General features: G+C 31.2%; 3 protein-coding genes across 12 annotated transcripts in view; all 3 read right to left on the bottom strand.

The window, feature by feature from the left end:
* LOC129285259 (protein FAR1-RELATED SEQUENCE 5-like) overlaps positions 1-333 on the bottom strand; it is a 10801-nt gene extending 10468 nt beyond the window's left edge. For 5 of the 10 annotated variants that reach the window (XR_008587139.1, XR_008587141.1, XM_054920868.1 and 2 more), the window contains exon 1: positions 71-333. The gene's annotated coding sequence lies outside the window, so the exon portion shown is untranslated. The remainder of the gene's footprint in view (positions 1-70) is intronic. The other 5 variants (XM_054920893.1, XM_054920904.1, XM_054920912.1 and 2 more) reach the window with 3 other exon arrangements.
* Positions 334-20664: 20331 nt separating this feature from the next.
* LOC129307154 (protein MEN-8) lies at positions 20665-22326 on the bottom strand. Its single transcript, XM_054948038.1, has 2 exons — positions 21989-22326; positions 20665-20882 (listed from the first exon to the last, which is right to left on the bottom strand). Exons 1-2 carry the CDS (start codon positions 22272-22274, stop codon positions 20878-20880), a joined length of 291 nt encoding a protein of 96 aa, XP_054804013.1. The 5' UTR covers positions 22275-22326; the 3' UTR covers positions 20665-20877.
* Positions 22327-23958: 1632 nt separating this feature from the next.
* On the bottom strand, positions 23959-36657 carry LOC129287288 (probable methyltransferase PMT15). Its single transcript, XM_054923533.1, has 6 exons — positions 36007-36657; positions 34126-34336; positions 27225-27519; positions 25481-25870; positions 24333-24410; positions 23959-24205 (listed from the first exon to the last, which is right to left on the bottom strand). Exons 1-6 carry the CDS (start codon positions 36655-36657, stop codon positions 23977-23979), a joined length of 1854 nt encoding a protein of 617 aa, XP_054779508.1. The 3' UTR covers positions 23959-23976.
* Between the last annotated feature and the right edge of the window lie 35432 nt (positions 36658-72089).

Here is a 72089-nt window from a genome sequence, read left to right as displayed (position 1 = left end):
TGATTTATTACCAATCCTAATCGATCCAAACTCAGCAACGATGAATTCAAAGCACAGGGAGACAGAATACCTGAGAACTGAGCCGCTGATATCCGAAATTAGGGTTTGCGGTGATAGCGATAACTAGGAATCCATGGAAGGTGCAGCGATATGACTATATGAGAATTGAGAACAGAAACAATGAGCGTGAGGATTAGGGAACGGAACCTTAGTCTCGAATTGGAAGTCAGAAATGTTGGAGAAAAATAATGCGAGAATTACATTCAGATCCCATATAAAAGAATTAATTACTAAGTCTCTCAAAAATAATTGGCTCACACTCGCATCGCCGCGTGGCTCAGAGGGTTGGTGATTCAATTTCATGTCCAATGGCAACCATTTTTTATTCTCGAGAAGGTTGAGACCGCTTCCTTATCTCCCGTTATTTTGTATTTGTGTTAAGTAATAAAAATATTCATAAAATAATTAATTATGGACACTTAATATTTTAAAGTAAAAAAAATAAAAATATTCATAATGTTATATGAATAGGTATAAAAGTAATCAGACCGTTAACTTTAATCTAACACCATTAACTTTGACTGTTAAATATTGACTGTGCATATCACCTGTCAGTCTTTGCTAACATGAACTAATAAATGGGTAAAAATATCTATAAAATCATCATCTAAAAGCAAAAATAACCATAACGTTACTAGAGTTAGTTCAAAGTGATCAATCCATCTAATCTCTTAAATGTTAACCGTTTAGTTAATACCTAAGTAAAAGTTGACTATTTTTTCACTGATATAGAAAAAAATATTTCCATATGAATATTTACAAGATGTTGATTGATAATCGTTGGAGTACCTATAATGTTACTTTAGTAGATGCAATAGTAACTAGTCAGTCAAACTCAATGCTACATAGTTTCTTTCCATCGCCAAATATCTTGACTCCTTCCTTTCTCTTTCTCCATTCATTTTTCTTATCTGCAAAACTTGAGATTTAACATAGTGAGATAGGTTGTACAAAATCAAAAATCAAGATTGAGCATATCTAGATTAAGAACATTGTCATAACCTTAAACAATTGCATTCATGATAGATTTAAAATTTTCAAATGATTTTCACCACTGCTACAAACAAACAAGTGATTTAATTTGATTTTTAATCAAAATGACATTTTCTCACATGATATTCATACAATGACCAATTAACCTTTAGAGAATTTCATCTAAAAATATTTTTTGTCTGCCTCAGTAAAAAAAATGATCAACTTTTGCTTAGGTGTCAACTAAACGGTCAACATTTAAGGGATTGAATAGATTTGTCATTTTTGCACTAATTTTGATTACGTTATAAGTATTTCTGCTCATAACCTAGGACTTTGTGGGTATTTTTGCTTCTGGCCGACAACTCTATGGGTATTTTTATTCCTTTATTAGTCCACGTCAAGAAAAAATGACACATGACATGCACAGTCAACATTTAACAGTCAAAATTAACGACGTTAGCTTAAAGTTAATAATCTGATTACTTTTACACCTATCCATATAACGTTATGGATATGTTTATCCTTTTCCTCATTTTAAGATACTGGGTGCTTGTGGCTAACCATTTTGTAAATATTTTTATCGCTTTATCCTTTGTTTTTTGTCTTAGTGGCCTAAAGGTTATACTTTGTTTCAATCTCAATCTCAATACAATTCATTTAATTTGCAAAGTGCTTGTAATTTCTTTGGGAAAAAAATTTACTTTTAATTTCAATTTTAGTGTTAAAAGTTATCTACTGTATATGACTTTAATTTTAATTTTAAAATTTAAGTTGCAAAGTTTAAGGATAAAATTAAGAAAAAATTAATTTTTTTGTCTTTCAATTTTTAACATATTTGTAACTCAATCCATTAACTATAACTCACTACAATTCAGTCCCTCAAATTTTAACTCAACTATAATTCATTTCCTTAACTTTTGACTCGTCTATAATTCAATCTCTTAACTTTTGTTAGTTCTTATATATATATATATATATATATATATATTATCTTAGATTACACATCAAAGAGCAAGAGGAGGATATTTTAGAGCATGATATGTACATTTCTTTTATCTTTCTTATTTAATAAGGATAATTTATTAAAAAATTTAAAAATAAGGATCAAATTATTAGCGAATCAAAAGTTGAGAGACTGAATTGGAGGGAGTCATAGTTGAAAGATTGAGTCACAGTGAGTTATATTTAAAGGATTGAGTTACAAATGAGTTAAATATTAAAGGACTAAAAGATTAATATTTTCTAAAATTAGTTTAAAAAAATAATCTACATGTCTTTATAAATTTTCTTAATTTTAATTAGATTCTTGCAATTTTATTTTTTTTAATTGATCTTGTATTTTTTTTAGATTTGTTAATTTTTAAATGTTAAAATTCTTATGGAATTAAGAAAATTTATATTTTATTATAATCTTATAATTAATTACATAATGTTTATATGTCAATAAAAATTTTATAATTAGATTCTGTCTTTTAAATAATTTTTTTACTTGAATAATTTTATTAAAAATTAATAAAAATGTAAAAATATATCAAATAAAATTTTAGCTGGTAGGTTATAAGAATTAACATATTTAAAAGATCAAACTATAAGTGATTGATTAAAATAAAATAAACTATAAAAATTAGAATCCTAATTAAAATTAAGAAAAATCATAAAGTCGTGCACATTAATTTTCTCAATTAATTCGTGTGTGTGTAAGATACTACTAGAATTTTAGAAATTTTATAATATCACAATTCTTTTTTTGCATAAGATATGTAGTGACTATTTTGCACAACTATATTTTTTATTCTGGAATACCTTTTATATATAAAATATTTAAGTGAATTAGGTCTTACCTAAGTTCACTAGGTCAATAAATGCTTTCAAGGTTTAGGAATGCTTACATTATATATTTACAAATTATTTATCAATAAAATTTTCATATTGGCAACAATAAATTTCCCATGCCAACGGCTAGTTTTAAGCAACCCATTTTAATGGCTACGTGTTACACCCTAACCAACTAAGCTAATTTTTATTTACTTATCTTTATATACTTTATAGCTAGATACACATTTTCTTAAGGGATGCATAATAATTTTATTATTGTATTTATTTTCTTAAAATTTCATTTATTTTAAAACATATAAAAAAATATCAAAGGATGAAACTAAAAGTTGTAAAGATAAGAGATTAACATTAGAAAAAAAAATGGAGAAATTAATCTATAGGTCCTTTAAGTTTTCATTGATTTTTTTTAGAGTTCCTATAATGCATTTTGTTTTAATAAAACTCTTATAGTTTGATTGATTGAATATACTAGTCCTTAAAATTTTAAATTATTAATGAATGATTAAATTAAAAGAAACTTTTAAAATTTATAAAAAAAATTGATTTGATACTTTTACCCAAAAAAGAAAAAATATAATTTGATCTAATACAATGTTTAAATTTTTATTAGGGTAAAAGTAAATTTTTGTCCTTAAAGTATTCTCTAAGAAACATCTAGTATTCTAAGCTATTGGTTGAAGCAATTTTTCCCTTAAAAAAATTAAAACAGATCATTTTTTGCCTTTGCCGTCAAGTTTCTAACGTTAATTGTTAGAAAATGCTAATTGGGATTCCAATGTTGACTGTTAGTAAATTTGATGGTAAGGGCAAAAATGTTCCAATTAATAATTTAAGGTGTTGAGTGCTTTTCAAAGAATACTTTAAGAGACACATTTGTTAAAGAATAAACCTCCAATCCATGCTTGATTCAATCAATTCGAGCTTGAATAAAGGACAAGATATCAAGCATTAAGCTTAGATGTTTTCAGAGTTTGCCAAGCTTGAATGGTGCTAAATGAATGGTAGTCATACCATATGAATTTAAAATTACAACTCCTATTAATTCTATTTAAGTCAATGAGTTTAAACCTATTGTCCTACAAGTCAGAAAATCACTCCTCAAAGCAAACCTTAACTTGAAAAACATCTCAAAAGAGGAAGAGGAAGGAAGGAGGAAGCTTAAGAGACTTACCCTTAGTATTAGATAGCTTCAAAATGCTCCTAAACCTATGAAACTCCAAGCCCTAGCATATCTCAACTTGTTCTCTTTAATGTGTGTTTCCTTCACTCCTTTCTTATATATATATATATATATATATATTGAATTGATGCAGCCCTTATTTCTACTGAATTTCGACCATGTGCCGCTATGCACGCATCACAAAAAATAGTACAAAGAGCATCCCTTCACGTTTATTTGATTCATGTGCTGTGGCAAAAGTTGCACAAGTTGTAACACATGGTACAAAGGTCATCCTTCCATGTTCCTTCCTCCTTTAAGGCCCAAGTAGCCCAACTCCACTCCGAACCTAATCATATGGCTACAACCCCAACCTAATAGGCTCATTAACCCTCTCTAACCATCCTTTAGCTACAAACCACCTAAATTTACTTAACTTACCCTCATTTGGCTTAATTAGTTAGGAATTAAATGTTTAGGATGTTATACAGCTAAAGACTACCTCATTCAAATTTGGATCATGGACTCTTTTGCTAAACAAATTCCTACAAGGTATTATATAATTAGCTAGTATAATATACTCACTCCTAGAGGGGTATCATTTGTTGAGCTAGAACCATACCTCAGTCCCATTAGAGTTAGTGCCATAACTAAGCAACATTAGGTGCTACCCATGTATTGTCCATGCCTCGTGGAGTTATATGCATACTCTCCAATCTTAAGGTGAACTCTTAGTCATTCCATGTCATATTGATAATATAATTATGATCATGCTCATTTCATATTCATATCATGTTCACTACATGCACATTTATCACAATATCCACACCTATATAATGAAACTATATTTCCCACATTCATAACATCATCAATAACTTTCAACACTTACAACATAGTCACATAATTCATTATTATACTTATATAATTTCCAAAATATCATTTATAATCATCTTATTGATGCATGCATATTCCATCATTCAAAATTACAGTAAATGATTACATCAAAATATGAGGGAATTTAGGTTTTTTGTTAACTCCACCCCTTGAATAAATTAAAAGGCCACCCAAACTACTCCTCAACATGAGCTTCCGACATGCACAAACAAGCTAAGTTATTAATCTATAATTAATATTAATCAACATACCAATATTTAACCATAGGCATCTACTTGTAGCCTCTTATAGTGCCTGAAATTCATTTTATTACTATTTTGATTTCCATTAGCCAAAATAGCTTCATTGGACTCCTAAGAGTCTCACCAAACCCATGATTCTAAGTCTAGCATTTGCTTTAGAATCACAAAACCCAACATAATAATCTTATCACAACTTTCCTAATTGGTTTTGAAACATAACTAACATCCTAATAATCCTATTAAACCTCTAGGATTCAGACATAGGCCTCCTCAATTCATTTCATCATTCAAGACCCAAAACCTAGGCTGAAAAATGAGAAGCAATAGAGGAGAAGTGTTATAGAAGCATACCCAAGTTATTAGGACTCCAAACAAGCCCCAAAACTCTAAGAAAATTATGCCCTAGTAAAGCCAAATCCTCCTCCCATTACCCTTCTCTTCTTTCCCTCCCTTTGTTTTTTTCTCAATTGTTTTGTCCCTCAATAGATTAATCAACTCGAAAGGATGTTTGCCATGATACATACATTATTCATTATGGTGGATGACACAATAAGGCCCAGTCCTATCATGTCTCATTATAAGCTCCAAATCTGACCCAATAACCCCTTTAGCCATATTCTAAAGCTGCCTAGGGGTCTAATTAGGTTTGTTAATGATTGTTACTCAATAATTAACCCAATAAATTCATTATTTCACCAATTTCTCCTGATTAAGGTAATTAATCCCTAAATAAACTTTTTAGGATGTTACACCTACTCCTCTCTAGTGCATTTTAATGGAAGTTCTTAAAAGGTTCTTAAGGAGCCTAAAAATGAGTGAGGATTCCACTTAGTTTTCTGACTTTAAAGGGATTGTTAGAGGTTTATCTAAGTGTCTAACCTTTAAGTTAGGCCGCTAATGGTGATTTAGGATTTTAACTATAAGTTTAGTGTAAACCCTAGAATTGATTAGTTAAGTTAATGATATTATGAGTGGTTATAAGTGTTTATTATATTGATAAGATTATAAGTAAGCTAATGGAAGTTAGAAATCAGTTTAGTTGTGGTTAATGGCCACGATGTGAGCTTAGAGTTTAGACTTTGACTAGTAGTAATTAAAGATAATTAGTTTTTAATAATGTTTGATAGTATTGAATTATAGATTAACTATTCCTTGCTACATTTGACCTTTTTAGAGGCTCTATTTGGTCTTCACAAACACTCTTGGTTTGGTAAAGCCTAAGGTTGAGGTAGCCAAGAATTTAAATTCTTGTATATATTGGTTTTATGTGATTTATGAGCTTTGTGAGTTAATTAACATGTATTTTGATATGAAAGTTACTATACTTATGCTTTAGAAAATATGTGTAGTGGGTAAATATGCTATCAAATGTTGTTGAATAGTTTTGATTATTCTAATTGTCAAACTCAAGCATATTATTTGATATAATATGAAATTGAGCATGAAAACATGATATTGTGATAATTGAGTTTGAATTGTCATTTGCATGATTTCACCCTAGAGAGAGCAGAAAGTTGTAAATCCTTAAGATAGGCCTCCATTAAGAGTGGTGCTTGGTGATTGACAAAATTATATTAAAATTTATTAGTGTTGTTATCAGCCTTTAGAAACTAGCATGGGTCAAGTACATGTTTAGTATCACTAGTTTCCTTCGAGACATGGTGTGGGTTAAACATTATGATACCTTTGAGATTTGGGAAAGGGAAAATCTACTATACAAGAGTAAGTATAGAAGCCTTTAGCTTAATGACAACTTACAATTGGAGAGCTAGTGTGTATGCTTGAGTACTTAATTAAACATGATTTGTTATATGCCCACTTTGTATGCAAATAAATTGCCATATTTATATGTGCTTGAGTTTATGTTCTTTGGTTATTGATATTATTATCTCACTCTTGTGATTTAATACTTCACAAGTGAGAATCTAACTAAGGGTAAGTGAAGGCCTCTAAGGCCATAGACAACTAGTTACATTGTAATGTCTCTATATTTTGTGTAATTGAATTAATATTGCTAACTAATGGTCATATTTGTATTTATACTTGTATTATAGCCTTAATTTGTGGATTAGGCCATTTTTGGCATATCTTGGCCTTGTTAAGGTTCAAGTCCTTAGTTTGACCTTTATGGGGGCTAAGGTAGTTATGCAAGTGTAATTAAAGATGTTGAACTTGTTTTAAATGCTTGATTTTGAAATTAGCATGAATTAAGGATTTTTAAATGTTTCCACCCTTAATTATGATTGTTCAGGTGGTAGTTTGTAAGTACATGAGGGTTATGATGAATGTTAATGTGCGTGTGTGTGCATTAGTTTCCATTATATGTGGTTTAAGGTCCAAAGTGAGCTAATGAATTGGGGTTAAGAATTTAACACTCAATTGAGTAGTGAAAGTGTGAAATATGTAATTGTGGCCTTAGGTGTACAAAATTCTTATGTTGTATCAGACTAGGATGAGACTAAATCCATTAGCTAAATTTGCTATATGTGGGCTTTTAAATCACCTCAATCAAAGGTCTAAATCAAAAGTTATATACTCCATAATCTTGTATCCAAAAGCTGTCATAATAGTTGCTATCAAGTAGTATTCGCCATGGTAAAAGGCATGCTAGTTGTGGTGTATGGTACAGGGATGACATGCCACATCAGATGGATACTTTAGCTATGGCAGAACTCCTTTGTGTTGCATGTCTTGGCAAATTGTATTCAGTAAAGTGAAATTTACCTTTTGACCTTATTTCAACTTGTTTTAAAATCTAATTACTTCCCATACTTCGTAAGGTTTATACTTTGATTTATGGGGGTTAATTAACCTTTCAAACTTTGTTTTGATTTTGGTGTTAAGGGAAAAAAATGCCTTAAAAGTTTTCTCAAATGAGCAATGGGTATTCATATTTTTTAAAAGGAGCTATGTTGCCTTGTAAGTATAAAAAATAAAGCAATGTCACCCTTTTTGAAAGTTTGACTCATATTGACTAAAAGATTGCTAAAATGGCCTAAAGATTCAACATCTGGAAGGTAATGTGATAGCTAAGCTTTTGAAATATGAAATATATTTTTTCCAAACCATAAAATGAAGAAGAATGGTCATGACTGAAGACAAATGAGTGGACAGTTTGATTTGATTTTGGGGATAATTTTGATTTTTAGGTTTTGTATGAAGATCTTATATCTCAGTTGGCAATTTGACAGTTTGATTCACTATTTTCTTGAATTTGAAGAAAAACCTAGAAATCAATTTCCTTTGAAAAATAATGTCGGTGAAGTTGACCCTAAGACTATGTCCCTCAAGTATAGTTCATTAAATTCCTCTCTGAACCAAAATTCAACAAAAAAATCAACTTTAAATATGATCATAATTTCAATGATGATGTTAGTCCCAAAGGTTTTTGGGAAGAGAAAAATGATCATGATAGATGTAACAGTCACACCCCCCCGAGCCCACTGCTGCGAGTGGTGGACTGGGCCGTGCCACCTCACGGCAACCACCAGCCGGCTTTCCCCATGGTAGTTCAAGGGTTATTCCCCGCACCCACTGCGCTAAGGGAGCCTTCCCAGGTTCGATCCTCCAACCTCTCCTACATAGCGAAGTTGAGGCTGAACCTGGTACCATTGAGTAAATGTAACATCCTAAAAATTTTAAGACTCAAATTTATTTAAAAAAAATAAACAAAAATAAAATAAAATATCTATAATTAAATTAAAATTTAGAATAATTTAATAGAGGCCCAGAGTTCGAATTTTACTAAGCAAAAGTTTGGTTTTATTTGATTTTTGACTATGGGAAAAATTACCAAAGTTGACCCGGGCTTTTGTGCAATAATAAAAAATGTTGGGCCCTTTCTTGTAATTTTCCCCAAAGTTTTTGACCAGCATTTTAAGGAGCAAACTGATGCAGAAACGCAAAGAAAATGAGAAAGGAAGCAAACGCACAAACGGGAGAGAGAGAGAGAGGAAGAAGAGAAGAGAAAGGGAGGGAGTTAGGCTTGGATCTAGGAGTCTTTGCGACCGTTGCGAGCTCGGCTACACGATAGAAAATTGTTGGTGGAACTTATTGAGAAGTAAGGAACAAGCCGAGCCCTATTTTGTACAAGGGGAACCCTTTTAGTACCAAAGGGTTGAGGTAACAGGGGAATTTATATTTCTTATTACTTTGTTTTAGCTATTTTTGAATAAATATTACTAGTTATCATGCATTACATGTTTTAAAAGATTAAATGTGCTTTATAAGGGGTTATGGGGTACTACTTTGATTATAGTGCAAATATGTTTTCTAATTGTTTAATAACAATGTTTTTATGGAAATGAGATTTATAAATATTATACTACTTTAGAGTGTTGAATGGTCAATACTCAGGAAAGGTAGACAAGAGTAAAAGGCATGATCTCGGTGGGAGTTCACCAATGAGAAGGTGTGAATTTTTGATATTCTATGGCACACTGTCAGTACTCAGTGTTGTCTTACGTATTGTGGGCTCAGTGCACTAAAGTGGTTAGTGTATTGAGTGTTCGACACCTCTCAGTGGGGGAGGGAATTCGACATATGAAGTGTGAGGTTGAGTACCTAGGCCAAGGTAGCCCTCACATGGAGAGTAAGTCGGGCTGGCTCTGGGAGGGAGTTAGCTTTGACTGCTCAGGATTCACGTCGAAGGGGCATAGGCGGTTCGGTGGATTAGATCATGCCTTAGATTATGTTTTGTGCCTGTGGAGGTACAAGTAGGTATAAGGTTTACCTGCGAGTTAAAGAGTGCCAGGGGGCATTCTGTTGGTCATGAAAGGCCATACCGGCCTAGGTCATGCATTCATGCATTTTAAATGGCTAAATTATATACTATGTTGAATTTATTATTCATTTATTTAATTATGGCTTACTTTGTAATAATCAATATAGATTTCACTGTTACTGAGACTGTGGTTGTCTCACCCCTTTCTTTTCAATATTCTAGGTCCAGGCGAAGGATCCAGTGGTGGACGGGGAAAAGAGCAAAGCTAGGGGTTTGCTTGTGATTTGTAAAGAACTGCAACCCCTTTCTTTTGAGCAAATATATTGTAATGTATTTAAGATTAGGGTGCCAGTAGGATATGATTATGTGTGTGTGTGTGAATATGTGTGGATTGTGTGCTTGTATATGAATTTTTGTCTGTTTGCAGACTTGTGGCTAGGAAACTTGGTTATGGTGTGTGGTTTTGATGGATTTACTTAGTAGACCAAGTTTCTATTACAAGCAGATCTTTGTTTTGATACATATGTGATTTTATAAGCAAATGCAAAGTGGTTGCATTGCAAATGGTGTGCTATGGGCAAACATACACCTTGGATAGAGAGAGTGGGTGCGTGGGCCCCACAAGGAGCTCTGAGCCAAGTGAAAATGTTTAGCATATGTATTTATATAAACACATGGTATTTGGATTGATTTGTGACCACTCTTGTATGATTTGTGTATTTTGGGGGTTTAGGGTCCATTTTGGGAAATGGCACCCGGGTGGTCAAATTTTGATGTATGGGGGTTTTCCATCATTTGAATGTTCTATCAAGTGTTTTTAATCTTATTTGACGTGTCCAAAGTGTTTCCACAGGTTTGTGGCCATTAGGATGGGATTTGGACAATTTTGAAAATGGTTTTTACCAAAAAGCTGCACTTTTGCATCCTGGTGTCCAAATCTTAATCCGACCGTTGGATTTCTCTAAAATTTGGGTCACAAGTAAAACCTTTTATAAGCTTCGTGTGGGCTTTGGAATCACGTCGATCGGATATCGGACGGAGAAACGACGCACTCCGGAATTTGGTCTGGAGGTGCTGTCATGACAGCATTAAATTGCTGTCATGACAGCTACAGTGTTGATTTTGTAACCTGCACAAAATTCAATCCGTCCGTTGGATCTTTTCAAAATTTAGTATGCTAATAGTATTCTTTAAAAGTGACATGTGGGCTTTGGAATCACTCCGATCGGAGGTCAGATGATGAAATGGTGCACTCCGAAAGTTGGTCCGGAAGTGCTGTCATGACAGCTTTTTAGCTGTCATGACAGCAAAAATAGTCAATCTTTTAACATGTCTAATTTTTAATCCGATCGTTGGATATTTTTGAAATTTGGTACACTTATAGTACCCTTTGAATGTGACGTGTGAGCTTTAAAATCACTTCAATCGGAGGTCGAATGACGGAACACCGCCTCCTGGAAGTTGGCCCAGGAGGGCTGTCATGACAGCAATAAATTACTGTCATGACAGCATCTTTTTATTCCATTTTCATCTAACTTGCTTCCGTGCGCTATAGGTAGAACCTATAATTATTTTTAAGGTTTTAAATGATTTATTTCTTAAGTTGGTTAGAGGATCAACTCCTTAACCACACTTAGTTTGTTTGAATTATGTGATTTTTGGATAACACTCAAGGCAAGTGTTACAATAGAGAAGTTCATGAAGAAGATGAGATGTTCAATGTAATGACTTTGAGAAAGCTTGTGAAGTTGAAAGGTAATAAGTAAATATAGGCTACACAAAACTTGAAAAGGGAAGAATGGTATCATCATTTGCAGTAGATAAAGCCATGGCCATGATTCTTTATCTTCAGATTGAGAAGAGTTTAGTGGAGATTCAATCCAATCAATACCAAAGAGTAGCTGAGCAAAAAAGAGAATGATCAAAGTGGTACTGAATCAATGTGTTTGATCATTAAGGAATAGGAATTTGAGAGGGTTTTGTTGCAAGATCGATTGAGGTTGTATAGAGAGAAACTAAGCTTTGAAGTCCTCATCTGCACCATCTGCTCATTTGTCTCTCTCTATGTTTCAGAAGCTTAACTACCATATTGCATTCTCGATGTTTAGTCTCTAGGTCATTTCAGCAATCCATTAGTCAAACTTTGGAAAATAGTGACATTGTTATATTTTTATACTTCTAGGACAACATTGCTCCTTCTAAAATATATGGACACCCACTACTCCTTCAAAAACGACTTTCAAGGTATTTTTGCTAATTAACCTTTAATTTTAAATGACTTTGGGATCCCAATCATCAAAGATTTGTATAGTTATCTCTTATTTGGTACAAGGAAGAATTTTTTTATGGAAGTAGAAACGAAAATAGAAATAAAGGTAGAAGTAAAAATGGAAGTAGGGTTTACAAATAGAAAAAATTGCATATAGATCCCGTATAGTATACTTATTTACAAATAAGTCTCACAAAATTAAAAAAAAAAAAACTATAGCCAAGTCCCTTAAGACTTGAGTGTAATTTATGATTGAGGTATAAGAACAATATTGCCCTTATTAATTTGGCTTTTACTTACAATTATAAGTTTACAATTTATAAGTAAAACTTCATAATTTACAATCCAAATTTCTTATTTAACATTTGCTATAATATAGAGTCTTTAAAAAGTTAATTATGTTTCCTTAATCTATATTTAGATGGAGAGTTTTGAATTTTATATCTCAATTAGACCAATTATAACCTTAAGTACACATAATTAACTCCATAGAAACTCCATATTATATAAAGTGTTAAACAAGAAATTTGTTTTGTAAATTATAAAATTTTACCTATAAATTATAAAGTTATAGTTGTAAACGAAAGCCAAATTGATAGGGCCAATATTGTTCTTATATCCCAAATACAAATTACAACTAAGTCTCATGGGATTTGGTTGTAGTTTTTAAATTTTACGAGACTTATTTGTAAATAAGTCTACTATATGGGACCTATTCATAATTTTTCCTTAAAATTATATTTGGTATGTTGATGGAAATGTTATATAATTTTTAATTAAAGTATTTATTTATGATATGAAATGGCTAATATACCCTTCACCATTAAAAAAAAACCATTACCACTACTTGAAACAGCTCCAACCACTAGAAACAAACTTCTGTTACCATTTTTGTATAATCATCTTCCTTTTGTATAATAATAGATGGTCTACCTCCCCTAGCAATAGTGTCTCCTCCAAGATAAATATGATCAACAACTTTTGAGAATTCTTTATCAAAATATGCAATCTCATCTCTCTTCGCAAGCCTAACATTCTAATTGGGTTTTGTCGAATTGAAGATAAAACAAGCCTAAAAATTGAACTGACCAAAATTTTTGAAATCAAACTCATATCAAATCAAGCACAAATTGCCCAGTATGACAAAGCCATATAGAAAATGTGCAGTGTAGGAAGCACAAATTAAAGGGAGCATAGTTGTGAGACTCCGTGATGCTTATTTGAGTTTTAGAGAACAATTTGCTAAATAGAGTGATTTTTCTCATGGGATTGCACGTAACAATGCAATTATGGTGCAAAGCAACAACGACGATAAGGGTGATAAGAAGCTTCAAGAGGAATTTAAAAAGGAAACAATAGCCTCTATGACAGTGATTGTACACTCTAAAATTTTACTTTAATTTTTTTAACAAAAATACGATTAAATAATCGAAGCTTAACTATTAAATACTTAAAGAGTACAACACAATTTTTCAAAATATTACCATGGTAAATAAGGTTTACCATGGGAGTAAGAACCTAAAATATCATTTTCAAATCCTACCATGGTAGAAAATAGTTTACCATGATAATAAAGAGTCAAATTCATTTCATAAAAGTTTCCCATGAAAGAAAAGATTTTTTCTTACAATAAAATATTTCTTTACCATAATAGAAAAAAAAATCTACTATGGTAGGAAAAAGTTTAAACATAACAAAATAAGCCTATCATGGTAATTAAGGAACTAAATAAGTTATATAAATACATACTAATGGAAAATAATATTAATTAAAGTGAATTTATTTAGATCTCATTGAAAAACCAATAATCAAAATCCACCATTTGATTGAAAATCATAGACACACATGAAGCATGGTTCACAAGGTAATTTAAATCCAAATATCATATCATTCACAATTAATAGCAAACAAAGTAACTCAAGTGTACACCCATAACTAGCACACAGAACTTTAGTAAGATGAACCACACTTTCCAAATATGAACTTAATCATTAATACTCAATATTAGCATGAACAACACTTTTCACAAATTGTTAACATTATAATACTAGAGTCCTCACAATGATGTACACTTGACTACAACATAACTACCTCAAACATCATAAAACACATTACAAACATGTATGAAGAAAACTCATAGTTGGATTACAACCATCCAACACAATATATATGTATATATATGGAAATTAATCAAACAATCAAGTCTCTAAAACATAATTGAAATACTTTAATTCAAATCAAAGAAGACCATGGCTGTCAAATACCAATCCCATGACTGCAATTTATGTAAGTCATACTAAAGTCAAAAGTCAACATACTCAAAATAAACGCAATTTGTCCTAAGTTGGAAATCATGCATTACTAACAAAAAAAAGGTATAACAAAGATAAAGTGGCATTCCATACACCAAATCTAAGCCTCAAGTTCTCCTCCAACTAGTCTCAAACCTATAAAAATATTAACCATGAGAAATTAGAGACAAAAGTTTCAATAACCAACATTAAAAATGTTATAATGCATGCAATGTAACTAATCATGTGATTGTTAAGTAGGGAAAATAAAATAATTTTTCAAACATATGTCATCCAACAATTTGAACAAAAATATTTTACATGGCAACACCTTATCTCCCTTTATATACACCGTGCCCGGCACTAAATCACCAAGGTAAAGATGAGTGAGTTAAGCTAATAACCAGTCATTGGGTCTAATGAGAGCTTATGACGTGGTGGGTAATCTCTGAAGAAAATTTTCAATAGCACATATTTCAAAACAAACCTGACAAGTCATTCATCAAGAGTTTTTCTAGACAAAAGATATTTCTACACAATAAATCATGTTTTCACACATATTTTTTCCATACCAATATATGTATATATACACACACTACTAATATCCCACTTGGCAATTAAATGTTTTCAACAATAAATGCACATTTTTCCAATAAAATATTTTCCAAACAATAATTTATTTCAACAAAACACAATAATCAAAAGGCACACACTATAAAAAATTAGTAGAGGTTGCATTTGATTTCTCCAAAAAAATAATTTCTCATTACCAATACCTACAACCCCCTTATCTACATGCAACACGATACTAAACATAATTAATCTTTATGATTAGGCACCAATCACACCTTAATCTAGGGTAGGTTAATTAATCTCATTAATGCAACACTACTCCATATACTTAAACCTTCAATTTAAATCATTTCTATTTTTATTCACTTCTAGTATGCCCGTTAATTCTTTAATTATCATAATTAAACTCTTTGAGAAACTTAATTTTGCACTAATTAAATTCTAAAAATATAAAGTTTAACCCAAGCATCAAATCATCATTCCAACAACTTCCAAACATTTTTCTAAACCTAAATTAACTCCTAATTATCACAAAACACCTGTAAAGTTTGGATTTAGCAAAAATATGCCCATAACAATCTAGGGTTTGACCCATAATCATCAAATTCAAATTTCAACTCCAAAATTATGTTGGAAAACACCTACTACACTTTTGTTAACCTCAACAATCAGAATTAGTGCCCAAAATTTTGAATCTTCAACCTTATAGGAAAATTCTAATTGAAAAATTTCTTAAAATTTAAAGAAAAACTAGGTCGAATAGGAGAGAATAGGGCTATTAGGAACTTACCTTAAGTGATTCCTAGGCTTAAGAAAACTCTAACTCATTAAATCTTCATGCCCTAATAGAGCTCTTACAATTTTCTATGGTTTCTCTTGTACAATTGATTTGATTTCCAAAATAAGGATTGTTAAATGCATATACACCTACACACATTTAAGCCTTCACATTTTGTGTTTGAGTGTAATTGTGACAACTCAAGGCACTCTTGTAACATCCTGATTTTTATATAATAAAGAAATTGTGGAATTTAGGTTTTGAGGAAAAAATGATAATAATAGGAATTTATATTATTTGAGGTTATTTAGAAATAATATTATGATTAGGTATTTAATTATGAATTTAAAAATTTAAATTTAAAACCACATAAGCAATATTTAGTTAAGATATAATACATAAATAATTTTTTTTATGTGTGTGTTAAAAAAAAGAGAGAAGGTAGAAGAAACAAAAAAAAGGGGGGTGGAAGGTTGTTGTTTCTAAGTCCCACATTGGTTAGATAAGGGAAGAGAAGAGGTGCCTTCATGTATAAAAAGGAGGGGGTGTGTGCATTAGGAAGCATGAGAGGCTAAGATGCAATTTAGAGGAAATTGCAACTTTTGGCCCAAAGGTTTGAATAATTAAATTCCAACCAATAGTTTTTTTTAATATAATTTTGGGACTCACAATTCCATTTTTATATTATTTTTCTCTCTTCCTCTCATGTTGCTCGGTGTTTTCTCGCAAGGGGGGTTATTTTCTTTTTCTTCAGGTATGTTCTAACTTTCCTGTTTAGATTAGTATTTAAAAATTTATTTAATTACAAAATTAATTTCTTAGTTATTTTCTAAATAATATTAGCTTTCTAGTGATATGATTATTTTGTAGGATAGAGTAAATATTTTGATTAGGATTTTTCTATAGGATAGTTAATCTGATGATATGATGGATTAAAAATATAGGTTAAAACTCTTAGGGATATAATAAATATTATAAAATATTTTTTTAAGGTTGAAACTCATGTTTAAGAATTTTTGAGTTAAAATCTAGATCTATATGGTTGAATTTATGTAGAATCTGAGATGTAGGGATGAACCTCTGATTATTAGATATTTATTTAAGTATGAATAGGTATTTTTGGGGTTATAGAAAGGTGATTTGAGGCTTCAAGATAATTCTAAAATTTTTAATTTATTTTTGGACGAATTTTTAGAATATAGAAGGATGAAATTGTGATACTAGAAGTGATTTGAGGCTTAAAAATAATTTATTAGGGTACGAGAATTTTAGAAAAGAATTTGGGAAGTTAAATGAGGCATAAATCTTAAATTAGTGTTAATATGGATTATAGATCTAAGACTTTCTAACTCTTTAAATTAGAGTTATTTATTTTAATGTAAAATTAATATATAGTATTGTGAAACAATTATGTAGATTATATTGACAAAGATAGTGGTGAAAAAGGAGTTGTGAAGGGGAACTTGTTATTTAAGACACAAGGTAACCATTATTAATGTGTTGTGATGAGTGTGTTTGTGAATGGTTATGTGTTGTTTTGTTGTTTGGAAAAACTATAAATTATTGAAAATAAATACTGTTATATACTTGTTTAAAATTATTGCCAAGTGGGTCAAAAATTTATTTTTATTTATCATGATGAGATATTATTGTTCGGATATATTCCTATTTGGATATTTGAATGATGCATGACTTGTCAGGGTATTTTAATGTATGGTGTTAATGGGAATTTCTATTCGGTTAATTATTACCACGTGGTAAGCCCTCATTGGATCCAATGAGTGGCGTGTCGCTTGGTCCAACTCATCTTTGGCCGGGTGATTTGGCGTCCGAGCATGGCGAAAGGAGGATATAAGGTGCAGTCATGCAAATTAAATACTTGTTCGGTTTGTTTGAAAGTATTGTTCGGTTAAATGTTTTGTGTGCCCACTTAGCAATCGCATGATTAGTTACATCCGCATGCATCATTACATATTAATTTCTGGTTACTGGGACTTTTAAGTCTCATTCCCCGTGGTTAATATTTTTATAGGAGCGAGTCCGACCGAGAAAGCACCAGAGGTGTAATTATGGTGTATGAGACACCATCTTTTAGGTTGCCTCTTATTTTAGATTATACAATGTATCTTGTGCCAATTTAGGACATATCTTCTTTGTGGAGCATGTAAACTCTAATCCTTTTTATTAAATGCATTTATATGTTCAAGAGGATTATGTCTGTCCCTTTTAATTTATGACTTGATTTGAATAACATGCCATGAGGATCATGTCTGTCCCTCATGGTTCTAATTGTTTTTTGAGATATTTTAAGACCTGTGGTATATTGTCTTGGATGTATCATGGTAAAATTTTTTTTACCATGATAAGGGTATGATAAGGGTTCAATGAAAAAAAATGATTTGTTGAATTAATAATTTGCGAAAAATCAATTTGTAAATTTGAGGGTGTTACATATGTGGTTCAATGGTACCAGGTTCAGCCTCAACTTTGTTATGTAGGAGAGGTTGGAGGATCGAACTTGGGGAGGCTCTCCGCAAGGGGAATAATCCGCATACTACTGCGGGGAAGCCTTTGTCTCCTGATGCTCACCGTGAGGGGTGGGGTCGCCCTGTTGTGGGGCCTGGGGGGAGAGTGTCCAGCGCCGCAAAAGACCTCGGGTAGGCGGGGTGAGCGGAGGGCTGTTACATTAAAAGGCGCCTTTTATGTAACAGCCCTCCTGGGTCACCACTGCTTCTCTAGGGTCTTTTCCCAGGCGCTGGACAACACACATGTCACCACATGATTGCCGGCTTTCCCACTGGTGGTACAGTGGTTATTCCTCACCCCACCCTCACGGGGGTCTTTTGAAACCTTCCCAGACTCGAACCTCCAACCTCTACCACCTTAACGAAGTTGAGGCGAAGTCTGGTACCATTGAGTCAAGTTGACTCAATGGTACCAGACTTCGCCTCAACTTCGTTAAGGTGGTAGAGGTTGGAGGTTCGAGTCTGGGGAGGTTCCAAAAGACCCCCGTGAGGGTGGGGTGAGGAATAACCACTGTACCACCAGTGGGAAAGCCGGCAATCATGTGGTGACATGTGTGTTGTCCAGCGCCTGGGAAAAGACCCTGGAGAGGCAGTGGTGACCCAGGAGGGCTGTTACAACTCTCGCCTTCTCTATTGATGTCTATGAGTGGTTGAGCCCTTTGTTAGCTTCTTCGTGCATGATCAAGGTAGAGTGGGCAAATCACACTTAAGTCTAATTTTATTGGGCCTAACTTGGCCTAACACCTATTTTTGACCCTAATTACCACTTTATATGATTATAGACCCAGTTTAATCCATAATTAAATGCCTCAAATACTAATTTATTCCTTAATTAAACCTCAAAAAATAATTTTTTTTCCTTCGACTACTTTGGTAACAAACCTTTTGGCATGAGAAATGATGTTCTCATGGAATTTTAGATTGTTGTCTCACAGAAATATGCTTTGAGAACATCACTGTTTTGGTGTAGTGCCTAATTTTAAATCCTCACTTTCCCCAATTAAGTCCTTAAATAAAAACTAGTATGTTACAATGATAGTGAAGGTAGGGGTCGCTCTACTAGAGTAAAGAAAAAACTGTAGTAGGATTTATTCAAATGGGGTTGCTTATCAATAAGTTGTTTCAAGGATGGAGGGTGAGGGGCAAAATGATCATATTAAGGAGTTCTAGAGAGGTGGAACTCTATTCTTTAGGCCTAGGTATGGAATCCAGTTCCACCATAATTGATGGAATTCACTTCCCTAGAGAACCCACTTCATGTAAACCAAACACTTAAATTTATGGGTTCCACTTCCGCTTCTGCTTCTATCCCTCTAGTTCACTGCTACCAAATGGGCCATTAGTCTTGTACCTTGTCTTATTTTACTATGGTTGATACTTTCTACTATGGTATCTTTTGATAATAATTACTTACTTTTTAATTGCCATGGTAGTGTTTTAATTAGTGGCTAAGTATGTGGATAATTGTATTGTAGAGTTGAGCACATTACAATATGTTATGGCTCAACAACTCTAAACAAGGAATGACACTATCAGTATTTTTAATATTTTATTTTACATAGATAGGCATATAAATCTTACTATTTTTTTAATTATTATGTCACTAGTTTGAACAGCGATCTAATCAATTAAACCATGAAAACCATGACCCGATAGCATTTTTAGTTTATCATTGGGTCTAGTTTTAAAAAATTGAATTTACAAGAACTATAAGTGTTTACCATAAAGATCTTTACAAATAAATAACTCTTAAATTTGGTTCTTGATAAAAAATTTCCCAAATATCTCATCACTTATATACACAAAATGTTACTCTATACTTTGGCTTTAAATGCAAGAAAAATTCTCTCCAATTTCTATTATAAGATACGTTTAACCATCTCACTACAACTAGTGAGAGGTTGTTATGTCATTGACTTTGTTTGAAAATTAAAAAAAGAAAAAACCTTTCAATTTTACAAATTTTTCAAAATTTGCATTACATTATCTTTAATAGTTGATGTGTTTATATAGGTGTAATATTAGAAAAACATAATTAATACTTCACATTAAAAACCATCAATCTCTTATAAAACATGCCTTATAATAAAGACCGGATAGTGTATTGTCCAAGGTCTATAGATATTATGATTTTATACTGATATCTTATGTGCGCGCATGAGAGAGATAACAATTTAAAATATTTTATTTAAAATTTTAATATCTTTTTTATTTTTATTTTAAAATCAAAGACATTCCATAACTGTTCTAACCACATGTTATATGCTGATTTTTTTTCTGACCTGATCCGGGGAAGACAAATTTCACAAAAACAAGAAAAGTCAAAGAAGATTCACAAATTAAACAAAGAGGAAGCCAACAATATTTTTATTTCATGATGACCGAGGCATTTTCTTTTTATATAGTTTATATTATGATCTTACCGGACAGATGTCTAATATATAGTATATAACATCAAAATAGGTCAATGGTTGAAATCCTACAAATGTATGAAAAGGTCGCCAAGTTGAGCTTCTCGTCAACATTATTCACCGTACCCAATTGGACCTGCTTCAAGCTTCACAAATGATATCACCACAAATTATTATTGGAAAACTGAATAATTATGCAGAAGTGTATATGTACTACATGTGTGTGTGTTAAAATTTTCAAAATCCGACAAGTTATATAAATAAGGTAAAAACATGGATTCAATTGCAGGATCAACTTAATTACAATCTGATAATTGTTTCAGCAGCTCTTCGAATGAACGATTTTTTGATTGGGTCAAATGAAGATCTTGTATAATAATATTAATAATATATTGATGACTTCTATGAAAACAAATTTAAAGGTCATTTTATAATTGTGATATCAGACAAATAATCATGCATTCTTTCTTTCTTTCTTTCGTTTTTTTTTTTTTGGGTCGAAATAATCATGCATTCTAAATGCTTAAATAAGTACGAAAGAGTGAAAGAGTGGCAAAGCCAGTACCCGCGCCATGACCAGAGGGTTCAAAAAATTTTATAAAATTTTCTATTTAAAAATAATTGATCTTTTTAAAAAATTCTTTCAAAATATTGAATGAAGTCTAGAAAAGTTCGCTAATAATATTTTGTCACCATAAAATTACACAAAAGAACTTAAAAAATTATGGAGAAGAAGACCAATAAAAATTTCTTGTTCCTTTGCAGTAATCTTTTATATATTTTTTGTAATTTTTTTTAATATTTTCTAATCAAGTAATGGTTAAAATTTTAATAAGTTAATATTGCACTATTTTTAAAAATCGATGGGAAACATTACATCTTAATTGCTCCTCTAGTCTTTTTTATAAATGACTTCCAACATATTTTTTTCTGTAAAAAAAAATTTTATTAGCATCAAGAAAAAATTTAAAACTTATTAACTCTCTATCTAAAAATTTAATAATTTTTTAACTTTGTCTTTATTAAATATATATAATTTAATAACATTTTTTTTTTGAAAAATTCAATGAAAAGTAAATGAAAAAATTAAATTTATGATAAAAATTTAATGAGATGATTTATAAATAAAACTAAAAAAAAATTCTATCTATGCCTAATAAATAGGAATAAAATGTAAGTTTAGAGTCTTGACAGCAGAACTAATAAGTTAAGGATAAAAGTATCATTTAACCCTTAAATAATATATACATACTTGATGAAGGACAATTGAAGGAGGGAAGGTGACACTGAGAAGGAAGTTGATAAGCGACCCGGAGAGTGTTGCAGAGGCAGTCACGGTCGACCTCTCCGAGTGCAGAGCAGCACTCGGCACTCGGCGCCGAGTTGTTTCCGGGCACCACGAACGGCGCGCACACAGTCAGCCTGCTCACTCCGTTCGCACAGTTGCCGTCGCTCTGTGCCTCAGCTTTTTCTATGGCCACCGCCGCCATCAGTGCTACCGCCATCACCACCACTGCACGTGCTAGAGTAGATGCCATCGATCGATCTCGCTTTGAGTAATCTGATCAGAATGTTGAAATAATTAATATAAAGTTCTGTTCTGTGATTTTCTGCGGGAGCAAAGGTCGCGTTTTATAGGGATGAGTTGAAGCGGTGGTGCTGTGTTTTCGTGTGACTCGCCTGCCTTCTTGTGCGTTTTTGCTTCGCAAGTTTTGCGTTGGCGTCCTCACGCAAATTGAATCGCCATTCAATTTTGAATATTTAATTAATTTTATTTAATTTTTCATATTTTTAACATTTTTTATAATAATAATAATAATAATAATAATAGTAATAATAGTAATAATCCTTAATCAGTCAATCTCATAACTTACGATGTTGAACATTGGTATATAAGTTCTCGGGTTTAAATTTTTTATAGGAAAAAAAACACCATTCCTAAAATGTTATCTCATTTAAAATAGAAAAACTGTCAATCAAGGTCAATTGAAAGAAAGTTATATCAGTTAAAGATCACTTGTTGTCAAAACGTAAATGGATACTTATTGATTTGGGTTAGTCTTTTATTAATAAATATTCATTCGAGTTTTAACAATTCATTCTAAATTAATAGCAATTCATTCAGACTTATTTTCCATTCAGGTTTTAATAACAATTGCTCTTTAATTGATATAAATTTCTTTTGGCAGTCCTTGATTGTTATTTTTCCTTCAAAATATAATGATAATAACTAACTATTAAATCTAATGGAAGGAGTTAATCTTTCATAAACTGATAAACTAATACTTGAATTCCTACATCAAAAAGTGCACATGTTTAATACTTGATTGTGTTTTAAATAGGATTGGTACTAGTAAAAGAATTTGTGTACAGTAAAAAATAATCATAGTATGAATTAATTAGTGATACTACCAGCAGTGACAAAGCCACGTATGCCCCATCACTCGAAAAAAAAAAAAAACACGGATATAGATTTTTAGATTTTGTACCCCTTTTTTAATACTTTGGCATTAAATTCATTTGATTCTTTTTTTAAACACGGATCCAAATTTTTTAATTTTTTAATTCAAAACCCATTACAATATTAAATATATATAATTGATTTTTTATATTGTTAAATACTTTTTTAAACTATTATTTTTTGAAAAAAAATTGCACCCCTAGCCCAAAGTCGTTCTAGCTCCGCGACTGTATCTAGCAACGATATACAAAATAATGACAAGGTCGTTATAGATCCGCCAGTGAATCTAAGGAATATTATGAAACAGAGTACAAAATAATGAGACTTATTTATAAATTATCATTTATCTTAGATTCACAGTACTTCTTTTACAAATTATATTACAAAGGATTTTTTATTTATCTCATTTAGTTACAGTTGCGCCAAAATAAACTTTTAGAGAGACTAGCTAGTAGTAAACTTTTCATGGGCTCAAAGCCCACTATTGGACAAATTGCTTGCATAAACCATATATAAGTTGATATTATATTGATAAAATGCAAAAATCAAATGCATAAACCCTATATTAATTGATATTATTATATTGATTTTAATGAATTTGTCATTATATTTTTTTAATTAAAGAACTTTGTAAAATGTAAAAATCAAATGCAATCCCCCCCCCCGAAATATTTGATACAGAATGTAATAAAAAAAATAAGGAACATAAATTAATCGAATTAAAGCTGGGGAAAAAAATCCAAAAACACTTTATTATCTCTTGAAAAAAAAAAACAAAATTAGTCAGAAGAAGAAGGTTCAGGAGCTGTCCAATATTTCTTGACCACAAACAAAAGCTTTTGCCGTTCAAGAGGTCCATCTTCATGGTCAACAATTTGACTCTCCCACTCCATTCCTTCAACCAGTTTCTGCACTTTGACCAAAATATCCACGTCGTCTCTGATAATTACACTTCCTTCAGGTCTCAGAATCCTATCCATCTCTATCAGAATATCCTCCATCTCACATCTACAAAGTAAAACCCAAATGAAAAACTCAGCTTAATTTCATGATTCACAATTTGCATGGTTAATTTCAAAGGAAGAAGCAAAGCTATACTGCATAGTAAGGCCAATATATATATATATATATATACCTGCTATCATAAAGAGTGAATACAGAATCAGCATGAATCAGATCGTAAGTTCTAGGATAAGTAGACATTGCTTCACACCTGCAAGAAGGAAGATATATTCAAAGGCCATCAGCATAAGCTCCATTACTGAATCCAATGTTTTAACAACTAAAATGGATGACTAACAAGATAGCTTAGTAGGTCATGGTTCTCATGCATGGTTAAACCAATAACATAATAATTAAATAAAAAATATTTATATAATATATATAACATTAAAAATACAAATAATATTATTCTTAATTCAAAGTCATTAAGTCATAACATATTAATTTTTAATGTTCTCATTTTTTATATGCATATTTTTTTAATTTATCTGGCTTGTCCTCTTAAAGCAAATTAAATGATCAATTTTCAATTTAATTACTCTATACTTTAATTCATATATAATACCAATAAATAAATCATGGACTCATTTTTACTGCAACAACTTCCAAGAGGAAGTTGACATTAATATTTTTAAATTCAATAAAAATTTTCATATCTAAAATAAGAGTAACAAAATCGATTCAAAATAGTGTAAGTATTTCTGGTTTTGAGTTAATTCCAGTTCTGTCAGAACTGCTAATGCCAATTCAAAATGTTCTAAAATGGATTAATCTCCAAAATAGATTAACAAGTCAAATTGAGTCATTTTTGTATCTAGGGAGCGGAGTCACATTGGGTTGAGGGGTGCAAATGTATCCCCTTACTTTGAAAAAAATTATAAATGGAGTATATAAAATTTACAACTTTGCACCCCTACTCTTGATATTTTGCACTCTATGAATTAAATGAAAAATATTTAGGTTGAAAAAAGTATTAAATATATAACATTTTAATGATTTAGATAAAATATAAAGAGTATATTTATAATAAAAAACCATACTAATCTGTTTAATATAATTTTTTAAAATGAAAAATAATGATAAAACTATTTATGTTATAACAATTTTAGTCCTAACATAATTATTATTTTTTAAAAAATTAATTTTTATTAAATTATTTCATACCCCTAACTCAGGTCCTGACTTTGCCACTGGTGGTGATCCAACTAATCTGACCATCCGGATCGGTTTAGTTCTTAAAACACTAACTAAATCAGATAGGGAGGGGCGGAGGGAGCTAACCAATCATGGTAGGTTCCGATCAATCCGCGTTCGAATATGGCGCCGAGTCTGTTAACCTGAGACTGAGGAGGAACCACGTTCATGACCCAAACGGGATTGTTACTTAAAGCAGCTGCAAATCCACCAAGGTAAGCGTTCATGTCCAAGAGGTTTCGATATCTGGATTGACCAATCTGAGTATTCACTTCCTTGTAATAAGAAACTCGTTTATGCCACAGTTCTGAATCCTTCTGGAATGTCTCAGCATTAATTCCTTCCATTGTTCCCTTGTAAATCCTCGGAGGAACAGCACTTAATCTTTCAGGCCACCTCTTCAGTATGCCACCTGCTGTCTCTTCCTTCTTTGATACTTCCGGCAGACCACTCAAACAAGTTTGCATGTCTGTGTACCTGAATATATATATATATATATATTATGACAATTATTCAAAACCGATAAATTTTAAAAAAATTGGATATATGAAACTTTTAGCCTTAAGTTTGCCTCAATTATCAATGTTTTATTTTAAGTTTAATTTTTATTGATTTTATGAGATAATTCAACGTTCAGTTCCTATAGTTTTAATGTGTTTTGGTATAAGTTTTCGCGACTTTTTTTTTCATCTTTTCATGTCCCTCTAGCTTATCCCCTCTACAACATTAATCCCTCACTAACATACATCTAGCAGGACAACATCCGATAGTGTATTCTAACATCCGAGCATGTAGGGTCAATGGAGGTCGAGCATTTTTCCTTTAACTCATACCCTAATAAACCTTCAACTTTGTGGGGTCATAGCACATGTTTCCTTTGTCATATAAGATTTGGATGCTTCTTTAACTTCTACGTTAATGGCACTAGTGACAGTTCAAAAAATAATATTGTTAGTGCTATCACATCATCCTTCTAAGCATATTTAAAAGTAAAGGAACTAATATTGCATATAAAATAAATTAAAAGGAATTGGAATAATAAAAAAGAATTATAAAGACTTACACCAAAACACATTAAAACTATCAGGACTAAAAGTTATATTTTTTTCTTAATTTTTTAAGTTTTTCCAATAATCAAGTTAGTCCTTATTATTAAAAGAGGGAGTATAACACCGCTAAAATCTATTAACATGGATAGCAAAATATTAAATGCACAGTCATATGGATTAATAAAAAGAAATGTAACTAATTAGGCAATTAGGAAAAAGGAAGCATGTTCAAAAATTTCTAAAAATAAAAAAATTAAATTGATTTGAAGGTCAATTTATTTTCATTTAACAACATATCTGTGCCAAGTCATCAACATATACTCCCTTTAGTCCTGTTTGTAAGTTACTTCTAATATTTTTACAAGAACGAAAGAAACCTTAAATCTTATTAACTCGGTCTAAAAATTTAATAAATTTTTAACTTTATCTTTGCTAAATATACATATTTTAAAAATAAAATGTCTATCATTTAATAATCTTTCCCCATTTAATAGGGTAAAACGATAAAGATAAGATGAATATAATAATAATTTAAGTATTTTATAAATAAGATTAAAACAAATACTCTCTCTGACTTATAAATGTAGGACCAAATGAATACTTTATGTACACACAATATATTTAATTTAAAAGTTAATTTGTGTTTCAAAGTTAAATTAAAGAAACACAAGAGACTAATTAAATTAATAAAAATTAAATTTAAAGGATCACATTATAGTAATTAATAAAATATATTTAAAGATGCATAATAAAGCCGAAAATGAAGGAGTTGATGAATTTACCAGGCGAGGTCAGGATGAGTGTGATTACTGGGAGAGGGACAGAAGGAACGAAGAATGGGTTTGCAGTGAAAATGGTTAATGGGCTTTTGCCAGATGGCAATATCATCCTTCTCCACCACCTTGTTCCAGCACAGGCTTCTCGCTACCTTCTCAATACTCTTTTGCTCTTTGTTCAGATCCTCCTTCGTTCTCTCCCACCCTTTCCAGTGTCTCTTCCAGTTTATGGGTGGCCCTGACAGAATCCAATACCCTCCCGGTCGCACAACCCTATCCACTTCGTTCAGATACATCCCATCTATATACACAACACCATATTAATTGCAGTGTATATGATAGGTCTGGAGCCTCTAATCTAGGACTAGAGTCATTAACAAGAGCCAGGCTTGACAAGCTACCTACTTAGGCCTTGAATTTTATTTTGAAGGTTGAGCTTTAGAAAAAAAAAAGATTTTGGTGTAAAAAGGTTTTTGGACACTTTTCTTGTAAACCCTACAAAAATGAATTCAAGCTTGAGTTGTGTAATATCTTACAATTTTTAACACTTGAATTTAATTTAAAATAAAATATTTATAAATAAATTTATAATTAAATTAAAATTAAAAATAATTTAATAAAGATTTAGAATTCAAATTATACTAAATAAAAGTTTAGTTTTATTTTATTTTTAATTATAGAAAAAATTACTACAATTGCTCGGGGCTTTTGTGTTATAATAAAGAAATGTTGGGCCCTTCATTATAATTTTTTCTAAAGTGTTTGGATCAGTTTTTTAAAGGGCAATACACGTAGAAATGAAACAAAGAAAGCAAAGAAACAAAGAGCAAGAAAACAAGGGAGTGAGAGGAAGAAGAGAGGAGGAAGATAGGGGGTTAGGCTTAGATCTAGAAGGCTTTGTTGCCGTTGCGAGCTTGGCTATACAATAGGTAAACTCCTTACTTCAATTATCTTCCTTCCCTCTTGGTTTTCTTGTGTTTTTGGAAGAGAAAAATTCTTGATTTTGATCCCAAATGTTTTGTTCTTGTAAGCTTTGATTTTTTTTAGATCTTATAGAGGTTGTTTTGAGTTTTTATATAGTGCTCTAATATTTTGAGTGAGCAATTGGATGAAAAATAGAGTTTTAAGGCAAAAATCAAACCCTAAGAGATTGGGGTTCACTCTTCAATGGTTTAAACCTATCAATTTAGTTATAATTCTGCTATTTAAATTCAATAAGATTTAGATTAAGTTTTGGTTTTAATTATAAGGGTTAATTATTAAAGTTGGTGACAATAAGTGAAGGTTTTTAATTGATTAAAAATTATATAAATTTGAAAATTGGCCTAATGGTGGCTAATAAATAATTTTGGTGGTTAAGTGATATTATGTGAATGGTTGGTTTAATATATAGACCATCATGATGGATTATGACTTATTGACCCAAGTTGTGTGGTATGAGTTATAGTCTTCATTAATGCTATTTGCCATGAAAAGTTATATGAATCACTTATATGTTGTAGCAAATTATTAGTGGAACTTAATTGGAGGATAAAAAACAACCCAAGTTTCATTTTTTGTACAAGGGAAAATCTTTTTAGTATAAAAGAATTAAGGTAACAAGGGAATCTATATTTCTTATTGCTTTATTTAGCTATTTTTAAATAAATATTACTAGTTATCATGCATTACATATTTTAAATGATTAAATGTAATTAATTGTGTTTTATAAAGACTTATGGGGTATTACTTGGATAATAGTGCATATATATTTTCTATTTGTTTAACAATAATATTTTCATGGAAACGAGATTAATTGCATGCATTGTAATTATAGAGAATGGAAGTTATACTTAAGAAAGTGTAATTGAGTTAGGTACATTAAATAGGCTAAGAAACCGCTTAAGGGAGGAGTGATATTTGTTATGCTATCTTAAATTGTTGAAATGGTCAATACTCAGGAAATGTAGACAAGAGTGAAAAGCATAATGCTAGTGGAAGTTCACCAATGAAAAAGTGTGGGCCTATAATATTCTATGGCACATTGCCAGTATCCAGTGTTGCCTTTCGTATTGTAGGCTCAATGCGCTAAAATGGTTAGTAGATTGAGTGTTTGACACCTCTCAGTGGGAGATGGAATCCGACATATGAAGTTTAAGACTGAGTCCTTAGGCCAAGGTAGCCCTCACATGAAGAGTAAGTCGAGCTAGCTCTGGGAAGGAGTTAGGTTTGGTTGCTTAGGATTCACGTGAAGAAGCATAGGTGGTTAGGTAGATTTGATCATGCCTTATTTTATATTTTGTGCTTATGGAGGTATAAGTAGGTATAAGGTTTACCTGCGAGCTAAAGAGTGTCAGGGGGCATTCCGTCGGTCAAGAAAGGTCATACCGACCTACATCATGCATTCATGCATTTCAAATGATTAAATTATATGTTATGTTTAATCTCTTATTCATTTATTTTGACTATGGCTTACTTTGTAATAATAAATGTAGATTTCTTTATTAATGAGACTGTGGTTGTCTCACTCCTTTCTTTTCAATATTTTTAGGTCTAAGTGAAGGATCCAATGGTAGATGGGGAAAGGAGCAGAGTCAGGGGTTATTTGTGGATTGTAAAGAACTACAATCCCTTTCTTTTAAGTAAATATATTATAATGTATTTAGGATCAGGGTGTTAGTAGGATGTGATTATACATATATATGTGAATATGTGTAGATTGTATGATTTTGTATAAATTTTTGTCTGCTTGTAGACTTATGACTAGGAAACTTGGTTATGGTGTGTGATTTTGATGGATTTAAGTTTCACTAGAAGCAAATATTTATTTTGATATATATGTGGTATACAAGCAAATACAAAATGATTGCATTGCGAATGATGTGCTGTGGGTAAATATACACCTTGGATAGAAAGAGTGGGTGCGTGGGCCCCACAGGGATCTTTGAGCTAAGTAAAAATGTTTAGCATGTATATTCATATGTGTATATGGTATTTGGAATGGTTTTTGGCCACTCTTATGTGATTTGTAAACTTTGAGAGCTTAGGGTCCATTTTAGAAAATGACACTCGAGTAGTCAAATTGTGATATAAGAGGTTTTCCTATCATGTAAATGTTCTATCAAGTACTCCTAGTCCTATTTGACGTGTCTAAAGTGTGTTCATAAGTTTGTGACCATTAAGATGAGATTTAGACAATTTGGAAAATGATTTTTACCAAAAAGCTATACTTTTACATTTGGGTGTCTAAATTTCAATCCGACTGTCGGATTTTCTTGAAATTTGGATCACAAGTAAAAAATTTTATAATCTTCATGTGGTCTTTGAAATCACCTCAATCGAACATCATACGAAAAAACAGTACACTCTAGCAGTTGATCCGGAGGTGTTGTTAATGCTGTCATGACTGTAAAGTTGTTGAATTTGTAACATGTATGAATTTCAATCCATCTGTTAGATCTTTTTGAAATTTGGTACACTACTAGTAATTATTAAAAATGATGTGTGAGTTTTAAAATCATTTCAATCGAAGGTTGAATAGCAGAACGACGCCTCCCAGAAGTTGGCCCTGGAGGGCCGTTATGGCAGCAATTTAATGCTGTTATGACAGCATCTTTTTATCCTGCTTTCATCTAGCTTGCTTTCGTGCATTATAGGTAGAACCTATAAATTTTTCTAAAGATTTTAAATGTTTATTTTACGATAGTGTATTCGTTTAGTGATTTAAATTATTTGTTTTCTAAGTTGGTTTTAGGATCAACTCCTTAACCACACTTAGTTTATTTGAATTATGTAATTTTTAGATAACACTCGGGGCAAGTGTTATAGGTTGGCTCTTAAGCTTTTATAATTTTTAAAATTTTATTTATATAATTTATTTTAAATTTTGAATGAATACATGAAAATAACACAATTTGTTAAATATTTATTTTAGATAATGAAGATGGAGTTATTAAGGTTGTTGAAGTAACACTATCTCTTTCAAATATATCTTCCTCTGAAAGGTCTAATGTTTTATTTTTAAATATGGACTAAATAATATTTATATTTTAGATATTTAATTAAGATACTTTTCAATTTATATATGTATTAGTATAATTAGAAATTTTAATTTTAACCAACAAAAATTAGTCCAGTTAATAAGAATTTGACTCATAATATATAAGGTTGTGGGATCAAACCCCACTACCAATATAAGAATCTTGTTGGTGGAGAAATTTTAATTTTAAAACAAAGTTATGCAAGCTTTTGGGGCCCTTGAGCCCTGTCAATAAAGGTCGAGCTTTACAAAAGTGATAATTTTAAGATAAGAGGGTTTATAGGCTTGAGCACTTAAGAATCAAGTTTATAAAGATTGTGGTAGCACTTATTGACAACTCTACTAACTCCTCATTCTTTAATATCTCATTTTCTAATGTTGTTGGTAATATCCTAACTTCCTAATGTTGCAAGAATTTGAAGAATGAGGGGTCTGATAGATGATTCTTGTTTTTTTTTTTAATATTTCTTGCAATGGCCCAACCTTTCAATCACGTTTGATTACTAAAAAAAATAGAATGGAATGAATTGAAAAAATAAAATAAAAACAAACTAAATCACACTTTTTCCTATAGTAAACATGATAAAACTCATTGATGTATATTATAAATGTGGAAATCATTACACCTTCTAAAAATCTCATAAATCATGATTCTCAATTTCATAAACTAAATTACACCCCCTCTCTTATAAATGTGTTTATATATCTCTTTTAATTATCTTATTTTTACCTTCATTTTTTTAATCAATTCCATTTCATTCCTTTCTAATAAGTAAACGTGACCGATTTTTTAATATTTCTAATGGTAATGAAATGATTTTGATATGCCATGAAATGGTATAATTTTTTTAATAAATTTTGTAAAGAAAATATCCTAAAATTGTGCATATTTTATTTATTTTTTTAAAAGTATTAAAAAAGTCTAAAACTATATAGTTTCATGTGGAGTTAGTCCAACCCGCCAAAAAAAAACAATGACAGTTGAGTTAAGAAAATATGTAGGAGCTAATTTGCTTTAAAGTGAATTATTTTCAGCCGATCTCACCAAACCAGTTAAAAACGAAGCCTTTTTAATATGCACTTGCATACAGCGGCAGGCAACGGGTCACAATCTACAACTTGCCAGGTGACTTGGGATCCAGATTCCTTCTCAGAGGTGTCTTCCCTCAGCATCTCTTGGCATCTCAATCTTAGCGGTCCAATAAACATCTGATGCCCCATACTTTATCACATCTCATGTAAAAATAATTTTATTTTAAAAATAATTATTTCATTAAATTGGATTTTAATTTCATTTTCTATTTTCAAAATTTATTCTAAAAAATTACCCAGCAGCATTTTATAAAGAGACTTATAATCCAGCTTACCCGATAGATTTTTATAAAGAGACTTATTTAATAAAAATTTGAGTAAAAAAATTTACAGAGTAAATTAGACTATAAGTAGGTATTTATAGTTTGACTTATTCAAACTCTGACCTAATCTATTTAATAAAAATATGTTTAAAAAATTTATAGAGTAAGTCAGGCTGTAAGTCTAACTTATACAAATTCCATTGTGAGCTATCTAATAAAAACTTATTTTAAAAAATCTAACCAAAAATTTTTTAGAAAAAGTTGAATAAATTATTTTTACATGAGATGATGTAGCAAAGTATGAGATATTGAATATTTATTGAAGGGCTAAGATTGAGATGATGAGGGAGAATGCCTCTGAGAAGATATGGATCTAGTAACTTGTATCCCTAACTCTAGTTACACCAACATGTGATATTAACATATTTCTTATATTATATAAGGTTAAAGTGTAATTTTGCTCTTGAATTATTTTCAGAAAAGCAATGTTACTCTTAAACTGATTAAATTAGAATAATGTTGCTCTTGCCATTTAAATGTCTATTACTATAACTAGTGAAACTCACTTTTCGTAAGTTAAGATGTAATTTTATCCCTAAACTATTTTCAAAAGAGCAATGTTTCCCTTGCAATTTGAAAATCATAAATGTCCATTAATTGTAGCTAGTGAGATTCACTTTTTATTATCCTTCTCTAGTTAACATTGAATCAAGTTACGATTTCAACTAGATTGTAGAATTTTAGTAGATAAATTAGTTTTTGGGTAACCACTTTATGATGGTTTATGTATAGACTTTTTTGTTTATAATGCATGCCTATGAGAGAGTATATTTATTTATGATAGTCAATTTTGTTCATCTTTTTACCCTAAAAATGTTATTTATATGCTTTTTGGTGGATCAAGAGCTCCTCATATAGTGTTGTCAGTGTGAATTTATACTTCAACTATTTTTATATTTGTCACTAAAGAAAATTAGTACAAAAATTCTTCTCAATGTATAATTTATGACTCGTTGAAATGTTAGTGGAGAATATCATAACACTGATAAATATTTTCACATGAATATTGAATTTAAGAAAAGATGTGAATGAAATGACACTAGTACAAAAAGTACTTTTTATTATCTCTCTTTAATTAATAAACATTTATAATTTTTGAATGGCGGGAGCAACATTGCTCATATTTAATTAATTTAGGGAAGATGTTGCTCCTTTAAGAATAGTTTAAGAGCAAAATTATACCTTAACTCATAAAAACTAAGTCCCATTGGCTACAATAACGAACATTAAACGGGGAGGGCAATATATTGCATCGATTTAATTAGTTTAGGGGTAACATTATTACGATGAGTAGTTTAGGGGTAATATTATTTTTTTGAGCATAATTTAAAAATAAAATTATACCTTAATCCTATTATATAAAACCTAATGATCAGAAGGGGAAAAAAACAATTGAAAGCTTAAGCCTCGATACATTATACCAGATACACTAGAGAGATGGAATTTTTAGAGGCCATTCGGATTAACGACGTACCGTATTGGGCCCAGGGAATGAGGCAGCGAGAGCAGTGCGCGATGTCGAAAGCGCGGGAAGGGAAAGGGAGCCTCTTGGAGGCCAAGACCCCGATAAGAGCAGGGACTCCTCGTTCAAGAGCGAACTGGACTTGAGCTTCGTGTGTGTCTCTCGGTGCTATTGACACTGTTATTATGCCCCGCCGCATCAGATACGCTCCCCAGCTCGCAACCTGTGTTTTCGCCAAAACGACAACATGGTTTTAAAGGCACCTGCCACTACTATTTTGTTCCTTTTTCGGAAAACATAGTTTCTCGTTTCTTCTCAAACTCGTCTAATCTATATCTCTGCATAATTAAAGAATGAGCATTATATTATTTATAATTTTTCGGTGCTATGTTTTTATTAATATATTTATTAATAATTATTAATATTGATAAAATCATTCTCAATAAAAAAAAAGTCCTTAAAAATTGTCATATCAATTCAACACTAGATGTGGCAATGTCAAAATATCCCACCCTCCTTGAAAGTAAGGGTAGTAATTTTGGCTAAATTTGATAGATCAGTTTGAATAAACTTTTAGGGTTGAATTTGAGAGTTTAAAAGATTTTTCTTACTTTAATTTTATTTGGGATAAATAAGACTGAAAAACTAAAGGTTTATAGTTGAGCTTGATTATATAAATTTTTTTAATATATTTAAGTATTTTAAACTTAATGTAAATAAATTCAGCCCAAATAAACCGGCTCACCCCCTAACTACTGGTTCTATTTGAAAGATTAAGGTGAAAGAATTTAACCTTTAATAGGTTTTTATATAGAATAAAAGCTATTAATTAGAATTAGATTCGTGGATCACTAATTGATACTCAGACAAATGCTTCATGCGAGAAATAAGGCACCTTAATTAACCAAAAGTACAGCTTTGCTTTGATTATAACCTCACAATCTCCCAAATCCCTAATTTAGAATCTAGTTCGAGGCATCCTTAATAAGTATTACCTTCAATTTTATTTATAAGACAGAGAGAGAAATGTTTATTTATCATATTATTAAATTTTCATAACATATTTCTTCTTTTATTTTCGATTACATGTTTGAGAGAAAAAATATATTATTAAAGTATATATATTAATAAGGGCAAATTTAAGAACTTAAGTTTAAAGTTTTTTTATTTATTTTGATGAAATATGTCAGAAGTGATTTATAAATAGGATCAGGGAAATATTTATAAGTAAGTAAACATTTTTTATTACTATAAATACTAATTAAGTTGTTTAAAATTAAAGAGGGTATAACAAAAAAACAAAATAAAAATTAAAGTGGGTAAAACAAGTTTAATATTTTTCTCTTTTGTTTGTTTATCTATTCAATTATATACAATTCATATTTTTTTTGGGTAAAAAGAAGATACCCAATATATTCTCAAGCCACCCTACTAGAAAATTAATAAAATAATTTCTAAAAGATATTTTAGATTAGAACCACCAACAAGAAAGTTGGCAATATAATTTTGGTCATGCAAAAGATATATGACCAATGAACATTAATATTTATAATTTTTTTCTTATTAATTAACATATGTACTATAATGCAGGACTATATTTAATTTTTTTTGCACTGAGGTGAGCCACACTTTTATAAATAGCAGAATTTTTATTTTAATAAATTTTACTGAATATAAATAATATATAAAAAATAGTATTTTGAGGGGGGAAAGGGTCATCCCTGTGACGTGTTTATTTTAAGAAGAGGCTGTTTGAGCTGGAGTCACTTTAGCTGCCGTGTGACTTTTTTCCCCCCTTTCATTTTATTATTAATATAATTTTTATGACCTTCCAAAAAAAGAAGAGGCTGTTTGTAAAATTATGAAAACAAAGAAGACGACAAAGAACCATACCCCACACCCGGTGTCCAGGGCGGTTCTGATAGAGCCATCTCTGAGATCGATCAGCTTGCCGATATCATCAATGTATGCGTCCGCACCGTTAGGAAACATGGTCCCTCCCCCAGGAAACCTAAACCGATCACCCTCATACCGGATCCAATTCTGCACCGCCTTCTCCACCGTCAGCTCCCGGTGCGGCACGTTAACGTACCACACCACGTCACGGCTCTCCGGCCACCGGAATGGGATCTTATACCCAAACGGCGCCGGAACACGACACTTAAGCATCTCCTTCTTCTCCGGGCAATGCCGCTCCCTGTAAATCATCCTGTTCCTCGAGTACTTCAACGACCTATCACGATCCTCACACGGCGTGTACTCGCTATACTCAACGCCGCAGCGACGGTACAGCTTGGGTGGTTCCGATGAGGGTAGTGATGAGGTGTTGTGGAGAGAATGGAAGTTGATGGTCTTGGGTTTGAGATAACACGGACGGCCGACTCCGGTGGCGGCTATGGCGGTGGTGGTGATACGGCCGCCTTGTTGATAGGCGCCGAAGAGGTAGAAGATGAGGCAGAGAAAGGCCACTAAATAGTAAAGGTTGAGTCTGCGAGAGAAGAAATTGGGTTTTGAGGGTTTGGAAGTTGGGTGGTAGGCTTCCATATTGGCTTACTTACAAGTTAGAAAGAGAGTGAAATGTCGAAGAAGACGACGACGACGACGACTTGAGACGGTCTTTTATGACAGAAGAGAAAAGATATATGCAGATGAATGAATAGTTATATAATCGTGGTTATGTAAGGATACGGGTGTGAAATTATGAGTGTAATTACGTGTGTTAAATGGGAAAATTACAATGAAGGACTTGGAGTTTCATCATTTCCATATATATCGTCCTATCATATTCGATATTCATTGGTTCTTAACTTCTTATAAATAATCCTAATTTTAAGAAAATTGGCCAATGAATGTGATTATAGCTATGCAAATTGGTTATTTAATTTATCAGAGGAAAAAAAGAAGGGGGCGGGGGGTCGGGCATATTAATTAAGTGAGTTGGCACTTTTGATTTCCAGGACGGGCGGCCCTTGGTAGTGAGGGTTGAATTTGGATTTCTATTCAATTACCATATAAAGCACCCATTTGTTTTATTTAAGTTCTCTACTTATTTTAATCATATTTTTCTTAAAAAATTAATAGGGTACTTGTTCAAACTTCATAATGGAATGGCAACTAAATATACCTTATAAGAAGGTTAGTATCAAATCAAGATTTTTTAAAAAAATTTACAGTGCTGAAATATATATATATATATATAACTGAATTTGAAAACTTGAGTTGTGATTAGATCTTAATGATATGTTAATTTTTATTTATGAGGTCTATAGTTTTTATTCTCAACCAAATTTGGCTTGATTTGGATTGAGAAAAAAGTTAGGAAAAAGTAGGGAGGAGAAAAAATTATGAAGAGAAATTTTTTTTAAAAAAGTAAATTTTTATTATTTCTAAGAGTTTTATCTCATAATTTTTTTCCTCCATAATTTTTTTTCCCATCCAAGGGAGGGTGAAATTAAGGATGCATATCAGATTCTGTGTTAATTTGTCAATTGTGTGTGTGTGTGTGTAAATTTTTTCCCAGAATGTTTTGTTTTTCTATTTTCCCTACCTACTCTTGCCAAAAGTGAAACTATAATAATCATGTTGATTATTTTCAGTGCTAGCTTTTTGAGTAAATTCTTTGAATTTTCTGTGAATAACTTACTACTTTGATTTTGACCATACTAAAAAAAGGATAGTAATAAATGAGATTGCCCCTTATAGTATATTCTCAGATAATGCTTTTCTATCATACTATGATTTAATGCCATCACCCTTCATATTCCTGCCCCCCCAAAAAGGTCAAACTCAATGTTGTTTTATATGCACAATCCTCTCAAGTTCATGTATTCATATCTTTGAAGGCAGAGTTCATGAAAAAAAATATAATTATAAATGAGATTCATGTATCATAATTATTTATACTTATTATATGTTTTCTCAATCTTTTCCAAATTCTCTTTTTATATTTATTTTTGTAAATGTACGTAGAAGATCTGATGATATTCTTTTCTTTCTTATTTATCTGAACTTTTTAGTAAAATTCAAAGTAATAGAACATATAGGAAAAATCACTCTCAAATCTATCTAATACAAGCAATTTAAATATTGAAAAGTCCCATGAATTATACAATTACTCTAAAATCTCATGTCCTTCAATGAAATTGTTAATTATTGCTGCTAGTTGTTACCTTTTTTCGGTCGAATGCATATTAGTTGTTACTTAAACAATTCCACTAACAACTATCTAATAATAATGAACAATTTCAATATAACAAATTGACAACTTATTCTCCAAAAAACAAAAAACAAATTGACAACTTGAGAAAAATGACATGAAAATTTAGAGTGATTTTGTGATTTCATAAGATTTTTCTATGTTAAGATTACTTGTGTGTGACTTAAGAATAGAGTTAAAAATATGGGTCAACTTGTAGGTTGCAGGCTAACTCATAGTAAGAAATAGGTTAGTGAGTGTGGTTTAAAGTGCCAACTATTAAAAATATGAATTTGTGCCCATTTCTTTTGATTATGTCTTGTACTTTTCCTAACTAGTTCCTTGAATATTTTCCTTGCTTCATTTAACTGCTCACCAAACTGCAAGCAAAAATTGGCCAAGTTAGCTCTGGCATCAACCATCTTGTCATGAGAAAAACTATTGACTTTCCCATTAAGCGAACAAGCGAAGAGCCCAAGACCAATAACATCTTTAGAATCACATTTTGCTTAAATGAATCACATATTTAGGAATTGTGTTAAGTGCTTGTCGGGATCCTCTTCAATATTATCTCCTTTGTATTGTCCATTGGGTAGTAGCATTCGGAGCATAATTTGCTTGATCTCAAAGTTATTGACTTGAAATTGTCGCTCAATAATTCCATATTGGTACCCCCAAGCCGAGCTATTGTCTACTCAAAAAGTCATTAACACCCATCCTATTATTTTCATCCTCAACCATCTCTTTGTTTGTAGTCTTTGCAACATTGAGAAGTTGCTTCCACTAGTTTTTGGACACTCTTTGTTTTCACGTGTCTTTGTCAATTAAGCTTTATGTGACATATAGGACAATCCTAAAGAACAAGGGGCGCAAGAGATTAAGAATATCTTAACAAAGAAAAAATAAAATTGACAAAAAACTAAAAACTAAGAAACAAAATAACAATTTAGAGAACTAAAAATTTAAGCTAAAACTATTTGACCCTATCTGTTCCAATACCTAAAGTCTACTCTAGATCCTCAGTAACGGTGCAAAAAAGGGAACCATCTTGGGCGCTCATCACCTTGATACAATTTGGACCATCTAGATTTTTAATCTAGATGGTCCAGATTTAAAGAATTAATTTAATATTTTTATTTTATATTTTCTAAAATAAAAATTTATAAAATTTATAAAAAATTTCTAATAAAATATTTTTTTGACTAATCTAGTTTATATTTAATCAAGAGAGTCTAATTTAATATTAAAATTTTTATATTTTTATATATTAACTATCCAGATGTATTTTGTATAGTCTAAATTTAAAATTTTTTAACTTGTAATTTTTTAAAAAATTATTTTTAAAAAATTTATAATTAAAATATTATATATTTTATTTTTTAATATTGTATTCATCAAAATAAAAAATAAAAACTTTAAATTTGGATCTTGCAAATAAAAAAATTTAATTTTGAATCTGGACTGTCCAGAGTACTTGCAGATAATCAATTTTAAAAGTAATAATATTAAATTAGACCATCCAAATTAAATCAATCTTATTCAGAGATGATGATGAATATATTTATAAAAAGATTATAAATTTTTATTTTAATAAATATAAAATTAAAATTAAAATTAAAAAAATTTGGGCCATCCAAATTTAATCTAGATGATCCAAGTTTTATTTGATGGATAAGCGCCTCGTTGCTTAGCAAGTTGTTGAGCACCAAAGACGGACCCACAAAAAAGTTGATTGCCACTTAATTTAAATGCATTGCAAGTGTATGGATCTATATGGTAAAATCAAGATTGTCCTGCAAGGAACTAAAGTAAGAGGGGGATATCACACAAATTAAATTCATTTTCATCTTAGTTAAGTAAATCAATCAAATATTAGATTTTAGTAGAAGAAAATTTAATAAGTGCAAGTAATTAAAAGTAACAAGAATAACTCCAAGGAAAAGCAAGCAAATAAGAGATACAAGATAAGTGCATATTTTATAATTAAATAAGTCTAGATTTTGGGTGTATTAGATTAAATTTATAAATATTTTATATATTTTCCCTCTAGATTTAATTATTAGATAAAGATGAGATTTGAATAGAAAATATACTCATATTTCTTATTTCTCTATCATTTTTTGTTCAACTAACAATCAAAATTAACTTTTATTAACAGTAGGGACATGCTGCATTGTTTTTAAAAGTTAAAGGAACAACTTTTACAATAAATAAATTTAGGGTCTATAATGTTACTGGACCTAAAATTAAAAGGGTATTTTGCTCATTTATCCTTTTTGGATTTGATATTTCATTGCTTTCCATGCTCTTTAATTTCTTATGATTATTTATCACGATTGAGGATTTTAAAATGGTGTTATTTGTTTACTTTATTGTGTTTATAAATTATCCAATTAAGTTAGGGATGTAGCCTGATTAGAGAACTAATTTTCTACTTATGTTTTGACACTATGGATTTTTATTTATGAATATATTTTATTTTTCCAATTATATTTATTTCTTTTTTTCTTCATTTTAATTTTATGATTGGCCACCATTATAATCATATTTGCGGGTAATCTTGATGAAATGGAAGGTGAAGAGAGAACCTAAATATAGAGAAATAGGCACAAATTTTAGGCTAGGGATAGTTTTAAAAATTTGTGGTGATTTAAAATTATGGCTTCATGATTTAATTAATTGTTTGGGTATCAAGGAACTGAATTTAATACTAACAAAAAAGAGGATTGATAACTTGGAAGCATATAGAATGCTTTAGGAATAATTGTTATATTTATGGGTAATCTTGATGAATTGTACTAGGAGAGTATGGAAAGTGGTTTCTAACTCTTGAGTAGAGTTGGAGAAACAAATCCTACTATATTAGTTAGAGTTTCATGATCTTGCATTAACCCAGCACTAGCTTGATTTGTTTGTGGGTTAATTAGTAGAATCTCTATTCTTGTTCCATTTGAAATTTGAAGGGAATTGGATTAGATGATGGCAAGTTTTCTTGACATGGCCTTTTCTATGCTTATGTGCATTACTGCTCTAGGTTTCCTCATCCCCTGAATCTACAATTGCCTCTTCCTCTTGTTGTCATTGTAATACCTTCCAAGGTGACATTATTCTTGACTAAATTTCATTACTACAAGAAGGTTATATATAGTAGTTATTTTTGCTATGTACAATGGTTTTCAACCACTATATATTCCGATATTATATATTCTCTGAGTCAATATATAATAGTTTTTAACCATTATATAGTTGGCAATTATATAGCAATTATTGGAAATAGCCACTACATATGTGATCATTTTTTTTTAAAAAATAGGGCTGTATTTTTAACTACCCCGACATTATATTTTTTTTTGTTTTTTCTTCTTAAATTCTTGAGTGAAGTAGAGTGAAAAAAAAAGAAAAAAAAAGACTAGATTAGTAAAGATAATATCTATATATGAAATTAACAATAATTGATGTTAAGGTTTTCCATTTAACAATTTAAACACAAAATAAAAAACAAAAACTATAGATTTGAAAAATTGAATAAACATCCTGATGAAGCAGATGAACTTGAACTAGTACTACATAGTTGTAAATCTAGAATATTAGCCTTCTATTTAATAATATAACTAAGGACAACGAAAATATAGAGTTGAGGGAAAGTGACACGAGCAAGATCAAGTACCACACATGTAAATCCAAAATTTTTAAATCTAAAATGAATTGTTAATTATATGAGAAATTAGTCAAAAAATGATTAATTAGTTTAATTATGTTTTTGAGTTGTTAATTGGCTTATTGGATTATATATGACTCTAAATTGAGCTAGGATGGAAATTAGATCGAATGGGTTGGATCGGGGGGAGCAAAAGTGAGTTTTTACTCTCTACGTTGTGAGTCATGGCTTATGTGCCATGAGCTATAGCGCACGACACAACACAATCTAGGCTTAACATAATCATCAAGCATTTCATCACAAATATATATGCTTACCATATCTCTTTAAACATCATCAATTATGACCACTTATCATGTTAATACATTCATTTCATAGGTAATCTAGGCTTAACCTCTCATGTTCTAATAGCACATAGCATCTATATAAATATAATTACCAAACACTTCATCACAATGAGTCATGTTTCATATTTGGGTAATAGTTTAAAATCAACATATTCATTTATAAGCTCATTTGCTCATTTCAAACCACCCATAATAATATTTGAAGTGTAAATGTAGACACAGTAATATATTATACTTAAATTTTTGGTTACCTAAACTCTTGATTTACTAATCAAGAGTACCCATGAATATTAAACCAAGTCTCTAATAAGCTCAATAGTACCAACAATGGTCAATCTACAATCAAACACATCAATAGTCATTAATGACTAATTATCCTTAATTAACTCTAATCAAAGCCTAAACCTAAAAATCCTATTGTGGTCATCTACCTACAACCAAATCTATTTTTAAGTTTCATTAGTTCACTTAGACTCCCATTAGTCTGATTAACACCATTAATAACTCATAACCTCCTTAACTCAACCAATTGGCTCTAGGGTTTACTTCAAACCTTACTTTGAAATCCTAAAACATCATTAGCATCATAAATCAAAGGTTAGATACTTAAATAAACACTCATTAATCCCTTTGAAGTTAGAATTCTAGGCAAAATTACAAACCATTTTCGGATTTCTAAAGAACACCCCAAAAACAATGATGATAATGCACAAGAGAGGAAGAGAAGAGGTTATAGGCACTTATCCAAGTGATTAGAAGCTCCAAATACACTCAATTGGATGCTTACAACAAACCCTAGCAAAGTTATCTTCGTTCCCCTTCGGACTCCCACTTAACTTTCTAATTTTTTGAGTTGAAATGTGAATTTAGAAGCTTAAAAAGCAAGCTTTAGCTGTAGTTAATAAACTTTTGGTTGTGGCCAAAGATCAAAATTCTAAATTCCAAATACTGTCTATCTAATTGGGCTCAAATGTGACCCAATACTACTTAGGGTCCAATTCTAAGTCCTAATTAGGGTCCGATAGATCTATTACCCATCCGTACGTTATCTTTTAATTCAAATTAATTCTCAATTGTCTAATAGGGTCTGATAGATCTATTACCCATCCGTACGTTATCTTTTAATTCAAATTAACTTTCAATTATCTAATTTATCCTTAATTACCTAATTAACCTTAAGTTAAAATTTTTTAGGATGTTACAAACAACATACATTATGGGAACGAACAATTCGTCTTATCATAAAACTAACACTTAGAATGAAATTAAGTAAAACAAGGGTTATAAACAAGTGAAGTAGGAAAATAAACAATATTTTGTAAGTAAATGAACAACATACAATATGAGAACGAACAAGTCATTTATGTTGTTCATTTAAATGAGAGCAATTTTCTCATTTCTGTCACAAATTCAGTAGAAATTCCGTATGGGTTCTTCAATGAAATTTCAAAATTTTTAGGGTCCTCTTTTTCATTATCTTGTATCAAGGGTCCCCACCTGAAATTTTTCCTTTTCCATCTCTAACATTATTAGAAAATTGATCATCAATATTTCATTAAAAAAGTACATATCTATTAAATTTCTTACTAGAAACTGAACATAGGTAAAGAAAAAGCATGGATAAAGAAATAGCATTGAACAAACAACAATAAACCTTAATCCCATTAGGTGGGTTTGGTATATGAATTGCATGATATGAAAATAGAGAAATGCTAAAATATGGTAAATTGACATTTTATAGAGAATTTAGCCTATTGGCGCATGTAAACTTGACTTCAAAATACCAAAATTTACTTTAATTTAGTAGAAGCAGCGTTTAAATAAAGTAATCAAAGAATAACTACTAAAAGGGGCAATTTATGGTTCCACATTTTTACAATGAGATAAGTGGTCCTTTGTTTTTAGAAATTGTTGATATCCTAACAAATGATAAGGTGTATCTCTATCAAATTCTATTTTCACAATTTTCCATCATCGTCTAGCTATGGAAAAAATCATTTTTCCCCAGAAATGGCAAACAGAGCCTTCCGCAAACCTAAAAAAAATAAATAAAATAAAAAATTATTAGTTAATTTAGAAACCAATGAATTTGCCTGCCACATTTGAAAGGACAGCAACGTGTTTTGGGATAGATGTCATTTATTATTTTTCTTAGCATGCGATGTGACTTAATGGAGCATAATTGCGTAAGTTTTTTTAGCCTAAAATTCTCCCCACATCTTTATAGTACAAGAGGGTTTTTGTTTCTCTAGTTCCTTGGGGTCTTTAGCTAAAGGGTATTTGCTGGAGTTGCTATGTAAATTACATAAAAGGATAGATTTTCACTGTTTAAGCTTATATGCTTTTTCTTGTATTTTACTTTTTTTTAATATCCTATCTAAACCTCCTTCGTAGGGAAGGAGATCTCAGACATGCATGTCACATTTACCGCCATAGCACACATCACACAACAATCCCACACACAAGATTTTTGGTTCCCCTTTAAACCACATGGGAATTTGATCCTTCAACTTGTTGCTATGTACTCCCTATTGTTACATTACTTCCTATATCTATGAATTATTTTTATAAAAAATGAGTACTTGAACTGGCCCATGTTCATTGCAATCAAGTCTATGTGAATACCAAATATATATCATTGAATGAGTGAAAAATAGTTCTAATTGAGCAGGAGACTTCTCTCAATTCTCATCAAAATATTACATAAATCTACAAAAATGTTTTCCATAAACACAATTACTTTGGACTTATTCAGGGCACTTACCAAGCATTGGTTTGGTGTCAAATAGCAACATGGAGTGAGAATAATTTTTAAGGGCAGAAAAAATGTGTACAGAATATAAGAAAAGAGATATTAACAAAGAAATTAGAACAAAGATGTGAACTTGCAAAAGAATATGAGCTATGCACCGACGAAACCCAGACATAACAGCAGTAAGCTTAACAAGTATAAATCCCTAAAATTCAAGTTCTGTCTCTTTTGCAACTTCATTTTAAGGGAATAATATTTTAGATGGGCACACAAATTTTTCAATGTGTTCATGTTCTCAAGGGTTGAAAAATGTGTGTAGCAACTAGTAAAAATAAGTAGGCCAGAGCTCAGGTATTGTGGTGTATTTTGTTTTGACCAAAATGCACACACTTTCAAGTATTCTATTTTCTTTATAACAAGAAATGATATCAAAATCTTAAATAAAAGCCATGAAATCTAGAGATTCCATATATACTGTTACTATAATATGCTAATGGAGATAACTAAGATGATACTTGACAGTTTAATATGAAGTGCATATAAGGTATTAGTACTAAAAATGGATGTATCTTCATACAGAAGTGTATGATAAGTTTAGACATTCCACCCAAAAAAAAAGCTTTTCACAGAAAGCACAATATAATATGAAGTGCTCAACGTTCCTATACGTAACAAAAGATTAGATGAGACCAGCCTAATTTTTATGGTCCCCTTCAAGTAAAATGACTTGGACAGTTGGACTGAGAGCATTCTGGTTGACAAAAGTAGCCACAGGATGTGACATATGAATATTAGGGGCATTAAACATCTTACATCACTTATCAAAACTTAGTCTGCAATCCTAGATGGATCCAGCTTAAATTAACTAAACTACAAAGCATAATTCTAGTGTATTTTTATAGCATGACTAACTCATGCTGACAAGGAATATATATATATATATATATATATATATAAAACCTAATATAATATAAAATATATAAAATTATACTCCCTCCTATCCATAAATGTATCAAAAGAAGTAAGTTATGCTAACAACAAGATGAGTTAGGATACCTCTAACAATGATTTCGGTCTTTTTCATTTATCAATATTGTCTCCTCCGCTTCCCCATGCTTATTCAATTTCTCATTCTCACATTCTCTTACAGGTTCAATTATTTCATTTGTTTCTTCTTTATTTCAGTGGCCGTTCTGTTCTGTTTGTTTACACCTACAGGGGAGAGACCTTTGCACTTCAAATCATATCAGTTCCTTTTTTAGATTCCTCCATTGTTGTACCATTGATCAGGTGTTATATATCCTATCTTCCATTTTTGTTTTGTTGCTTCATACACTGTCAACTATTTCCTTCAAATTATTTCATTTATCAAGTTTTATGCACTCATACCGATTGTATTTCTTTGCCTCTTGTTATCAACCCAGTTATTAGTTCTTTATCAATTAAGCTAATCAGGTTTGTTGTCATGAGTTTCACATCAGGGAGCCTCACAAGTGGTGTGGGGTTTATAAGTTCAAAGGGTTCTCCTATCCAACAAGCTAGCTTGTTGGGTGGCGATACCACTCCCTTTGAGCTTGTGGTCTCGAAAAGGATTGCCCATGGAGAGTTCTAAACCATCGTGGTTGAGTGAAGTGTTGTGGAGCAAGAGCTATCGGAATTATAGGTTTGGGGGGCACTCTTACTAGGCTAGTCTTTTAGGATGAGTTCTCCCTTTAAGTTTGTGCTTATCACATTGGTGCTTCGATATCACAAAAAAAGCTACCCATGGAGAGTTCTAACTGGTAGAAGGCTGAGTGAAGTGTTGTGGAGTGGAGCTGTTGGGGAAGTTAGCTTTCAATGAGGTGGCATTATCACGAGTCCCACATCAGGGAGCCTCACAAGTGGTGTGGAGTTTATAAGTTCAAAAGGCTTTACCATCCAATAGGCCCACTTAACAGGCTAGTCTATTGGGTAGTGATACCATTCCCTTTGGACTGGTGGTCAAAAAAAGGGCTACCCATGGAGAGTTCTAACTGGCCGTGATTGAGTGAAGTGCCATAGAGCAAGAGCCATTAGGATTATAGGTTTGGGGGGCACTCCTACCAGGTTAGTCTTTTGAAATCATGACATGTCATTGAGAGTTACCATTCATGGAAAGGGGAGGGGCTGACCAGAGGAAGGCCTAGTGGAGCACCATGGAGCGTGAGCCTTCACAGACACCGCCTCTTGAGAGGTGCACTATGTCATGAGTCCCACATTAGGAGGCCACATTGGTGGAGTGTGATTGATAAGTTATCTAGGCACCTTCTTCCTATGAGGCACCTTTTAGAGATGAGTTCTATCCGGAGGACTTGTGGTTGTGACATTTGTTTTCCATTTATATTTCTAATCATGCGGTCATCCCAAGTTGAAGTTTTATTCCCCCTGTTCTCACCTTAGTTAACAGGGGATGTAAATAATTATTTGCAGAGTATCCTTACACCGAATGAATGTCCTCTTCCATGTTTTTGATGATGTTTTTCTAGATATAAGCAATTTGCTTTTCTATGTTGATGTAATCTGCGCTTAAAGCTTTGTTTCATTTCTTTTCTGTTTTTGTTTGTTGCAGGATTGAATGGGCTTATTTCTCTATTTTCTCTATCTAAAACGCTTAATTGGGGCATGTCTTAATTATAATTTATTTTCTTTTACTCTGAATTTCCCTTTTATTTCAAGTCACTCAGAAAAAGAAGGCACTAGACGTGCATGTTGAGAAAGGGATGCAACAGGGTCACAAGATTGTGTTTGAAAGGCAAGCTGATTAAGCTATAAGCAAAATTTGAAATTATTTGGGTTTGGTGATGTATTTTGTAAATTATATTTAGATGGCTTGAACTGTTTTCCTGCTACAGCCTGACACAATTGCAGGAGACATCGTTTTCATCCTACAAGTAAAGAAGCACCCCAAGTTGAAGAGGAAGTACTGTGTGGTTTCCAGTTTGTCATTACCCATATGAATGGGAGGCAACTCTTGATGATCAAATCAAACCCAGGGAAAGTCGTCAAGCTTGGTACTAATCAATCAATCTTATAAATAATCTTTGCTGTAATTTCATTCATGTAATATATTCTTTACTGGTCAATGTTAATTTTGTTCTGTAGGTTAATATAAAGCGATAAATGATGAGGGAATGCCGCATCATTACAGGCCATTCATGAGGGGATATTAGACGTGAGAAAGATGTATTTGAATATGAAAGGATAACGGTATTTCTTTTGTACATATATATTATGAACAAACATCGTGATCAGTAAATGCTCAAAAGTAGGCAGTATTTTAAAGGAATAACTAAGTATTGTTCTCAAAATGGGACTATTACAACTTATTTGATTCCGACACTCAGTTTATATGTGCAGTTACTTCAGCAAACCTTAATATCATATCCATCTTACTGATTTCTGTCCACTTGCAGGTATTATTTCAGCTAAAGGAATTTAACTTGAAACATGTGTAAGTTCTACAGTGTAATGAGTGAATTTTGTGGCACCTGACCTGTTTGATGAAAATGGAAACCCAAGTTGCAGCCTGCTATTTGACCTTTCTCAAAAAATTATCTTGCTGATGGGGTAAGATTTCCATTTTTGCATATTTATTTTCTACTTTGGCCTTTTTTTTTTTGTCCTTTCAGAATTTTGACCTCATCTCCCTTTTGCAGTATGGATCAATGTTCTTCATTTTCTAGAAGCTTGTTGATCTTTTTTTTTTTTTTGAGTGTGTTTTGAATTCTGCACCTTCCATTGACATTCCTTCAGATCTTCCCTCTTTCGTTTTTCTTTTCTACAAAAGCCTGTGTTTTCTGAATCTGGTGAATAGGTATGTATATCGCTTTCTTCATCTTAATAGAAATATTCATCTAAAATACATACCGATGATGAAAGTATTTTTGCATATGTTTTCCTCTGCATGAGGCCACTGTTTCTGCTGAGTTAGAAGTAAGTCAACAAATCTTCCTTTGCAGAACAATTTAGTTTATCTTTGCAAGTAATGAGAAAAAAAATGAAGCTTGTGTCAAATAATATTTTTATCAAAATCAAGGGGCAGCAGATTTTGCAGAACACAGGGTAGTTAAAAGAAGAATTAAATAAATGCATCAAGCGCAAATTCGATCTCCTTAGGAATGGAGAGTTCTCAAGTGATATGGTATGAACTCTTGCACAAAGAAAAGAAGGCTCCTAATTGGTTTCTTTGAATGATTCTTTTATCTTTAGCAAAATGGAGATTATGTTCCTACATTTGTTTGATAAATTGTTATGCTTATGAGTCAAAAGGTTGTTGATTTTGAATCATCACTTGACTAAATTGCCAGGACTTAAAAGTGATATCATATTGTTTCTTAGAGCGGCGAATGTTATGTAGAATTGATCCAACAATAAAGAATTCATATAGTTTTAATTTTTCCCATCAACCAATTTGGTCAATGTGCTATTTAGTATTTTGTTCCTTAACCTACAAACTTGAAGACAAGATTTTGTATTAGTTATTAGTTATATAATTATATTGTAATATTAACTTTGGATGTTAGAGTGATGAGCAACGTAGAATTCCAAAAACTTGTTCTTTCTGGGATTTAGATCCTCTCAGAATTCGTTCTCTTTGCGTCCCTCAACGATAGAAAATTCTGGCTCTAAAATTTATATGTAATGTCTCATATATTACCACATCATGTCATATTAAAATAATTTACTTTTAAAAAATAATTATTTTACAATTTATTTTACCACTTTAGATATATTTTTTATACCAATGAGTCAAAATAATTTTTTATTTTCAAAAAGTTGTTCTGAAAAATTACTCTGCAGATTTTTTTAAGTAAATATTTGTTAAATAAGTTAGGTTAGAGTTTGAATGAGCCAGATTGTAAATCGTTACAAGCTTTTAGGATTATTTAAAATATTTGTAGGGATCTATTGTTTAGCTTATTCAAATTCTGGTCTCATTTATTTAACAAATACCTATACATCACATATAAATTGTGTGAGAGACGCTGAGGGAACAGCTTTAGAGAGAATTCAAATCTGTTCTTTCCGTGCCGGGTTGTTCTCTGGCCTCATTTTTTTTTTTTTTTTGATATCAAATATAGATAGAGGTGAAATTCTAAAGAATCTGGAAGAAAGCTGATAACTTACCAGGTCTTATTAGATGTTCTTTCATTAATTCATGCTTCAATAATGGAAATTGGGTAACCTATCATACTAACAATACACTTTAATACTAAGTATCTAAGTTTAGAATTATAAAAGATCCAAATATGGAGTATACATTTTAGTACTCGAATCTGACCATTATCCAATATTGCCCGCATAAGGTTATACCCTGATCTAGCATGGTGTAATGTTAAAATATTAAATTGAATGGTGTAATATTTTAAATAATAATATTTAAATTATTAAATATTAAAATACTTAATATTTTAATAATATTTATTTTATTTTATTTTAACAAGATTTCAGGGTGTCTAGCACTCCGAGAAAGATTTTAGGGTGATTAGCGCTCATAAAAAAAGAGTTCAAGGACAAATTAGTATCAAAGGACATGCCACGTGTTAGATGTCACTATACGTGAGCTCTAGGCACATATCACGTCAGTAGAAAATGAAAAAAAAATTAACGGTTGATTAACGGAAGGGGGTTTTTGCTTTTTTGAAAGATAGTTCAGGGATAAATTTATCCTACTTAAGAGTATAGGATATCCAGTGCTCTTAAAAAATAAGTACAAGGATAAAATTAAACTTTAATCCATTTTCATTTTATCTAGCAAAATAACATGATTATTTAAATTGGAATTATGTAAGTGTTATCACCTACATTGCTTTTTACAATTTTTTTTGCATCAAATCCATGTAACATGGGATAAAATCTGTATATGTGATCAACAACACAATACATATACTACTATCCATATTTTTCACGTACTCTATCTCATTAGCTTTAATAAAAAAAATTGCTATCAACTAAATTGGTGCTTTTCCAACTTTACATAAAAAGTGAATTTTTTTTTTCAACAGAGAAGAATTTTTTTTCCTTATTTCACATCACATATGCATTATAAAGAGAACCGTCATTTCGTCACAAGATAATTAATATATTATTTATCAATAATAATAATTATTCTTATATTAGCAACTTATACAGTTTAATTCTCTCACATTTAAAATATAGTTATATACAATTTTGATCAAATAAATTTGCGTGACAATTTTTTTTTAAATACGCTGTAAACATGAAATCACAATAAAAAATATAATTCTGTTGAAAATATTACAAATACCAAAAAAGGACGTCATTATTCTGTTTTTCTGCATCAATATTTTTTTAAATGAATCTAAATGTTCATGAGTTTATTTAGTGGAGTTACATTGATAGTGTAGTTGAAATATTCTAAATGTTGATGTCTAACATGCTATGCTTCATTGTTTCACGTATAAACCGTGCAACGCATGGTAAACCAATAGTAATTAAGAAAATTTATGTGTAGATCTCATGAAATAGACTTATTCATAAATAAGTTTCATGAAATTTAAAATTACAATTAAGTCTTTTCGAACTTGAGTATCATTTAAAATTAAACTGCAAAGATAATAATACTCTTATAAAACTTATATTATATCAATCAAATAATTAATTTATAACTAGTTTATCAGAAATTGACAATTATAATGTAAGCTTTTTTATAACTATAAATTCACATTATAAATTGTTAATAAAATAGTTGTAAATTAATTATTTAACTGATGCAATATATATATATATATATATATTCAATGGGAGTATTATTATCTTTTTATCTTAATTTTAAATTACACTCAGGTTTTAAAAAATCTAGTTGTGATTTTTAAATGTTGTGAGATTTATTTGTAAGTTAACTTTACATGACTTATATGTAATTTTTCTTAGCAATAATCTAAATTTACGAAAAGTGGCCAGAAAAAAAAGTGCAGAGTAAACTAAGCATGTTCAAGAGTGAACCGATATCTAGGCGTACTACCGAAAAAAGAAAAGAAAAAAGAACATCATTAAATTTTAGATGGTTGGCTCTTGTTTAATCCATCTAATGTCAATTTTGAAACACTATTATAAGAATAAATAAGGCAACATTTGGATGTAACAGCTAAACTTCTAATTAATTGTTATTTTCTAATCAAATCAGAAAATTAGAGAATAGAGGGATGATGATGAGCTTTGGATCTTCTAATGATTTCTTCATCTTTTACCATACGGCGGGTGAAGACGTGCTGGATTTGTGTTAGTGTGTTGAAAAATGTATGAAAACTAAAACGACGCGTAGAAATTAGATCTATCTATCTTTATTTGAATTTGTGTTTTACCTGGGATGGGTTGGTTTTAAAATTACTTATTTATAAATAATGGGTTTAAAATTTGGGAGAATTGGTATAAGGGATTTTAGTTAGGGAAAATAACAACCAAGGACCAGTAAATTAATATCAGTCAATGATCAATTGATTTCAAAATTGCAATACAGTCCCTTAGTCTTTGATTGATATTAATTTGTAAGGTCAAAAGATCAAACTGCCCCTCGAATTAAAAAAAGAAAAGAAACCCTCATTATCGCTGATTGTCAAACCCCTACTATTGGTGGGGTCGTTGGAGCCCCTACCGCTAGTAGGGTCATCGGTGACTGGTCACTAGAGCTCTTGCACCGGTGATATTTTTATTTAAAAATAATTAGTTTAGGTAGTTAAGGAAAGGTTTGATCTCATGACTCTTGACTACCTAAAAAGCTTGATGGCCTAGTGGCCACCAAGTGCTTTAATTATATATAGCAATATATATATATATATATATAAGTAGTAAACCAAATTTCTAACTACTTCCATGTTATAACTTAAAACATAATGGCGTATTGTTAATTTTGAACGGAATTTGTTATTTTACAAATGTTACTTATTAATTTAACATGGACAATTATAAATTAAGAGTTTTAAAACTTTATACATTTTATTTGTTAAAAGTTTGAATGCAGTGTTGTTAATCATGAATAAATTTTTGTTAAAATCCAAACGGATACTTGTTAATAAAGGACTAACACATATAATTAAGTTCGTCCTATTAATTTTTCTAACTTGTTAAAACTAGAATAGATTGTTGTTGATTTCAAATGAATTGTTGAGAAAATGTAAACATACGCTTGTTGATGAAGGATTAACGCATACAATTAAGCCCACTTTATCTAATTTTCTAGCTTGTTAAATCCTAAATGAACTGTTATTAATTTAAAATGAATTGTTATTAAAACCTAAATAGATACTTTTAGTTAATGATTAAAAGCACAAGTCTAATGAATTGTTACTTTTCTAGCTTGTTAAATCTTGAATGGACTATTGTTAATTTAGACTGAGTTATTATTAAAATCTGAATAGATACTAGTTGATGAAAGACTAACACATACAACTATGCTCATCCTATATGCATTTTTAGCTTGTTGAAGCCTGAATTGACTATTGTTAATTTAGAATGAAATGTTGTCAAAATCTAAATGAATACTTGTAAATACAAGACTATCACATATTCTCATACAATCTGCTTTACTATCATGTACAATTATTCTTATCGAATGGACTGTTGTTAATTTAAAATGAGTTGTCGTTAAAACTTGAATGAATACTTGTTGATGAGAAACTAACATGTACAATTATGCTCATCTTATATGCTTTTCTAGCTTATTAAAACTAGAATGGACTGTTATTAATTTAGAATGGTTTATTGTTTATACACTTGGTCCATAAGAGCTGTGTTTTTAATCATCAACATCAAGTATCCATTTGAGTTTTAATAACAATTCATTCTAAATTAACTACAATCCATTTGGGCTTTAACAAGCCAGAAAAATATATAGGATGAGAATAATTGTATGTGATAATCTTTTATCAACAAGTATCCATTCAAGTTTTGACAATAACTAATTCTAAATTAACAACAATCCATTTAGGCTTTAACAAGCTAAAACACATATAGGATGAATATAGTTGTATGTGTTAGTCTTTCACCAACTAGTATCCATTCAGGTTTTAATAATAACTCATTCTAAATTAACAATAGTCTATTTGGGATTCAACATGCTAGAAAAGCAACAACCCATTAAATCTGTGCTTCTAATTATCAACTACAAGTATCTATTTAGGTTTTAACAATAATTTATTTTAAATTAATAACAGTCCATTTGAGCTTTAATAATCTAGAAAAACAGATAAGATATATTTAATTGTATGTGTTAGTCATTTATCAATAATTGTACATTTATGTTTTTCACAACAATTCATTCAAAAGTAATAATAATTTATTTTAGTTTTAATAAGTTAGAAAAACTGATAGGATAGGTCTAATTGTACACGTTAATCTTTTATTAACAAATATTTATTCGAATTGTGACAATAACATATTTGTAATTAACAATAATACATTCGGACTTTTAACAAGTAAAATGCATGAAGTTTTAAAGTTCTTAATTTATAATTATCTTTATCAGATTAGCAAGTACATTTGTAAAATAACAAGTTTCGTTCAGAAATTAACAACACACCGTTATATTATAATATGAAAGTAGTTAGAAGCTTGGTTTACTATTTATATATATATATATATATATATATTGCCGTATATAATTAAAAGATTTAGCTGCCAAGCTTTTTAAATGGGCAGGGATTATGGGATCAAACTCTCCCTTAACCACCTAAACTAATTATTTCTTGAATAAAAATGTTACCGATGCTGGAGCTCCGATGATTGGCCACTGACAACTCCACTGCAATAGGGGCTCTAGCAACCTCTCCATCAGTGACAATAGAGGTTTCTTTGTTTTTTTATTTGAGGGGCACTTTCGCCTTTTGATCTCATAAATTAATATTAGTCAAGGATCAAGGGACTGTATTATAATTTTGAAGTCAATTGATCCTTAATTGATATTAATTTACTATTGAGGTCATTGGTTGCTATTTTACCTTTTATTAATGATTTTCCTATAGTACATTTTCCCCTTCTCCACGAATCATGTTCATCTTCTTTTCTTTGCCAAGAGCAAAGCAAACTTGGTCTTCTCAATGGCTATCAGCATTGTTTGTTTCGCACACTACCTGCAATGCCTACTTATACTGATAGGTCCAACCCCTCCGATTGCCACTGGTCAAGGTGTATTTTGCCACCCCTCAGTCAAGCGATCGGATTCCACGTGAAGCAACTAAGTGATGCCATCATTGCATTCAATCAATGGCACCTCTACCGTTCATCTGAGTAGTTTTTCCATTCAAGCTCTGTTCTCCAACCATTTAGGTTGAGGTCTCTCTGATCTAATGATGATGGTTAGCTTCTGAATGCTAAGAGGCAAGAGGTATGGCACGTTCTTTGTCATTTATTTAAGAATGGCCGAGATTAAGTACAGAAATGGTGCCGTTTTGTTGCTCTGCATAGTGTACATCACAAGGGTGCTCCACATGGAGTTGAGAATCCTCTTCTAGGAATGCCAACCCAGTCCATCTCAGTCATGCCCACTCCTCCTCTGAACCCTCAGAAATCAGCAACAACTATATATAACTTACTCATTATGCTTTTATATATCTTAAGTAGGTAGATATTTTGTGGAGTTCCTAAAATATACTGTACTAAAATCCTATCTAGCCGTGCATTAACTTTTGTTAGAGAAGAAAACTCTATTATTGATAGTACATATATAAATCAAGTCTCCAAATGAAGAGAAATGCTTCTTAGCTTTATTGTCAGTTTTAGAGTCATAATTGATTCTGTTAGTTTTGGTCTGTCTAGTATAGAGAATAAATTTTCCTGCTTGATCTAATGAGTGGTTTTAATCACTTAATTACTATAAGCTACTAAATTGCTGCTTTACTTTCATTAAAACCAATGTTAATGTTTCATCGTAAGTATACTAGTCTCATATATTCATCTAGATATACATGTTTTGTTAAAGACAAACCTATGTTGGAATGGATTACCCTAAATTCAAAGGTATGGGAGATTGAATTGTAATTTTAAAGCAAGCCAATGAAATTTTTATCATATGTGTCCAGTAAGATGCCTTAGATTGTGTAGATTCCTTGGCAAGACTATTCAACCATTGCTCTATTCCTAATTATATTATAATAATATTTTAATACCATATATACAATGCGTACTATTATAACTTGATTAAATTTTAAATTTGTTCTCAAGGAAACATCTGAGGCATGAGCAATTTTGTGTATGATTCCTGTTGAAAACATGTCCTAAAGTTCTAAGCTTTAAAATACTGAATACTATAATGATTCTAGAACCTAAGATTTTCTATGCCTCTTTAAGCTTCTCAGTTAGTGTTATCATATTATGTTCTCCCTTTTCTGGCTTTGAGCTACGTTTTCATTGCATTACCATTCTCAAACAACCCATTTTGGATTGGCTGTGACTGCTACTTCATAGGCTTGGAAAATGAGATTTAAGGTTAAAGTTTGGGTACTGCTAATAATAACTTTCTATTTGACCTATGTTATAGCTATACTATTATTGGTTTGATTTTTTTCGAAGACATGTTACTCCTATGTCTTGCCTAAATTAATGTCATAGGAGATTTTGCTATTTTTGTTTGTTGACTTTTACTTCTCATACACTTGATCTCTAATTAACAATATTTCTAAAAACTTAATAAATGATAAAGTATAATGGCGTCATATAATCTATATAGCCGACCTTACCTAGTGAGATAAGGTGTGTTGTTGCTACTGTTGTTATTGTACACTTGATCTCTAATACTTACTAGAAGCCTATATTGTGATTGGCATTTCCTAGGTTCTTGTGAGTCTGAAATATGTGCATGAATGAATGCCAAAATCCTATATCAAATTGAATAAAATATAAGAGATATTGAATCCTAAAATTTTTTTTGAGGTGCCACACATATAATCTTCACCTGCTTCATCCTTCTGAAGGTTCCAGTAGTTGATTATTTCTTTAATAAAACATAGCTTAATTCCAATGTAAGACATTTCCTAGACTTGATCAATCTAAAATCTTTATACTGTTATGAATCTAGAATCTGAGATTTCTATAGCTCTTTCCAAAAAGAAATTAATGTTTGATGCATTCCCTATAAATTCCACATATTTTAAGAAAACTTTCCTTTCCCCTTTTTAATTAAAATTGGTTTTTATCTAGAATTCTCTTTTGATGTGCCTCTCAGTTTAATAAATAATTTGCATCTTTTTTTGTTTTTGTTTTTTGTTGTTAATTTCAGATAGGCTATATAACTACTACTCCACAGGCATGGGAAATGAGATTCAATATCTGGTACATAATTATATGGCCAGTAGCATATAGTTATACTCTCTCTTTATATATTTTCATTTCCCACAATAATTAGATACTTTCTTCTGCACTTGACCAATTTCTATTAAGAGATATCTGCTTCTTTAAATTTCATCTTGGCTAATAGAGGGGCTCACTTCTACTTCACAACCATTACTTTAAGCGCAAAAAGTATAAGGTGCATGTGAGGATTATAATTTATCTGTACAAATCTCAACTATTTTTGACTGTATAATCAAAGAATGACTTGTATCACATCTTTCTTCTCTTTAATATGTTAAAGCTTATGAAGAATAACATTTACTTTTAGACTCACAAAAAGAAAGGAATACTTTCATTTTCTTCCTCCTCAAGGAATAAATATCTCTTTCCATGAATTAATTCAGCATGAAGGAATGAATATATAGCTTACTTGAACTTTCAAATTGGTATCTCCATCATTAAAGAGCTTGAGTGAAAACCCGAGCCAGTAGTCAATGACCAAGTACAGTGGCTAAGTCTGTGGGGTTTTCTAATTTTCATGTGGTAGACACTAGAGGATATAGTGGTGGGCTGTGGGTGCTATAGAATGATGATGCATGGAAGTTTGAAATCATTAAAAGCCATACACAATTCATTCACACAAGACTTATTGTAGGAACTAAGTGTTATTTCATTATTGCAAGTTACGTAATTCCTTCACCAATGAATCAGAGGATACTTAAGCAAGAGTTAACAAGACTCAATCAATCTATTAATGGCCCTTGGTGCATTAGTGGTGATTTTAATGGTATACTCTACTCTCATGAAAGAAGATCTGTGCATAGTAATGGAGTATCAGTGGATCGTGAGTTTTAGAATTAGGTAGCTGTGCTTGATCTTAGGATTTTAGTTGCTCAGGGCTGTTTTACACTTAGCTCCATGATAACTGTGAAAGCAGACTTGATAGGGTGCTCGTGAATGGTTTGTGCTTAGAGAAGTTTCAAAATGCCAAGGTTATAAATCTTCCCTTTTTTAAATTTGATCATAAGCTTATTCTTTTGAAAATGATTGAAGACAGCAACGTGCAAGACCACTAAGGAAGGCCCTTTCATTTTATAGCCTTTTGGGTTCTTCATAATGATCTCAGTCGTCTTGTTAAAGATAATTTGAAGGGTTCAGATGACTAAGGTGCTAATTTGACTCAGTTTACAATTGAAATTGATAAATGAAAAAAAAAAGGTCTTTGGCCATCTCACATGTAAAAGAAGGCACCTTCTTAGCAGAATTGAGGGTCATACTAAGACAACTCATGAAGAGTGCAATACCCAAGGACATAGTGTCAGATCGAGATCCTTGGTTTACTTTAAGGTTTTAAGGAGTGTTGTAGAAGGCAATGGGTACCGTGTTGAGGTTTAGTACCTCCTATCATCTACAGATGGATAGACAGATTGAGAGCACAATACAAACTTTAGAGGACATGTTATGATCGTGTGCCCTTAAGTGGAAAGGTAGCTAGGACATCTACTTACCTTTGGTTGAGTTTGCCTACAACAATAACTTTCACTCATGTATTCAAATGGCACCGTATGAGGCATTGTATGAAAGAAGGTATAGATTACCCTTATGTTGGGTTGAATTAAGCGAAAGAAGTATGATTGGTCTTGATATAGTGGATCAGACTACCAAAAAGATCAGAGTTACCCAGCATAAACTTCTTACTGCTTAAAGCTGTCAGAAGAGTTATGCTAATAAACGACATCGACCATTAGAGTTTGAAATGGAAGATCATGTGTTTCTTAAAGTTTTGCCATTAACTGACATTGGAAGGTTTATAAGGGCCAAGTAGGTATAGATTACCCTTGTGCTGGGTTGAATTGAGCAAAAGAAGCATGATTGATCTTGATATAGTGGATCAGACCATTAAGAAGGTTAGAGTTATCCAGCAAAGACTTCTTACTGCTCAGAGTTGTCAGAAGAGTTCTGCTGATAAGCGATGTCAGCCATTAAAGTTTGAAATGGGAAATCATGTGTTTCTCAAAGTTTTGCCATTGACCAGCATTGGAAGGTCTATAAGGGCTAAGAAACTAATACCTCATTATATAAGACCATATCATATTCAGAGTAGAGTAGGTCTTGTAGCGTATAGGATCACTTTATCTTCACCTTTGTCCAAAACACACGATGCATTTCACGTGTCATAGCTGAAAAAGTATCAACCAAATCCATCACATCTGATCAAGCCGAAAGAAGTAGAACTTTAAGAGAATCTCACATATCAAACTAAGCTAGAACGGATAATGGGTGTTAAAGAGAAGTAGTTGCATAACAAGACTATTCAATTGGTTAAGGTGTTTTGGCGAGGAATGGCTCTTAGTAGCATGACATGGGAGATGGAGGAGAATATGAGGAAGCAGTACCCTCATTTGTTCTAGGAGGTGAGTTTGTAGTTATATTTGAATTTTGAAGACAAAATTCCTTTAAAGGAGGGGAGAATCGTAAGATCTTAAATTTCAATCCCAGAAATTAGTAGCTAATCAAGGGTAAATTAGTAATTAGTGGATTGATTGTGGTTTGGATGTTGATTTAATGTTTTATGTTGTTTGGATGTTATGTTGATAGGATTGAAGGGTAGAATGGTAATTTGAGGCATAACGCACAAGCACAAGTGAGATTGAACTCATTATGCCATGTGCCACAATGCATTGTCCAGGGATCACTAAAAGCTAATGTGATCAGCTCGTGAAATCAAAAGAGAAAAGGCTAGAAATGTGTTTGGAAGGGTGGAGGAGTTTGGCTTTGGTAAGGCAAGCAATATCTGAAGCTTAAGAGTCTGCTTCTATTAGTAACTTGCTGGGTAAGTATTATGTAATCTCAAGCTTCATTTCTACCCCATTTTTATTGAATTTCATTGATTGAGAAATCGAATCATGAAATTCTAAGGTGTTGTAATTTAAAAGAAAGAGTTAAAATGAGATATTGGTTACAAAACTAAGGTTTTGTAATTAGTACGAAGTTAAATAGTTAATTTTTAAGGATTTAGGTTCTTTAGCATAAGAAAGTTAGGTTGACATTAGGAAATTAGGTGAATAAGTAAGTTAGGAGGTTGTTGTGGTCATTTGAATATCCTATAGGGCTAATGACTATAGATAATAGATTAATGAATTCAAAGGGCGTTAATTGGACTGTTTTACATATTAAGGGATTTAGTTTAGTTAAATCAATGCTTGTGAAAAGTGTTGAGAATTGACTGAGGGACACTGTGTTATGTAGATTGAGTACCTGTGAAATTGTTTGTGAGAATATGCACCCTTGGAAGCAAAGTGTGGTTGGTAACCCTTAGTAGTAATGATTAAAGGCAAGTGGAGTAACCCTTTTACTTGTTTGTTTGTAAAATTATTTGTAAGTATTTTGATATAACTACCTGCATTGTATTGTGAATTGATAGAGTAGCAGCATTGTAAAAATATATGCATACAGATGTGTGAGTATTGATTGAAATGAACATTGAGGTGGCATATGCATTGATATATATTGCATCCACGAGAATACCCTGGATTATGGTAGGGGATGCGGCCCTGCAGTGAGGAGGTCTAGGAAGTTCTAATGATCTAGAGCATAAAGCTTGACTCCGTTAGGATAGACGTAGGAGAAGAATCTTGGTGATCTAGAGCTTTGAGCTTGACTCCACTATGATGGACCTAGGATATTGAATATTCCACAAGGTTACCCTAAATTAAGGTAAGGGTTTGTGGTTCTACTCTGTATAAAGTTAGGTAGTCTTGATGATCCAAAGTGAAAAGTTTAACTTCGCTATGATAGACCTAAGAGACCACCCATACACGAAGAGGATTACCTGGTCTGAGCAGTGGAATGGTGGGCCTTGTTCCTTATGACTAGAAGTCCTGGTCCGAGTGTAGAGATTACTCCGCTAGGTAGAACCAGGAATGCATTGCATAAGCATAACGAGATTGATAGGAATGAATTTCTGTATATGCATATAATATTCCCTTTACTAATACACATGCTATTTTATCGCTTGTTTTGTGATTTTGTTTACTAATCAATAATTAGGGTTACTTTTGAGTTATTGGGATGTATGTCTCATTTTATTATTTTTGAACACATGTGAAGAGAGCGTGAGATGGCTAGGAAAGGAAGCAAGGAAAGAGTAGAGCCAGTTGGTAGTAGTATGACTACCATTGAATAAAATGAAAGTATAAATTTTTTTATAGAGTTTAAGTTGTCAACTAGGATGCATAAGTGATTGTGTGCTGAATTGTGATGTGAATCTTTCCTATACATGTATATGATGTTGCATCTCATTGAGAGTGCCCTAGTAAGAGGGTACATGAGTAGGCCTAGATGCTAAACAAGCAAGTGTCTGATGCTATGTAACTTGTTCCACTTATGTACATATGTGTTGATTGTGTTAAATGTGAATTGTGTAATATGTGGGAACTTAACATGAATGGTGAGGTAGAGGCCCATTTGAAAGAGTTAAGTATATATATAATTTTTGACCATGTGTTGAGGCTGAGTCCCATATGTAAGAGTTAGAAGGTTAAAAGTGAAATAAGTCAATTTGTTTATATGTGTTGTATGTGTATTCGTCATATAAATTTACAATTGAGTAATGTGGCATTGAGAGGCTAAATTGGACTATTGATGTGATATATGTGTTATGTGGTGTTAATAAGAAGTATGTGGTCATTTTGGACTTAGTTTAAGGCCTGAAGTGGTTTAATAGGACAAGGAATTAAAATTGAGCACTTAGGGGACAAGTTTTTAAAATAAAAAGTGATTTTTTGCACCTGGGTGTCTAATTTTAGATTAGACCATCAAATCAAGTCCAAACTTATTCCATTAGCTAGTATATATTGTAAGCTTTGTGTGGGTGTTTGAATCACTCTAAGCGGACCTCGAATGTGAAAACGGCGCACATCAAAAGTTCGTTATTTTTGCTATTAAGTGACAGTAAAAAATTCAAACTGGCACGCCGTAGTGCATGGCTTCTCATACTGTAGGGCATGACACAGTCAAAAATAAAGCGTGTGGCTCTATGTTATATGCTACGATGCATGTATTGCACGCCGCGACACACAGCCCTTTTTTAAGGTTAAGGAGTTGTATCTTTTTGAGTCGTTTGACTATGTTTGCGCTTCTATTAGCCTTCTTATTTGAATATATATTTTAAGAAGTCAGGATCTCATGATTTGAAAACAAATAAAGGGCTTTTGCTTTGATATAATTGTGTTGGTACTTGTTGATTGTGTGATTGGCTGTGAAATTGTGGAAAGTCTTGTAGATGTCATTGGAAGATGTGAGTAGCTTGAAGAATTATACTTATGGGATAATAAATTTGCCATCCTAGAAAATTTCTCTCTTTTAAGATTGAAAAGGCACATTATATATGATTCTACATTGAATATTTTTAAAGTTCAAGCTCCTTTTTTAGAATATTTTGATGGTTGTATTGAAGCATTGAGAGCTTTATGTACACAAGGCTTTAAAGTCTATGCTCTAGGTTCATCAATGAAAGATCTCATTCTTAAAGCAAAATGCCTTTGGTTGGAGAATTGCTAGTGGGATCATAAAGATCTAAATTTAGATATAAAGGACTTAATGGTTTCATGTTGTCCAAAGAAAAGGTTCATTGTTGATATCTTTGATGTCAACAGTCTTCAAATAGAATAAGTATTCTCCCACCTAAATACTTTAATATTATGGGAAGTGAATAGACTTGTACAAGTGTTCCAAGATGCATCTATCATATCTCTCCCAATGTTACAAGAGCTAAGTATAGGAAGTTGTCCCAAATTAAGAACTTGCATCTTCACCAACGCCACTATGACAAGTCTACCAAAGCTAGAAACTTTATATGTATATATATGTGTGATTGCCACAAATTGAAATGGTTATTCCCTTATTCTCTTGCTTGTCATTGTCCTTCACTAGAGGAATTGAAAATATTAGATTGCTCTAAACTTGAGAGGCCCATCAGTGGAGATAGTGATCAAGACTTGTCACATGAGAATCATCTGCTCCACCTAAAGGAGTCCTTTTATCATATGCAAGGTTTTCCATATGTAAGTGATATCTACAAAATCCCTCTTGAAGATGAAGTACTTGTCTAACATTGCTTATTAGAAATAATAATCCATGTTGATGCATTGTGTAAAAAATTACTTTTTGATTTAATTTTCAAAGAATGAAATATTATTTGAAAATTGAATTTGTTTTTTTCTTTTGATACATGAATTTTATATCCTTTTTTCAAATTTTGGATGAAATCAAATAATCAATTACTCTTCCTTATCTCTCTAGCTAGGTATTTTAACTTTTTTTCCCAAAGAAATGTATGTTTTTACGTTGTGAAAAGTACTTACATAGACTGGTATGTTAAAAAATAAATTTCATGCAAAATGTTATTGCTTCTTGAGCAGATTTTGAGCTTTCTTTCTTACTAATTTTTTCCATTTAATTACTTTTTAATGCAACACTATATATTTTATTTTTGTATTTTGGCAATGAATTTTTCCTTTTTTTTTTGGCGTCAAATTTTATCATGGCTCGAACTCACCTTATTTCAAATATAAGTTAATTTTACCCAATGCACATCTTTCAAAAGAACATAACCCATTAGGTGATTAAGATTTTAATTTGTCTTTTAATTTTCCCTTTCTTTAAATACACGAGAAATGGTAATGGAGGGAGGTAAGTGATTTTAATATATCTTTAAAAGTATTTTAGAAAAAAAGACATCAGTTTCTCTCTAAAATCCATAAAGTGCCTTTTATATTACATAGGAAAAACGTGACTTGTATGTTTGAAAGGAATGTAGTGTACTTATTATTTGAATTTGAAATAAAAAAACATTTTTTCACTGTGCCTCTTTTTTCTACTGTTCTTGAAAAGTTGCAAGTTTATTCATGCTAGTATATTGTGAACTAATGTCAACTAGTTTATCAAAAAAGAAAAAAAAAATATACTGTGAACTAGTGTTGACAAATGGGTTAGTTAAAGTTTTCAAATATTTTGATAAATTTTCCTCTCAGTTGTGACTTACCATGCACCCTTTTTTACCAAAATAAAAATGGCATGTTCACTTTTTAATTTTGTTTGAAAAATTCATGCTTGAATTCAAATAAAATACATATACACATATATATTAGTATTAAAAAAATATCATCGACAATAGGCAATAGTCATTTCATTTTTTAATTAATTAATTTTAACTATACAATATTGTTCTTATCATGAAATTTTAGATCCTTGTACTTAGTATTTATGCTGCATATTAAAGATTAAAATATTTCTTAATTTTTCATTTTCTTTTCGTAATATAAAAATATTATTTTCAAACTACATTTATTGTTTCTTTCCGCATATGAATTCATATTTTTATGATGGAAGTTTTATTTATTTTTATCAGATAATTAATTGAGTAAAATACTATGATCTCCCATTGTTTTGATCTTAATTACAAATGCCTCTATTCTATTTTTGAAATTTATACGAACCTCTCTTAATATGAATAGTTACAAAGCACAAATATTTTTTCTATTTTTAAAATTTTATTTCCACCCACCCAACTGTTCATTAATCGTTAAGTTACACTTGTTGAATTGAAATATCCCTATTTGAATATAAATATTATTTAAAAATTATTCAAAATTACCAAAAGAAAGTAATGCATATATTTTTTTTACTTTTTTTATTTATATTTACAATTTTTAATTATGTAAATATATTTATTTAGCAATTTTTAAAAAAAATTAAATACATAAATTGTCTAAAATAATATTTAAACATGTAGTTAAAAAATTTATGAAATAAATTATTCAATATAATTATGTTTTTTTTAAAATTTCATTAATTTTAATGGAAAATATTAAATTATTTATTTAAATATTGACATACTTAATTATTTAAAGTTTTTTAAATTGGGAGAGTGAACAATTAGATCATAAGAATTAATAATTTTAAAATAATTACAAATAAAAAGATTAAATATTTTTCTTAATACTTATTTATGTAAAAAATATCCTCGACAATAGGCCATAATCATTTCATTTTTTCTTCAATAATTTTTAACAATATTATAACATTGTTCTTGTCATAAAATTTTAGATATTTGTATTTAATTAGTAGTGTTTATTTAATTAGTATTTACACTACGTACTAAAGATTAAACTGCTTCTTAAATTTTGATTTTCTTTTTGCAATATAAAAATTTTATTTTCAAACGGCATTTGTTATTTCTTTCCAAAATTTGTATTTTTATTATGGAAATTTTATTTTTTTAATCAAATAATTAATTAAGTACTCTGATTGCCCATTGTTTTACTTTAATTACAGATATCTCCCTTTTATTTCTAAAACATATACCAACCTGCTATGGTATGAATAGTCATAAAACACAGACATCATTTCTATTTTTAATATTTTATCATTTTATTTCTATTTACCCAATCATTAATAAACTATTAAGTTACATATGTTGAATCAAAATACATCTCACTTAAAAAATTAATGCATATATTTTTATTTATATTTTAAAATTGTTCATTATGTAAATTTATTTATATAGTAATTTTTAAGAAATTAAATACATAAATTTGCTAAAATAATATTAAAACATGCAGTTAAAAAATTTATGAAATAATAATTTAATATAATAAATTACTCAATATAATTTATGTTTATTTTCTTAAAATTTCATTAATTTTAACACATAATTTTAAATTATTTAAATATTAATATACTTAGTCATTTAAAGCTTTTAAAATTGAGAGAGGGTGAAAAATTAGATCATAACAGAAAGTTAATAATTTTGAAAATTTTAACATAATTACAAATAAAAAATTAAGTATTTTAGAATCTTTAATGAATATTTCTAATGCTATTAAATATTTGATTAAACTATAAGTTCTGGAAATAGAGGAAAGGTCTATGTAATTTTATTAGACAAATGAAAAAGAGGTCATTGTATTTTACTCTAATTAATTTTGTTTATAAGCAAAGCTTGATATATTTGATGGCGGTAGGTATTTATTGTGGGAAGTAATTATTTAAAATAAAGGAGTTGACATTGATGTAATATATCCGCATCTGTCACATAATTAATTGAATTTGAATATATTGATAGGGGAATGATTGTGAGACACCATATGTGGGGGTTATCGCGACAAGCTTGAAGCACTTGCAAAATTAGAATCCCTTCATCCTTTTCCAAAGTCTAAAATTTCTATGTATTGAACATTGTGAAAACATGAAAGGTATATTTGAAGTACAAGTGAGAGGAACAGGAGAAACCTAACATCCTAATTTAAAGCTCATTTTAGAGTTGTGGGTATTAACATTGGAATATCTAGAAGAGCTGGAATATATTTAGAAGGGTGCCACACAAATTGTGAGCCTCCATAGACTTGAAAGTGTTCATTTGGTGACAATTCCTGTAGTTAGAGAGAGAAGCTCCACCTTCTCTCTAGAAGGTTCATCTTCCTCTTTGTCTCTTTGTCTCTTTCTGCTCTATCTACTACTCCCACCAATGAATTCCAAGTCATCAATTGATCTAACTTTTGTCTTTGCTGCATCTACAATTCAAGACAAAGATTTAAATCCTCTTGCATCAACTGAGGAAGTTGATTTACTGCTCAGAAATATTTCAAAACCAGATAAAGAAATGATTGATAAAAGTCCAGATATCTAACGGCATGCATCAAATTGTCAACCCAACACAAGTCACACAATAGAACAAGTAAGCCATTCTCAACATGTCCTTCCTATGACTACTCAACCAGATTTTGCTCAGGCAAATGCTAAAAACACACACAAGGAGGAAATTATTCAAGGCATCAAAGCTCCCATTTCCTATAAGGACTATTTGGTTGGCTACAATGGATGCTTTGGAATTAATGAAGGTAAAGATTCTTGATACATCAATAACATATTAGCTAAGGAACTTGAACAAGAGTGGACACCCTTTGAAGCTACTAAACATTTGACGAACCAATTCCCTAGTGTGCCTATTTCAAATGAAGAGTGAAAAAAAATATGTACACCATGGATGGATGCCTTGGTCATCAATACTCTGGGTATATAGCTAAACCCAAGATCTCTCAAACTCATATTAGCTAAGATGTGGCAGTTAAAAGACTTTGAGCTGATGATTTGGTTAATAGCTATTACATAGTTAGAACAAAGAATCAAGTTGCTTATGAAAATATCCTCAATAGTGGTCCATGGACAATATTTGATCATTGCATTCTAGTCTAATGATGGTATCCTAGTTTCAACCTTAACACAACATTCTACGCAAAGTGGCACTGTGGGTGAGGTTAAGCAATATTCCTATCCAATGCTACAATAAAGAAATTTTATGGAGGATAGGAAATTGCATTGGAAAAACCTTGAAAACTGACGTAAACACCCTTTCAAAATCTGACTCTCTAAATAACTCAGGAAAAACAGAAAGGGGAAAGTTCATTGTGATTAGTATAGAGGTAGATCTCCAGAAAAAACTCATCCTTAGAATACTTATCAAAGACTAGCTCTACAACATCGAAAATGAAAGTCTGAGTCTAATTTGTGTTTGGTGTGGCTGCTATGGGCACAACAAAGGCAATTACCCGTATAAACTCGTGACATCTAAGGTCTTAAATGACATGAAGGATGTAAAATATTGAAAAACAAAATCCCAATTCTCAGACAATAAAAATCACAGCTAAAGGTGAGGGATGAAGTTCTAGTGACCTTCTCACTCATGATACTCAAAGCAACCAATGGCTAACTGGCAGAATCATGTGAATCGAGGATCCAATTCTCAACACAGATCTAGATTTGATGTCCTAGCTAATCTAGATCAAGAAGGCAACTGCAAAATAAACATGGTTGCTCCTAGAAATGGTGCTACTGCTAAACCCACTGCCAAGGTTGTCAAGAAAGTATGGAGGAAGAAAGAATTGACAAGAAATAAGAAAGTCTGATCAGGCAAGAATGAAGAAGACACGAAAATGATTGCAAACAGACTTAATGAAGAATCAAATAGGGCTGCCAAAAAAGGGAAGAAAATAACAAAAAATGAGCCATCTTTTGTTTGGAATGGCTTAAAAATGATCCAAATGGACTCAAACACACAAGCTTTAAACGCAAGCCCAAGACCAAATAAAAGGATCCATACTGTTGTTAAAGGTAACAGAAGAGATGTGGGTGCTTCCAAAAAGCCCAATAACGCACCAAAAAGAAATATTGACCTAAATGAAAAAAGAGCTGGAGTTCAATACTCTCCTGATCTGAAAATTTGGAAGGCTATCAATGCTGGAAAGGGTTTGAATATTCATGATAATTTACATGTCAATACAAATGGGGACACTAAAAAGAATAAACCACCTGATCTAGAAAATTCAATTAGTGCAGTTCCAAAAACTCAATCCTCTACTAAATCAATTATGAAAGTGCCAAGTCAACCTTCTTAATTTATTAGGGATTCTGATGTAATTATTAATGACATGAATGATGATGATCTCCTGGATGGGCAATATGATAACCAACTCTACAATAATGATCTTGAAGATGATGATTTTAGTGACAACTAACCAAATACCTATTTCTAGGTTTTTCTAATCCTTTTATTTATTTATTTATTTATGAATTTAATTAGCTAGAATTGTAAAGGTACTTGTGATAAAAGTTTTTCCAGTTGGGTAAGAGATATAACTAAAACTTATAATACTCAAATCCTTATTTTAATTGAAACTAGATCTAGTGGCGTTAAGGCAAATAATATTGTTAGTAAACTTGGGTTTTTTAATTAGATTTTTGTGGAAGCAACTGGTCATACTGGTGGCATATGGCTTCTTTAGAATAATGATGAGGTTAATATAGATTATATTTATTCTAATGTTTAAATTCTCCATTGTAATGTTAACTGTTTATCTAATAATACCTCATATCTGTTATCTTGTGTTTATAATGATCCTAACCCTTTTAACTGCACTCTGCTTTGGCATTCCATCTCTACTCTTGCTTAAAATATCTTTGATCCCTGGCTCATTGTTGCTGATTTTAATTCCTATCTATCTTGTGATGAAAAAAGTGGAGGAAATGGTTTCAATTAGAGATCTATGAAACAGTTCAGACAATGCATTAATTCTTCTAATCTTCTTGATTTAAACTTTATTGGAGAAATATTTACTTGGGAAAAAGGAAATGTTAAGGAAAGACTAGACTAGGCTTTTTGTAACACTGAGTGGAGACTCAAATTCAACCAAGTTAGCACCTTTCATCTTCTCAAATATGGTTTTGACCACTGTTCTATCAGAATTTAGCTTTTTAACAATGATTGTCAAAGCCAACTCCAAAAACCTTTCAGGTATCATACTGCTTGGAGTCTGGAGGATTCTTTTCATCCTCTTATAAAGGAATCATGGTGCAATAATAATTGGATTGAAAGGAAAATAAATTTTTCCAATTTTTCCATTATTTGGAATAAAAATAATATTGGCAACATATCCTCCAAAAAGAAAAGGATCATCTGTCGTTTGGAAGGTATTGACAATAAAAGGAAGCTCAGGGACAACTACTTCCTTAGAAAAACTGAAAAGTCCCTATGGGAAGATTATAACAAAGTCCTTCTTCAAGAGGAATTAATTTGGTTCCAAAAGTCCAGATGTAAATGGTTAAAATAAGGCGATCATAACACCAAGTATTTTCATGCTACTACTATCATCAAAAGGAAACAAAACAAAATTTTAGCACTTAAAGCTGATGATGATACTTGGATCCAAGATCAATGTACTTTGAAACACATGGTAGCCTCGTATTTTGAAAATATCTTTAAGGAAATTGATCTCATCAAGCCAAAGCTCATCACCAAAAGAAATTTCCCTCCTCTATCGAATGTCTAGCTCTACTCCCTACATAGGGAGGTTACTGAGGAAGAAATTAAAAATGCAGCTTTTGATATAGGAGCTTTTAAAGCTCTAGATCCAGATGGTCTTAATGCTGGTTTAATACACACTTACTAGAAAGATCTCAAAGCTAGTATCTTCCAACTCGTTCAAAGGATCTTTAGGGAACTGAATGCCATTACTAAAATAAATGATACTTTCATCACTCTTATTCCTAAGATCGAGAACCCTACTAGTATGAAAGACTTTTGGCCAATATCTCTTTGTAATGTAAGCTATAAAATTATCACTAAAATCTTATCCAACTGGCTCTGTGATTGTATGGACTACCTCATTGGAGATAACCAATTAATGTTTTCAGAACCGGACTGGACATTGAATTAAAAAAGTCAGCAGTTCACGGTTCGCATGGTTCAAATGGTCCAACCGGTGACGTAATAATTAAATTAAAAAAATTATATATGTATATAATAATTTAAATATAAGAAATACATATGAAATTTCTATTTAACTTAAAAAAATCAAATATTTTAAGTTTATCATGACTTAAAAAGCCATATGATACAATATAATATCAAATGATCAAAAAAATTAGTCAATTTTTTTAAAAAATTTGATAAAAAATAAAAAAAGTTTTTTTTGAATAGTCCGGTTTTTGAAAACCGGATTCAATTCCCGGCTTGATTCTGGTTCCCGGTCCAATCGTCAGTTTGAAACGGCTTAAACCAGCTTAACTCTTAAAATAGTTTTTTCCTTTGAACCAGACCGATCGACAATCCGACCAGTCCGACCGACCAGTTTGGTTTTCAAAACAGTGTAACCAATATTTCATTCAGGGATGATAAAGCAGTGACAACATTATTATTGCCTAAGAAATCGTCCACTCTATGAAAAATAAGAAGGGAAAAGAAGGGTTTCATGACACTTAAGGTGGATCTTGAAAAGGCTTTTGATAGATTATCTTGGGACTTCATTAAAGACACTCTTCAATCTGTAAGGCTCAATTCTCATTTACATAAATTTATCAAAACCGCTATCTCTACTACTCGTATGAAATTCCTCTAGAATAGAGAACCCTCCAACAAATTCATCCCTATACGTGGCATTAGATAGGGGGATCCTCTCTCTCCTTATCTTTTCATCCTTTGTATTGAACGATTAAGTCACTGTATTCTCAATAGTATTGATAAAAATGACTAGAAACCTATTAGACTTACAACTACTGGTCCCCCCATTGCTCACTTATTTTTTGCTAATGATCTTTTTACTTTTTGTAGAGACATCTCTTACTCAGGCTTCGATTATACAGAACTGTCTCTAATTTTTGTAATGCCTCTGGACAGAAAATAAATATGGCTAAATCTAAACTTTTCTGCTCCAAAAATGTCAATATTAACAAAGCTACTCAAATAAGCAATGCCTTAGGTAGTCCTCTCACAAGAAATCTTGAAAAGTATCTTGAAATACCTCTGTTTCATGAGAAAGTTATGAAATTCACCTTCTCTTCCATACTAGATAAAGCTACCTCTCACCTTGCAAATTGGAGAGGTTGTTTTCTTAACACCGCTGGTAAATCTGTAATCATAAATTTTATCATCTCGGCTCTCCCTAGTTACACCATGCAAACCATGCTCATTTTAAATAATGTTCTAGCTAAACTTGAAAGAAGCTTGAGGAACTTTCTTTGGGACTCATTCGATGGAGCCAAGAAGCCTCATCTCCTTTCTTGGGACTGTGTTACTAAGGATAATGCTAATAGGGGTCTTGGTCTCAAAAATCTAAAAAAAATCAAAATATTACATACATCATGAAATTATGGTGGGGACTTATC

This window comes from Prosopis cineraria, unplaced genomic scaffold (assembly GCF_029017545.1).
Source record: "Prosopis cineraria cultivar Desert tree isolate PC_DT_omini unplaced genomic scaffold, ASM2901754v1 PC1, whole genome shotgun sequence".
Lineage (NCBI taxonomy): Eukaryota > Viridiplantae > Streptophyta > Magnoliopsida > Fabales > Fabaceae > Prosopis > Prosopis cineraria.
Note: the sequence above shows the minus strand (reverse complement) of the source record. Positions and strands in the feature narration are given on the sequence as shown.

What these genes read in the sequence shown, in the direction of transcription:
- LOC129307154 (XM_054948038.1), bottom strand. Translation starts at nt 22,274, where the DNA reads ATGGCATCTACTCTAGCACGTGCAGTGGTGGTGATGGCGGTAGCACTG.
- LOC129287288 (XM_054923533.1), bottom strand. Translation starts at nt 36,657, where the DNA reads ATGGAAGCCTACCACCCAACTTCCAAACCCTCAAAACCCAATTTCTTC. An exon ending in ACTCATCCTGACCTCGCCTG is followed by an intron (nt 25,871 to 27,224) that starts GTAAATTCATCA and finishes ATATATATTCAG; the next exon opens with GTACACAGACATGCAAACTT. An exon ending in TTCACTCTTTATGATAGCAG is followed by an intron (nt 24,206 to 24,332) that starts GTATATATATAT and finishes TTTACTTTGTAG; the next exon opens with ATGTGAGATGGAGGATATTC.